Here is a 72,089-nt window from a genome sequence, read left to right as displayed (position 1 = left end):
TTACAAAAAAAACTTAAAGAACCAAATTATTACAAAAATAACTTAAAGGATCTTTAACGTAATTTTACCTATTATAATCCATACTTTAACATCATTAATGGATAAAATTGGATATTCAACTATATAACAAAATCTCACTTTGTTAGTGCAACAATATAAACATTACATTATAGAAGCTTATAGAAAATACTAACTAATTAAACACTATATTACAACCATTAAATGTAACTTAACATCCATTATGCAACCATAACTTGGATTGTCATCCATAACTTCTATTGTCACCCACTTCTTCCATAATCTTCATCTACAATCAGCAATTTAACAATGAAACATAGAGCATTTCTGAAGGATAACGAATTGTAAAATTCAGCACATCCCCCCTTTTGAGTCTCTTATGCTTGGCATAATCAAACCACTCAATTTTAATAAAATTCTCCATTTTGTTACACTTGACTCTGTGAACTTCACCAAAATACCTATTTTCAGTGTCAACATCAATCAACTATATTGCAGTTTGCTTTATATACAATCATTTCTTCAAAACAATCATCGTAAAATGCTACATCAAAATAGATCAAGTCAAAATACATAGGAGATTTATTTAACAACAAATTATATGACTCTTATCATTTGTTCAATACCAAAACGTTCCTTTGAGCCTGATATCAGTAACTAATTTTTCTTTTCCAGTAAAACTCTTCATCTTCATCCTCAGACTCTGACTCATTGTTGTCTACATCCAAGTTATGGGCGTCCAATTTTACTCTCAACGCAACAAGAGTGTGATTGATTGCTCTAACTTCACCTTCAGATGCTTCAGAAGAACTACAATAACATCGATCCAAAAAAGAAATTATGAAATATTTACTGTAACAACATACAACTGCAAACATAAAATAGAATGTTAACCATGCATGTGATAGATAGAGCCTACTTTTAAACACACTTATGACATCATAATTCGGTAACACCAGAATAACACATGCAAATGAGAACAAACACACATACCTGTTGTTGCCTGATGATATGGATATATGTGAATCTTTTCTTGTGTTTTGGCCACTCGTGGCGAGATAATGTAATTTCACCAACACAAACCCTACTTCATTTAATAAGAAGGGGATTTCTTAATGCACCTTATATGTTTCTTATGAACCATGTGAAATTTCTAAAATACCCCCAATTTCCAGAGATGCATCTCCAGACGCACCCAAGACTCAGTTAACGTTAAAATATTTCGGAGATACATCTCCGAAATATTTTGGAGGATAAATCGCGTCAGACCCTTCTCCTTCTTCATTTCTCATTTTTCTAAAAACCAACTTCAAATAGTCTCAATTTTTTTCTCATCACCAACTCAAAAAATCAATCAATAAAACTCAAGGGAACTTCAATCAACATCAGAAAAACACCATCCAACTTTGAAAGAAAGTTGAAATTTTTAAGTTTTTTTATTTTTTGATAAGTTTTGGAGTTTTTGTGTTAATGAGTAGAAATTGATGATTAATGTTAGAAATGAGTAGAAATTGCATGTATGATAGTTTAAACATGACGTATTACACATTTTTTTGGCTGAAATGGATGATCAAATCATTTTTTGTGATTTCATGTGCATATTGGCGCCATTGATGCAGTCTGAGTTATAGAAAATTATGGAGATGCATCTCCTGAATTTTTCAACATTTTACTTTCCCAGATTCCGGAGATGCATCTTTGAAATTTTCTCAATTTTCTTGCTTGTGGTGTTATTTGCATGCACTAACTATCTTCTTTACTTTAACTTATAGGCATAATGGTTGATCGACGCAATAGGCTAAAGCACGGGAGGGTTGTATAATACACATCAGTGTGGCGGGAGAAGAGTTAGTAGGTTTCAGAGGCTCTCGGTCCCTCTGACCATGCATATCCATCTACTTCTCGGGATCATGCCTATCCTCATTGTCGTACCTCGAAAAATGAGAACATGATGCTCGTAAAGCGAAAACGCACGCTCGCGGATGGACTTAACAGAGTTGCAACCAAACTTTATTTATTCCCAAAGGGGGAAAGGGAAAATATCGATAAAACCCCTAAATAAAAGGATAATATATGGTCATCGCAACCAAATCAGAGTTCGGGAGTCGATTATGCAAGGGAAAAGTATTAGCACCCCTCACGTCTGTTGAACTCAACGAGATCCGTTTGGTTAGTTGCGTGTGTTAGTGTTAGCTTAGAAATGTTAGGCTTCTCAAGTTATTAAGAGGGAAAGAAGAATGAAATTATTAGGGTGTATGACGAGATTTTGAATCCCGCTCTTACGTATCTCCGGGTGCAATAGAGAATTCAAGGCTACATAGTTATGGGTAGAAAATATTTCTTGGTTGGTCAATTTTAATGAAAGGTATTTAATCGTATTCAATAAAAAATATTATTTTACCCAAAATAGGTGAGGAGCGGGCGTTTGCATCGCATTGAATGGATTTCCACATATCAACATTCACGGGGAAAACATCATTTATCTCAACTCAAATAACTGTAGGCGAAGAAATGTTTTGCATCGTCTCGAGACACAATATCTTATATTTATGAAAATGTTTGAAAGATCAGACGGCGGCGGTAAAAGATCTTAATTTGTTTGAAGTATTTTGAATGATGGCGAGAACTTGGATGAGCGAGATAACCATCTTGAATCCTAGCCTCAGGAGCTCATGATAACCACCGCGTTCTTTTTCCATCTTATATGCAAAATGATTTGATATTTCTAGATGTTTTTGAGGGTTTGATTGAGAAAAGGTTTACGCGAAAGAAAGGTTAAAGCTTTAATAGACGGTGAGAGCTTGGATGAGCGAGATAACCATCTCGAATCCTAACTTCTGGAGCTCGTGGTAACCACCACGTTCCTTTTCCATATTTATTGAAAAATATTTAATAAGAATTAAATGTTTTTTATTTTCATTAGAAAAATGATTTGACGTTAGATCAAACATTTGATTAACGGTTGTAAGAAGGTTTGACCAAAAATGGTTGGAGAGTTTGGAAATGGTTTCGAAATTATTTTAAATAGGAATGAGATTGGTTTGAAAAGGTTTGAATCTGCATTAAATTGAAACGAATTGGATTGAGAAAAATAATCTACTTGGTGTTGAACCATGGTTTTTTGTTGATGAAAATGTTTTTAAGTTATGAAAAATGGTTTGAAATCGGAGTGATTATAAAATCGAAATTGACATAAGTCGATCAAATTTTAATTATCAAAATATGTTAATTAAAATTTAATTAAACCATTTAATTAATATTAATCAAAATCAATTATCAAAATTATTTGATTAAATCAAATACTCAAGATAATTAAAATTAATTATCAAAATTAATTAATTTAAACAAATTTTAATTAACTAATTAATTTAATAAAGAAAGAAGGAAACAAGTGACAAAATCGGTTTAAAAATATTGAAGCGAATTAGCCACAATATACTCAAAATCGGTTTTTACATAGTGATAACTAGGGGTGTTCAGATCCAATCCAATCCAAAAAAAAAACCAAAAACCGAACCGAAAAAACCGAAATCCAAAAAAACCGATTTTTTTTGGATGTATTTGGATCACCATGTTGCATAACCGATCGGTTCGGTTCGGTTTACGGTTGGCTTCATGAAAACCGAACCGGTCCAAACCGAACCGGTATTACTTCCATTTACTCATCCTATTAAATTAATTATAGACTCTGATTAGCTTTTGATATCTGAAAGAATTGGGTAGATTGTGAAGCTGGAGCAATTGCAGGATAATTATTGTGAAGCTGGAGCAATTTCAGGATAATTAGAAAATTTTAGATTTGTCTATCAATGTTGCAGGCTGTGATTTTGAAACTATCAATTATGCTGTCATTGATATTTTTCTTGAAGTTTTATTATTATATTCACTTTAATGCAGCTTTGGTATGTTACTGTCATATATATTTGTCATATATTTAATTTATATTACAAGTCTCCCTATAAGCACTAAGTAAGCAGGTCTCCATATAAAATATTTATTACAGCAATGTCTATTTCGTTCGGATAGATATTGTCCATATATTATAATGAATCTTTGCAACAATGACATCAAATAGCCATATAATATGAAAATTAGATATTGTCTTAGTAGACGTTGGAGGCATAATTGTAACTGGTATTGAAATATATTCGTTTTAAATTTCACAGTGTTGATTTAAAAACCGAATAAAACCGATTCAACCGAACCGAAGTAAACCGTATAAATTGGATTGGATTGGATTGGATTTTTCTTGTTGTCATCCAAAAACCAAACCAAACCGTATGCTTTATATATTTTGGATCGGATGATATTTTGTCTCAAAACCGATCCAAACCGGACCGTGAACACCCCTAGTGATAACGGAATCAAAGTGTTGTATGTAAGGTATGGTTTTTCTGATTTTATTATTATTTATTTATTTAAATTCTATTTTATGATTTGTGGGAAGATAGACACATGGATAAAAAACATAGATCCTTGATTAATTTGAATCAATGACCCAACTTAAATCAAAGAAGCACACATAATTTAAAATAACCAATTTTCCCTTTCTAGAAACTTTAAAAGATAAGAATGAAATCAATGTATTAAATCAAATAAAAATCACATCTTTTTAAATAAGCATGATAAAATTAAAATGAAAGCATGAGAAATTCTATATAAATTTTCTGAATATTTTGACAAAAGAATAAAAATAAAATGATTGAATATGAATAAAAAATTGAGCGTAAAAATCTCGAAAAATTAAAATGAATGTACTAAAATGATCAGGGCAAAATAAACTTCTCGAAAATAGACAAATTTTAATCAAATTTTGAAATAAAAAATAATTAATTGAAAATGCTCAAACTAATTAAAATGCAACTGAAAAAGTTGTCAAAAAAATAAAACGAGCACTTCAGGTTAAACTACGTGAAACTTAGATTAATAAAACTGACATTTTCGTCCGTTAATTTCACGTACATTTGAGAATTGATTCAACTAGTCTATTTGTAAATTCGAAAATTTATTTTGATCGACATTTTAGATATTATGCGAGATGAAATGTATGGTATGTTAATGTTATGCAAGTGATGCGAATGTATTTTAAATGTATTTAGTTCCTGATTCGAAGTCAATTTTGGGGTGTGACACTCATGTTACTCCATATTCTTCTTCCCATAGAAGATGAGAGTCACCTACTGACGCATCACTCCCTCCATCCCCTAGCAGGCGCCGCGTTTCCCATATTCAGGCGCCTGAGCCCGTGTCATCTCTTACTGCTGATGTTGTTGATCCAGTGCCACCTTTGGAGGAGGATGTTGATGTGGAGTGTAACACACTACTTCCCGGTTCAAATAAGAAAACAAAATATAAATAATTAAATCAAGTAAGATGTCACATCCAAATAATTTGAAGTTTAAAAGTTTACTTCAACTCCTATAAATCACATTTTTACAGCGAAATTAAAAACAGTTTTTGTTCGGAATCCAAAGCCTCGCCCAAACATCCAAACAATAGTAGTTTAAAACAACAATCTTTATTATTTACAGATACGTAACATGAAAAATACATAGGTAAAACAGCCTCATAGACAAAACAGCCCCGGTGTTATGTATCAGAGCGACTCCACTGGAAGACTCGACCGATAGCAACATATTATGCCCCATCAACTACTCAGGTACCTGATTTTCTATACTCCAAAGGAGTCTACACACAACAAGCAAAAATGGGTGAAAAATACATTAATATAATTAATCGATACATAATATGCTAAGGATAGTATTCATGCGTAATGCACCACAATCATTTACTATCCATATTCTCACCATAATTAAATATCACACGATATAATAAAAATGCAATAAGACTTCATAACCGACCTAATGCAAGTGGTACCAATGGTACTTAATATTTGACCCAGATTCTATTTGTCAGCACAAAGCCCATCTCAATTTTGTTATTCTAACTTTATTTCTTCCAAATGTTCCAATTATAATTTCTTTATAGAGTAATTTTTTATTTTTCATAGTTTTGGATGATCGCCCCTATGTTCCAATTATAATTCTATTGTACAATTTATTAGTAGACATATTACTATGCCAAAACAAATTAACCTTCTATATATGAACTATTTATATCTATAGGTACTAAATGATGGTAAAGTTTTAATATATATATATATATATATATATATATATATATATATATATATATATATATATATATATATATATATATTAAATTATGGTAATGTAGTGATCACTCAAATTATATACACATATTACGAATTCTTTTATTAGTTTTAGGTAGAAATTGCAAACATTTTATCAGTATCGACAAATATCAACACTTTTCTGTAACTTTAAACTATCTCTCATTTTTCACTTTTCATTTCAAATCTCAACACTTCAATTCCATATTTCCTCCAATTCGGCAAAATAGAAGAAAATGTCAAAAATATCACTCTTGAGAAAGAATCCAATAATATTGGTTTATTTTACAATTATTATTGATTAATTTTTTGTAGAAAAGTTCGACAAAAGTGAAGAATAAATAAATTCGACAGCTAGAATTCCAATCACAACAAGTATCAAAACTTGTTGATATGCCAAAACCTACACTACAATTCTTTTACATACCAATCGCAATTGCTAAAGCAATCTCAACTCATTAAGGTGAAAAGAAAAAAAAGACAACCAATATAATCAGTTGAGCATATGATTATTATTGTGAAATAGCGGCTATAACAGACATTATTGCGCTATTGAAAATGAGTTATGGTATGATATGATCTCCAATTTCCAATTCTCTCATTGATTTCCTCTATCAACTCTACATGTACAACTATATCACCTTCAAAAAAATCGTTGTCGCAGTGTTGTCTCATGAATGTGTTCTATAAGTACATCTAATACACATACTTGATATCGTGGATCATTGTTTAAAATTGTGGCTGCGGTTAAGGCCAATGTGATTGCGAATATTATGATTGTTACAATGCAAAGAGTGATTGTTGCTGTTTCTGTGTGAACTTATTTTTTATTATCATAAAATATTATAATGTATTAGTCATCTCATAACCCACGTGACTTATTTCCTCTCTAAAATCTCTCATTTCTTTCAATATCAACTCTCTGTCATATAAAAATCTCTAATCCTTTTAAAATACACCATAAACCTATTATATGAAGGAAAAGGAGGCTAGAAAATAATTTGTGTGAGCACTGCATAATCTCTTGCGACCTGATGTGGCTATTCCACTATATTGTTGTGTTACGATGTGGTTATTAATGTGAGTATGTGACAATTACAATGCAGTTCCGACCTAATGTGGGTGCACACATTGCCACAAGTGCAACTTTAATCAATAATATAGCCTAATGCAGGTGCAGACACTACCTCAACCTCAATATTACAGTCTAATGCGGGTGCATACATTGTCGCAACCTCAACGTGATATGGCCCGCAAAGCAATTCTAGCACCTTTCATTTCCAAGGCTTTCAACAAAATCTCTCTTGGTACTTTCCTCATCATTCGTCTACTTGGTTTTTTATCCCTTCAATATTGCTTTATCACTTGTCCAACTCACAGACCTAAAGAATACAAACTTCCATCACTTAATGTGGCCGACCAATCTTATTAAGGCACTTCCGCACCAGATGCAGATTGACAGTTAAAGAAAAAAAAGAGAAATTCAACTGAATTGTACTGAACTTACACCTCAACAAGTAAGTTTTGAGCCAAATAATCCATTATTTATTTTTTTCCTTCTTATGAGAGTGTCCCTACAATTGTTATTTTCTAGAAAACAAATTCTGAGTTAGTACATTTGTATGTTGATTACACACTGAGGTACTTTGTGACAGCCTAAACCCCAATTTTATATTTATTCTAAATCTTAAATATTTTTAAAATGATTACTCAATTGGGTAGATTTTAGAGTGAGAGAAAAATTTAAATCATATATAATAATTGCTAAATTATTTATCACAAGTTAAAAAGCCTGACTATGCTTTAGAAGGCATGAGTCTGACCTACGATAAACTTACAAGGCATGAGTCTGGCCTATGGCCTACTATAGGCTTTTTTTTTTTGGTATGGTCTGGCCTTTTCAAAAGCTTAACCTGGCCTGAAAGCCTATTTAAAAGCATGTTTCTTATTAAGGTTTTCAATTAATCTATGTTACTTAAGAAGACTTATATGTCGGTCTATATATGCATATATAGGTCAACCTATTTAACATTTTTTCTAATATATATGCATATGTAGGCCAGCCTATTTAGCATTTTTCTAATATATATGCATATATAGGTCAATTTATTTAGACTATTTTATTATATATATGAAAATATAGGTCGGTCTATAAGGCTTCATAGGCTTTTTTAATAGCCTACGCTTGACCTATTTAATTAAATAGGCTTTTAGAAAAGCCTAAGCCTAACTTTTTTATTAAATAGGTCTAGCATGGTCTGACCTTAAATAGGGTAGGCTATAGGCCCCTATAGGCTGGTCTGGCCTATTCCCATCCCTCACAACGGGTTCAATGTACCACATTTTCACTTAAACTTCAAAATTAAATATTCTTAAGTTAGATTATTGTTATAACGATAAAATGTGACAAACTTTATTTTCCCTTTCTTTTTCAAAAATACATTAATATTTTAGCCACAATTAGGTAACAAAATACATGACCCTATAACAAATTCTCAAGTGTCACTATCACAGCAGACTTCTCCCAACTTGAACTTCAAGATTCATCAACCTGTATTTAATGCGACTTCGCAAATGCACGACCAAGCCTGACAACTACAAACATAAATGGGTGAGTTTTAAAAATATTTGACCATATAAAATAAGTGAGAAAACACACAAATTATTAAGTAAACATAGTATTACATCAAATAACATTTTATAGAGACCATCAACTCCAAACATCTATAAGATTCACGATGTCAAGGTATAAGCATTCTTATATAAAGATAACCTTAATACAAGACACTTGACATAGAACATCGATATAATTCACGATTCTAATCAAATTTAATCATAATTAAAACAATTATATGAATGCTCTTAGACTTTAAACCTTTTTTCTTTCACTGATGTCATTATACTCTGCAGAGTGTCAGGCTTCTTTCTATGATACTACACTATGTAGTATGTTGGTGTTATTTGGGTTTACGATCTAGGTCGAAGTGGTCAGCTACAACCATGGAACTGGAACATGTATTTCAATGAATTTGTCTTGTCGAAAGCTGATGCTAACCTTGGTCAAATTTCTCAAGTAATCCGTTTTAAAAGGCCAAGGATAAGAAATTTTTTCAACTTAGTGAAATTCCAAGTTTTGATATATGACGTTACTCCATGCAGTCAAACGAGGCAAGTGGATAAGATCATACAATTATTCCAAGACACATGGAAACCTTTCAAAAGTGGAGATTGCATGGAGACGGAGACGTGGCATAGTGTGTTATGTCGATCGTTGCAGACGATTATGATAGGAAAAGTATATAAGTAATGGTCACTTGTCGTTTTAGGGGTACGCAAATTTACACAAATTCTTAAAACTTGAAATATCCAAGTGTATAGTGAGAAAAGAGTGTTTTGAGAATGTATGTACTTGCATTCCATTTTATGAATTAATTTCTTTACTTTCAAGTCATATACTGCTTTTGAAGTTATTTTTAAATATTTTACATTCGACTTTAAACGTCAAACATGTTTCAAACTTGTGATTTTTGCACAATATGTCTTGGGATCTTTTCGATTTTAATCCCTTAAGTGAAATCAAATTTGTTCTTCTTTACCAAATTTCACAGTAAATAAATAGCCTTGCCCAGTGGGACTATTTGTGCAAAAATTCTTTTTTCTTTAAAAATTTGCATAAGTTCTTAACTTTTCAAATTTGTGAGTGTGCATGAGATTGAGGAGTCGTAGGATAACCAGAAAAGACGTTAAAAAATCAACGAGGATATATGTTAGAAGAATGGTGAATCCCAGAAATACAACAATGGAGAACAACCATACAATAACATGGGGGAAGGCACGGTCACTGCAAATTCGACTGAAGCAATCCCCTCCATATCCAACACGACGACCATGTCGTCTACTGCGCAAGAAGAGGTGGTATTCTTCCCATCAATAACACAGAGTCACCTTGTGACGACTAGGACGGCCATGGCAACAGACTTCAGGCCTTTTGCCACAAGTTTCACGATGCTTATTGTCGCATCTCGAAAAATACGATTCCTCGCGATGGTCGCGGAAAATATTAGTGTTCGAACAGAGTCGCCACCGAACTTTATTTATCCCAATGAAGGAATAGGAAAATATCGATAAAACCTTTAGGAAGTGGAATAATGGTCGTCGCAACCATATTCGGGTTCGGGAGTGGATTACGTAAGGGGAAGGTATTAGCAACCCTTACGTCCGTTGTACTCAACGGGAACCTTTTAGTTCAAATGTGCGTTTCGAGTGTTAATTTATGTTTGTTTGTTATCTTTGGGTTATAGAAATTAATGGGAACCTCAGAAAGGGAAAAGGGAGGTTTTTTATTAGTGTGCTCGCGAAGATACAGCAATCTCCTGCCTACGTATCCTTATGGTGCAATAAGGAAGTCAGAGCATTCGTAGTTCGGGAACTACGGTTGGTTGGTGTGTTTTTTATGAACAACTGTTTAGATCGCGTTCTAAAGGCTAAACACTGGCTTGTCTACTCTCGGCGGAGGCTTAAGCATTGGTTTGTTGTGCGCATTAGAAAAGATTAACAGTGTTCCTTTTTGAAAAGAGTTTTGGTCACACGAGGGTGACAAGTTGGATTAATATGTTGGATATTTTGTTTGACTGGTTTCGATCGTACGAGGGCGAGAAAGGATAAACTTGGTAGGTTGAGATATTTTTGGTTGGATGACGATTACTCGGATAGTTGAGTAAGACAACTCGTATCCTAATAGTCGGGAAAGGGAATAGAAGACTCTAGACCACTTTCTTTTTCATCCTTAATTATAGGAAAGATTTGATAATAGTTAAGGTGCTTTGGGCGGATGACGAATACTCGGATAATCGAGTAAGACAACTCGCATCCTAATAATCGGGAAAGAGAATAGAAGACTCTAGACCACTTTCTGTTTCATCTGAATATTTATGAAAATAAGGTTGTATATGGTTGATGTATTTTTAGGATAAACGACAAGTGCTCGAATGACTGAGTAAGACAACTCATATCCAAGCATTTGAGAAGAGGAGTTGAAAGCTCAAAACCATCTCCTTTTTCGTATAGTTTGTTACGAAAACAATTTGATTAAGTTGTACGTTTATGGAAAAATGACAATTGCTCGACTGACCGAGTAAGAGAACTCGTATTCAAACAATTGAGGAGAGAAGTTGAAAACTCAAAGTCATCTCCCTTTTCATTTAGTTCATTATGAAAATAATTTGATTTAATCGGGTTTAGAAGTTTGTAGAGGAACGACAATTATTTGACTGACCAAGTAAGAGAACTTGTATTCAAATAATCGAGGAGAAAAATTGAAGACTCAAAGTTATCTCCCTTTTAGTTTCTTGTTATAAAAGGATTTGATTTATTTCTTCTTAAATGGATTAGAAATGACGACCATTTGACTAACCGAGTAAGAAAACTCGTATTCAAATAATCGAGGAGAGGAGTTGAAAACTCAAAACCATCCCCCTTTTCATTTTCAAATAGAGTGTCGTTTAGAGGTGATTAAGTATTTTAATTTAACTTTCGATGTCGGATCGAGGTTTTAAAAATTGCATTCTTGTGAATGAATTGAATTTATTTAGTGAATGGTTCATTTAATCAATTAATTAAAACCGAGTAGGTCTCATTGTAAGAAAGCCCAAGAGTAAGCCATGTGAGGTTGATGGCGATGCTTTTACAAGCGATCGACTTACATAGGTGTTTTGAGAAATGGGCTCGACTTTGAATCGAGAGGTTTTATTTGTTTTTTTAAAAATTGGTTTGAATTGATGGCATGAGAATTATAATCTTTTTTGTATTTTTTAAGTCTTTATCATATTTTAGGTTCATTTTAAGATGAGATGAAGGATGTACAATGATATAAAGTAAATATAAAAAATAAATGTTAGAAGCGGAATTTAAAAGAGTTAGATGCTAATTGCGGTTATTAAAAAAATAGCGTTAATCGTTAAATGTTAGGTGGTAATTGAAATCAACATGGAATAATCGAGAGAATTGCAATAAAATATTAAATCTAAAACAAATAACTAAAGTTTAGTTAGTAAAAATATCATTAAATTAAAACTCAAAACAATATTAAACTATCAAAAATCTCAATTCTAAACTATTATCCAAACTATTAATTTAAAATATTAATAAAGATTTAAATTCTAAAATCATTCTAAATTAAAGTTCTAAAATAATTCTAAATTAACTTATAATTCTAATTAATCTACAATTATTTTTAAAAAAAGGTCTAATTAAATTCTAAAATATTTTCAAAGATTAAAATCTAAAATAATTCTAAATTAAATTAAAAATTCTAAAGTAATTTTAAATCGACTTATAATTCTAATTAATCTACAATAATTTCTAAAAAAGGAAAACTAATTAAATTCTAAAATATTTCAAAGATTAAAATCTAAAATCATTCTAAATTAAACTAAATTCTAAAATAAATCTAAATCATAATAGGATTCTAATTAGTCTGCAATTATTTCTAAATAAAAAAACTATCTAATTAAATCCTAAAATATTAACAAAGATTTAAATTTAAAACCATTCTAAATTAAGTTAAAATTCTAAAACAAATCTAAATCACAAAATAATTCTAATTAATCTATAATTATTTCTAAATAAAAAATTATCTAATTAAATTCTAAGATATTTTCCAATTAAATTCTAAAATCATTCTAAATTAAACTAAAATTCTAAAATAAATCTAAATCACAATAGAATTCTAATTAATCTATAATTATTTTTAAATAAAAAATTATCTAATTAAATTCTAAGATATTAACAATTAAATTCTAAAATCATTCTAAATTAAACTAAAATTCTAAAAATAAATCTAAATCACAAAAGAACTCTAATTAATCTATAATTATTTCTAAATAAAAAATTATCTAATTAAATTCTAAGATATTAACAATTAAATTCTAAAGTCATTCTAAATTAAACTAAAATTCTAAAATAAATATAAATCACAAAAGAATTCTAATTAATCTATAATTATTTCTAAATAAAAAATTTATCTAATTAAATTCTAAGATATTAACAATTAAATTCTAAAGTCATTCTAAATTAAACTAAAATTCTAAAATAAATATAAATCACAAAAGAGTTCTAATTAATCTATAATTATTTCTAAATAAAAAATTTATCTAATTAAATTCTAAGATATTAACAATTAAACTCTAAAATCATTCTAAATTAAACTAAAATTCTAAAATAGATCTAAATCACAAAAGAACTCTAATTAATCTATAATTATTTCTAAATAAAAGTTATCTAATTAAATTCTAAGATATTAACAATTAAACTCTAAAATCATTCTAAATTAAACTAAAATTCTAAAAATAAATCTAAATCACAAAAGAACTCTAATTAATCTATAATTATTTCTAAATAAAAAATTATCTAATTAAATTCTAAGATATTAACAATTAAATTCTAAAGTCATTCTAAATTAAATTAAAATTCTAAAATAAATATAAATCACAAAAGAATTCTAATTAATATATAATTATTTCTAAATAAAAATTATCTAATTAGATTCTAAGATATTTTCCAATTAACATTAAAAAAATCATTATGGTCTTAACAAAAAAATAGCCAATCGTATGGGGGGTGCTGATAGGGATTAATGGGCCAAATCTGGAAGGCCCGAAACAGACCCATCGAGGTTAAACCTAAAACAGAAAAAGGAAAAGGCATCGTTGCTTTCTCAATAGCCTTTCTCTTTCTGCAGTTTTCAATCGTTCCAAACTTAGCAAACCCTAAAAGTTTCTTCCTCCCGGAGAAGACCGCCAAAGGCGACGGCTTACGGTGGAGCCTCCCTTCTTCTCCAGCCACCCTCTACCCAAAAAACCTAACTTCAAACACTAACTCCCTCTCTTTTTGGCCGGAGAATCAAAATCCGGCCTTCCTTTCCCCTAAATCGTCCTCAATCGACCGGATCGAGACGAAAACGAGCCTAAAACTCGACCAACCGAAAACCCAAACAAACGACCAAAACAAAACCTAAAACTCCTTTCAAACAGCCAATAGAAACCACATGGAGACAAAACAGTTTAAACCTAAACCCTAAATTTGAAAATAAACCTTCAGTAGTTGCATTTCAATGAAATCATAAAGGGGGTTTTACTCAACTCACAAAGACGAATGCAATAGTATGGAGATTTTTGGAAAAGAAGGGAGAAAAAGACTACTTGATCGGAGCCGGTCCGGCGATGAAGTCTCCTCTGACACGATCCAGATAAGCCTTCTTCTACTCTTTAAACTCTCTTTCCCTTCCTCTGTTCTTCCTTCTTCTTTTTGTTTTTGGACTATGTTGATGTCTTTTTTAATCTTAGGGTTTGGATGTTTTTTTGATTTACTGTTGAATCTGGCTTCGTGTTAAGGAAATATTTTTTGAGTTTAACAGAGAAAAACAATTTTAATTGCTTCTCTTAGATTTCCCCAAAACGTATGTTGTGTTGTTTTTGGATTTTATGCTTACAAAGAAGTATCTTCGTCCCCCTGGATTTTTTAGACGTGTTCTTATATATCTCCTGATCTCTTCACAGATGAATTTTTTATCCTCAAAAGAAAAACCGTCTGTTATGCCTTTCCATTCCCGGTTATTGTGGATTCCATTTTTGTAAATGTGTTACTGTTTTAAGTTATTTTCGAAGTGCTTTTTTGAGTGTTCGTATTGGACTTCTGGATAAAATGTTAAACTGATTAACTCATTAATTACTTTTCAGTTCTTTAAGTGCTTATGAAAAGGGTTTTTTAATTAAGCTATTTTTATCCCTGCAGGTTACAATTTGAAGTGATTTTGATGGGATGGGATGTGGTTGCATGAAGCTTCACAGAAACAAGTTTGAGGCGTATCAGCTCCAAGGAATGTCCAACGGTCCCTGGCTTTGGTCTCTTGGGGCAATGGTTCTTATCAATTGCAACAACTTTTATTAAGTTAGGATGTAATCAATTAAGTATTTAGGTTAAGTGTATATTTGGACTATTTGTAACCTATTGTACTCAGAATCCGTTTATGTAATCACTTTGTAGCATTCAAACCTTATTTCCATATTTTAATTATGCTTATTCAATTAAAGCACTTTTGAAGCTACAAATTCAATTTTGGTCATTCTGTTTTGTTGGTTTTGCTGTTACAATATTTCTTCCCTTGCAAATCACCACATTTAACTGGCACACACTCTACTTAGGACGTACACACTAATGAAGCGACGGAACTTGGAGTGCCTGGAACATCTTTAAGAAATTATCCTCAAACCAAAACCTTTATACTTTGATGGCACGAAATATTTAGAATAGGACAAATCCCAAATTATTTACTACTATAGCTTATGGCCGGTAATATGCTTCACTCATCTTTCATAATCAATGTAAACATTTTGACCTTTTCACTAATTACTTGCTATTATTTCAATTCAAATTCTCTTCAGTCAACAAGGCACAAAGAAACCAACTGGGGTTACTTGATTTAAAACAAAAAAATAATTCTAACTTCAACACCTGAATCTGAATATGGTGATTTAATTTAAAACCAACGCATACATGCCTAAAAGAAGATGCAAATTTAATTTGGAGATCTACGAAGGACTTAGGATTTGGCATTAATATTTGGGTTGCGTAAATGGACTAACAAATAGTGAGCATAAAAATAATAACATGGCTCCTAATACTTACTAATAGGAAAATAGATTTTGGATCAGTCATGTAAAAGATTCAAACCACATGAACATGCTTATGCAAATAGCCCTTTAAAACAAAGAGATTTCATGGGTAGACCACAAATGGCCGGACAAAATTGGGGTATGACAGTTGCCCCTATTTAATTACCTCAAATCGGTAAGTGATAATGACAGTAGTCTTTACGCATTCCCAGTGGGAGGTAATTAAATACAAGAAGACCCAAATTTTGTCCCAGGCAATGAAAAGAAGAAAATACAGGAAGAAAATGCGGTGAGAAATGGTAAAAAGACATCATTCCACAGTAAAATGAAACAGTCAAGACTTTCTGGGGGTTGTCAGGACAGTATCTTGGACATCATAGTCGAGATATGTTAGTAATGGAATGACATCCCTAGCTGAATCTCAAGATTTTTCAGGATGCTAGAGCAGTATAAAGAAAATCTGGCATGAGACTCTTCATATTGATGAAGCAGCATCTCAACAGTAAAAATGAGATTCTCTGTATCGAGTCGAAACAGCAACTTATATGATAGAATTAAGATGTTCCAGCAAGGGAAAGATACCTTAATTGAATCTAAAGACTCTCCGAGGATATTAGAGCAGTATCTCTAAACATAATCTGAAACGAGACTCTTCATGTTGATGAAGCAGTATCTCAAACAGTAAAAATGAGATTCTCTGTATCGAGTCGAAGCAGCATCTTATCTGATAGAATTAAGATATTCCAGCAAGGGAAAGATACCTTAATTGAATCTAAGACTCTCCAAGGATACTTAGAGCAGTATCTCTAAAAAAATCTGAAATGAGACTCTTCATGTTGATGAAGCAGTATCTCAAACAGTAAAAGTGAGATTCTCTGTATCGGGTCGAAACAGCATCTTATATGATAGAATTAAGATATTCCAGCAATGGGAAAAATACCTTAATTGAATCTAAGACTCTCCGAGGATATTAGAGCAGTATCTCTAAAAAGAATCTGAAATGAGACTCTTCATATTGATGAAGCAGCATCTCAAACAGTAAAATGAGATTCTCTATATCGGGTCGAAACAGCATCTTATATGATAGAATTAAGATATTCCAGCAATGGGAAAAATACCTTAGTTGAATCTAAGACTCTCCGAGGATATTAGAGCAGTATCTCTAAAAAGAATCTGAAATGAGACTCTTCATATTGATGAAGCAGCATCTCAAACAGTAAAAGTGAGATTCTTCAGATAAATGAAGCAGTATTTCGAATATTCGTCTGTTGGGGGAATTTTAAGAAAAGACTCCTTTTGAGGGAGATTTACTGGAAATGCTCTGCAGGGGAAAAGCTCATAAGAGACTTTTTAGGGTAACCTCTGCTTGGGGAGCGATGGCTGTAAAGGAAAATGCTGGGAATATCATTATTACTTGTAAAGTCGAAAAAGTGATTTACTGAGATATAATCCCACGAGCATATGTAGGGTAATAACTTCATTTGGAATGAGGAATGTTCAAGATATACATGAATGACCTTGGATCCTGTTATTTTATATTTGATTTTGGTATGATGTTCCACTTTAGGTGGGAATACCATGCATGGGATGATATAATGGGATGCATGTAAGTATGCAATTGCTGGGGATATTTGGCTGTGGGAATGCGAATGATTTTTATTTTGCTGAAATTCCCATTTTGTGGGAGTGTTATGAATGAGTATGTTGACGATTGATATGACTGTTTTTTTTTAATTTCCTTGTTTGGAAGGAAATTATGCATGAAATGATGCTTGTGATGCATGTAGGAATGCAACTGGGTAATTGGATATGCCCCGGTTAAGACATTTCGCTTTGAGGTATGATGCCAACAGCATAGATTTTTTTTATCATTGGGGCTATCAATGGAAATCAAATTTTAATGCCCCTGCTAAGTGGTTTTGGGAATATATTTGGGTTGTTCCGAATCATTGAAAGGTTCAGACTTTTCAACACGCGATACTCCGTCCATGATTTATCAATGTTTCTGTTGGAAATGTGATGGAGTCTTGCCCCGATCTGGCTATACCATGATTACATTTATGAGAGGTATGAATCAGTAGTTGGAAGGAACATAATTGTCTGCAATCAGTCTTGCACCTTTATGAAAGACAAGAGTGAGTCTTGAGGACTAAAGGATTCGTCCACTTACTGTTTCAAAAGTAATTTTACCACGTTATTCAAACATGCATTTTTTCTCCAATAGTTTTTAAAAGCGATGTTTATCAAAAATAAAAGGTTCTTTGCAAACAAACAGATAAAAAAATGATTTGGGCACACTTTGTTGAGAAAAATTCTCTTTTATTGATTTGACCCTTAAATGGGTGATTGTACATAAAGACGCAATTCCTTAATGAGGTAATTGATATGCATAGAAAACAAAATGGCAATGAGAATTGAGTTCTTATTGAGTTTCCACACTGCTATGATCCTTATGTCTCCGATAGCCCGAGCACTTTGCTTTTGAAAAGTGAGGTAGATCGATTCTTTGTCTTCGAGGGTATGTCAGATGTCTGTAAGTACAACTTTTTGCCTTGGAATTAATCCCTAACTTTTGCCTGGACCGCCCTTTCGGGTTTTCGATCCACCGGGATACCCATTTTTGCCTGAGTCGCCCTTTCGGGTTTTCAACTCAGCGGGTCAAATTCTTATTTTTTATCCCTAATTTTTGCCTGGATCGCCCTTTCGGGTTTTCGATCCACCAGGATAGCCATTTTTGCCTAAATCGCCTTTTCAGGTTTTCGATTTAGCGGCTTTTATTATTCCACTTTTTTAGGCGAAGTACTTTTTAACAGCATCAGCGTTGGTGGGAAGCGGCAACTCATCACCGTCCATAGTTGCTAAAATTAGAGCGCCTCCGGAAAAGGCTCTAACCACCACAAATGGCCCTTCATAATTTGGTGTCCATTTCCCTCTTGAGTCTTTGTGAATGGGCAAGATTTTCTTTAGTACTAAATCTCCTTCTTGAAACACCCTGGGACGAACTTTCTTGTCGAATGCCTTTTTAAGACGCCTCTGATAAAGTTGACCGTGACCTAACGCTTTCAAGCGCTTCTCCTCAATAAGGTTGAGCTCGTCATACCTTGATTGAACCCATTCCGCCTCGTCTAGCTTAGCCTCCATTAGGACTCTCATCGAGGGGATCTCTACTTCTATAGGGAGAACTGCTTCCATACCGTATACCAAGGAATAAGGAGTTGCCCCTGTTGAAGTTCGCACCGACGTGCGATAACCATGTAATGCGAAAGGTAACATCTCGTGCCAATCCTTGTACGTAATAACCATCTTTTGGATGATTTTCTTAATATTTTTATTTGCAGCCTCAACAGCCCCATTCATCTTAGGTCGATATGGTGATGAGTTGTGGTGCTCGATCTTGAATGTTGCGCATAACTCGTCCATGGTCTTGTTGTTGAGATTGGACCCATTATCAGTGATGATTTTGTTGGGAACACCATATCGACATATGATGTTATTTTTCAAGAAACGGGCGACTACGTGCTTTGTGACATTCGCATAGGACGCGGCTTCCACCCATTTGGTAAAATAATCTATGGCCACCAAGATAAATCTGTGTCCATTTGATGCTCTGGGTTCTATCATTCCAATCATGTCGATGCCCCACATAGAGAAAGGCCCAGGTGATGCTATGACATTCAGCGGGGTAGGCGGTACGTGTATTTTGTCGGCATAAATTTGGCACTTGTGGCATGTTCTGGTGTAATGATAACAGTCGGTTTCCACTGTCAACCAGTAGTAACCTGCCCTTAGAATTTTCTTGGCCATGGCATGTCCATTGGCGTGCGTACCGAAAGAACCTTCGTGTATGTCCCTCATAAGCTGATCTGCTTCAGGTTTGTCCACACACCTCAACAAAATCATGTCGTAGTTTTGCTTGTACAATACCTCCCCATTCAAAAAGAATTTTGATGCCAATCTCCGGTGGGTCCTTTTGTCCCGACTGGAAGCCTCTGCCGGATATTCCTGCTTCTCTAGATACTGTTTGATATCAAAGAACCAAGGTTTACCATCTGGCTCTTCTGCCGTCGTCAGGCAATGAGCAGGTTCATCGAAACGCCTAATTTCAATATGAGGTTGATGGTTGGGCCATATCAATTTGTACATGGAGGCCAGAGTTGCTAAGACATCTGCCATCTGATTCTCTTCTCGAGGAATATGAGAGAAAGTGATTTTGTCAAACTTGGGGAGTAGCTTCAACACATAATCCCGGTATGGAATTAGGTTAGCATGTCTTGTTTCCCAATCGCCTCTGATCTGATGTATGACTAGAGCGGAGTCCCCGAATACTTCTAGTATCTTGATCTTCAACTCAATAGCTTCTTCCAACCCTAGTATGCAAGCTTCATACTCGGCCATGTTATTTGTGCAGGTAAAACAAAGCTTTGCGGTGAATGGTAGATGGAAATTCTTGGGAGACATCAGCACTGCCCCAATTCCATGGCCTATTGCATTTGAGGCGCCATCAAACATGAGCGTCCAGCCTGCTCTTGGCTCGAGGCTTTCCTCTAGTTCGGAGTCTTCAACATCCTTAACAGCCATGATGTCCTCATCTGGAAAGTCAAATTTCAAAGATTGGTAATCCTCCAGTGGTTGATGAGCAAGATGGTCTGCTAGTATGCTTCCCTTGATCGCTTTTTTGTGTAACATATTGGATATCATATTCTGACAGCAACATCTGCCATCGAGCAATCCTACCAGTGAGAGCTGGTTTCTCGAATATGTACTTGATGGGATCCATTTTAGATACCAGCCAAGTTGTGTGAGTTAGCATGTACTGCCTGAGACGCTTAGCAGCCCATGTGAGTGCACAACAAGTTTTCTCGAGTATTGAATATCTGGTCTCACAATCATTAAATTTCTTGCTCAGATAATAGATGGCATGTTCTTTTCTACCAGTCTCATCTTGTTGCCCCAATACACAACCCATGGATTCATCGAGCACAGTTAGATACATGACGAGAGGTCTTCCTTCGGCAGGGGCATTAGAATTGGTGGCTCTTGCAAATATTCTTTGATTTTGTCAAAGGCTATCTGACAGTCCTTATTCCACTCCACGCCTTGATTTTTCCTCAAAAGCTTGAATATTGGTTTGCATGTTGCAGTGAGGTGAGAAATAAACCTGGCGATGTAATTTAGTCTCCCTAAGAAACCACGAACCTCCTTCTCAGTCTTTGGTGCAGGCATGTTCTGGATGGCTCGAACCTTGTCAGGATCTACTTCAATTCCCTTTTGGCTCACAATAAAGCCTAAAAGCTTTCCAGATCGAACCCCAAATGTGCATTTATTAGGATTAAGTCTCAACCTAAACTTCCTCAAACGTGTGAATAGTTTCTCCAGGTTAGTGATGTGCTCTTCTTCTGTCTGGGATTTGGCAATCATGTCATCGACATACACCTCGATCTCTTCATGAATCATGTCATGAAAGAGAGTCACCATGGCACGTTGGTATGTTGCCCCAGCGTTTTTTAAACCAAACGGCATTACTTTGTAACAAAAGGTGCCCCAAGGAGTAACGAATGTGGTCTTCTCCATGTCTTCGGGATCCATCTTAATTTGGTTGTATCCTAAGAAACCGTCCATGAAAGAAAACACGGAGAACTGAGTTGTGTTATCCACTAATACATCAATATGAGGTAATGGGAAATCGTCTTTGGGACTAGCTCGGTTTAAGTCTCTGTAGTCTACGCACATGCGGACTTTTCCATCTTTCTTTGGCACCGGTACAATGTTGGCAACCCATTGTGGGTATTTAGCGACTTCCAGGAAACCAGCGTCAAACTGCTTTCTCACCTCTTCTCTGATCTTGAGAGCCATATCTGGTCGAGTTCTTCTTAGCTTTTGTTTGACAGCAGGGCATTCTTCTTTAAGGGGAAGCTTGTGGGTCACGATGTCAGTGTCTAATCCGGGCATGTCTTGGTATGACCAAGCAAATACGTCGTCATATTCGTGGAGGAGCTCTATCAGTCTTGTCTTTACTGTATCTTGAAGCGCTGCGCCTACCCTTACTTCTCTCTTATCTTCTTCTGTCCCTAGATTGATAACTTCAACGTCTTCCTGGTGTGGTTCAATAACCTTTTCTTCTTGTCTGAGTAATCTGGCCAACTCTTCAGGGAGTTCGCAATCTTCTCCCACTTCGTCTTCAGCTTGGTAGATTGGACAATCAAAGTCATACTGGACCATAGCAGTGTCGTTATCAATAGTCTCGGTGGTGTTTCTGCATGTTATGATTTATGCAGTTTATTTAGAAAGTGCGTGCATAAAAAAAATTGATTGCCATTTTCGTAAATAGATCAAAACGAAAGAAAAGGAACAAAAATTTGAATGCAAAACGTCATTTCATTAATGATAAAAACTCTTGAAAAAGATAAAGGAGGCCCTACAACATGCCATTGTGCCTTGGGCAGAGCACAGGGTTTTGTCTAAAAATGATAAAATTACTTTTGAAATATTTGGGGAACTTCCACAACCTTCCAGTTTGTTAGTTCTTCATTAGGTGCGGCTTGACGCATCCAGCTGGACTCCCCCTCCTTGCGGTCTTCTTCACTGATCATTGCCACCTGCTTGCCAAAGATGTGGCCAGCGCTGGTGAATGTTTTCTCCACAGAAGGAATCTTCTCTTTGTGAGATTGGTTACCAACTTTGTATGATGATGGGTCATACCCTAAGCCGAACTTGTCTCGTTTCTCTTTCAATTCCACCACTTTGCCCCAGTCTTGTGCATCTTCACTTTCCATAACGGCTTTAGCTCCTTGCCATGAGGCCATGGAAGGTCCGGATTTTGGGACTTCCAAGGCCTGTTGAACGGCCATCATGTTTACCACTTCCAGGGATTGGAATGGTGTCTCAGTGATTTCGCCATCCACCTCGATATACCGAAAAGATGTTAAGTGACTGACCAGGATATCTTCTTCTCCTCCAACCACAATCATTTTGTCATTTGTGATGAATTTTAGTTTTTGATGTAGAGTGGAGGTGACAGCACCTGCAGAGTGAATCCAGGGTCTCCCGAGTAAGCAACTGTAGCCAGGATGTATATCCATGACCTGGAATGTAATATTAAAAATTGTTGGACCGATCTTGGTTGGTAAGTCAACCTCTCCTATCACTGCTCGCCTTGAGCCATCAAATGCTTTTACGATTAGGGTGCTGGGCTTCATACTTATTCCTTCCACTGGCAGTTTTATCAAAGTTGTCTTTGGCATGACGTTCAATGAGGAACCTGTGTCTACCAACACCCTTGACAGTATAGTATCCATGCATTTCAAAGAGATGTGGAGAGCCTTGTTATGGTTCTTTCCTTCAATCGGTAGTTCGTCATCATTAAAACCCAAGAAATTTCCAGTAGTCACACAAGCTATTACGTCATCAAACTGTTCTACTGTTATGTCCTTGGTGATATGAGCGGCGCTCAATACCTTCAACAGTGAATTCCTGTGTGCTTCTGAGTTGAGGAGGAGAGATAACATGGAAATTTTGGAGGGTGTTTGGTTTAGCTGGTCCACCACCTTGTAATCGCTTTTCTTGATTATTTTCAAAAACTCTTCAGCCTCCTCATGAGTGACACCAGCTTTAGGAGACAGGTGCATGTCTTGCATCCCCTGATTAGGAATGGGGATAACAGCCTCCTTCCCTTTAGCTCTCTCAGAAGTATCAACAGTTCTTGGTGCGAACACTCGGCCGCTGCGCGTCATTCCTGCTGGGCCCACAATTGAAGTGACATTTGGTTCATTAATCATTAAAGGTTTATCTTCCTGCCCCTGCTTAAAAGCTCTGGGCTGATATATCCATGGGACTGTCTTCTCATCTTTATATTCGAAAGGTGCTGGGAACTCTATCACCAACGTATTTATAGGTATTTCTACTCTGACCTCATCATAGGGGATATCTACCACGGCTATCTCTTCCTGGCGCTTGCTCTTGACATGGTAAGTTATCTGTAACTCGCCTCGATCCAGCATTCGTTGTATAAAACTCCTCAACTCTTCATTATTCTCTTCCTCAACCATCTCTTCCAGGATCAAACCACTTTTCAGCAATTGTGCTCCTATCATGGTGATAGGGGTTTGAATCTCTTCAACCTTACGGATCAGTTTGCCTCCATCACTCTCCTCAATGGCACTGACGGAAGCATCCTTATGCGTTGGCATAGGGTTGGTATTCACGTTCGGGCGTCTTGGAGTGAAAGAAACGACCTTGGCTTCGATCAAGTCTTGTACTCGATTCTGAAATGCGAAACAGTTTTCCAAGGTATGACCAGGCGCTCCCATGTGAAATTCACAATGGGCATTAGCGTCGTATCCAGGTGGATATGGAAAAACAGCTGGTTTTAACTCCCTCAATGTTAGAAGTCCCTCCTTCTGCAGATATGGGAATATCTGACTATAAGGTACTGGTAGAGGATCAAGTTGTCTTCTTGGAGGTCTTGGCTTGAACTGTCTTGGTGGTGCGGTATTTTGTTGATGATGATGTTGTTGATGTTGTGGTTGATACATTTGTTGTTGCTGCGTCGGCTGTTGATAGGGTATAGGTACCACGGCGGCGACTTGACCATATGAAGCTTGTTGTTTCCCTTTGTAGTTCCTGGATATGGCGTTTGTTTCACCTTCTCTTTTCTTTGGGAATCCTCCAGAATATTTCTTTGGTGCGCTAGATGTTGTCACTGCTCCAGGAATTTTTCCATCTCTCAACCCCTTCTCTATGCGGTCTCCAATCGTGACGAGATGTGCGAAGTCAGATGCGGCACTGCTCACTAATCGATCAAAGAAAGGGTCCTTCAAGGTGTCCACAAATATACCGGTCATTTCCTTCTCAGACAATGGTGCTCTACCTGAGCAGCCAACTCTTTCCACCGCTGGGCATATTCTTTGAATGACTCACTCTCCTTCATAGCCATCCCCTGCAACTGCATTCGGTCGGGTGCCATATCTAAGTTGTATTTGTACTGACGGAGAAATGCGTCAGCCAAATCCTCCCAACTTTGAATTCGGCCCTGTTCTAAACTCATATACCATCTCAGAGATGCTCCACTCAAACTGTCTTGGAAACAGTGTACGAGTAGTTTGTCATTTTCGGTATGAGCATCCATTTTCCTGAAATACATCACCAAGTGACTTCTTGGACAAGTTTGTCCTTTGTATTTCTCGAAATCAGGGGTTTTAAATTTAGCTGGGATGACTAAATTCGATACCAAACGCATGTTCATGGCAGAAGCACCGAAGATGTTGTTTCCTTCTATGGCTTTGATTTTCTTTTCCAGGGCACGAAGCCTATCTGCAGCAGGATCTGAAAGTATCTTGGGCTTTGGTTGATCGGGCATGTAGAATGCATCATACTGGTCATCTCCAATTTCGGATCCATGATGAGTAGACGTATCAGAAGGTTCTGCACGGTCTCCATCTCCTTTGACTCCTACTGGTATCTGAACCAATCTCTTCTTGGTGGGGATGTAGCCTTCGTCTTGGGGATTCGGACCTGGCGTGCCATCATTCCTTTTTTCCCTGGCTTCTTCCTCTTCGCTCCTCTCTCTCTGAGCGATTGCAAGCATCGTCTCCAACAGCTGATCCATCTTCTCCTGGATCGTATTGATGTCTGTCCTCATGGTAACCTGGTTGGCCTCCACTTGTTCTAATGTCATCTTGTATTGGCTTCGCGTCTCGTACCGGTGTTGATTAGTCAGTGTGGCTGGATAAGGGGTAAAAAGGTTGGGTAAGTTTTGATTTTCATGAAGTGTGATGCATAATGAAGATGCGAATGTTATGCATATTTTATTTCCAGGGATTCATTCGAGTTTCATTAGTCGTTAGTAATTCGAAGAAACAAAGAAAATATTTATAATAGCAGTAATGGAGTAAATTTTTTTTTTTTACGTCATTCATTCCAATACATAACATAGAGGTCCAAAAAGGTCATAATTCAAAAGTACATTTGTTAAAGAAACAAAATACAAGACATAAGCAAATTAAACAGCTGGCTTTCTGGCCTAAAGCTCTTTTAGTTCCTCATTGAATCTCTTCAACAACCCTTTGCAGAGCATAACGAAATTGATTATGGCTGGAGGAGTGCTATCTTCTTTCAACTCTTCGACTGCGTCTCTCAACCTCCATGGCAACTCTTCAGCTGCCCAATTACAGAATCCTACTAGCCCATCGAGTTTTGCACGAAACTTATCCCTGTCCCCTTGTAAGAAGTCTATGGTCTTCTTAAAGGATTCATAATCTTCAATCACATAGTCTCGCTCTTTTAACCATATGGAGCTGTCCTGGCGTAATGACTCTAGCTGGTTCTTCCAATAGCTTACAGACTCCCTGGCATCTCTTACTTCTCGACACTTTTCCTCCCATACCATGGGTGACACCCTAGAAGCTTCAGTGGCTATTTTCTTGAGTCGGCGCTCCTGATCTACTTCTGCTTTTGCCTGACGAACAGAATTGGTTAGTTCTTTTATCTGAGCCCCAAGTGTATCCCTTATCGTCTTGTTCTCCTTTGTGGCTAGATGCCACCAATGCTCATTGTCTTGACATTCTTTCTGAGTTTGTCGTAGTTGACCCTTAAGAGTATCCAAACAATGATCAGCCTGTTCTAATCCCATTTTGATCTTCTTTCTCTTATGCTCCTCCTTGTTGAACTTTTCCACGTGGGCTTGAAGTTGCGCTTCTTTTCTCTCAAGCTCCCACTTCATATTATTTTTCTCATTGATGGTTTGTTGGAGTTTTGTCTGAAGCTCTTCATTCTCTTTTTCTAGCTTTGCCATGGTGGCCTTGAGTTCCTCCATTTCTTCAATAGGGACATGGGTGAGCTTAGGTTCAGGAAGAGGTATAGGCATCCGAATGACGAATGGCATTTTAATTATCTGCACCCTTTCCTTTACCCACTGAAAATATGGTTCTTTTGTAATCCCATTTGCTCTCCCTAACTCAGCTTTTCCTTTTCGATTGACATTTTTCCAAGCTTCTTTGATTCGCTGGAATAAGCTAGGATTCTCAGCCCCAAAGTCAAGTAACAAGAAAGCTTCCAAAGAATTTTCCTCTGGAGGGCCTTCCATTGGGTAACCGAGTTGTCTGAGTGATAGAACTGGATTAGCATTCACACATCCTTGAGTTCCAATGAGCGGTAGATTTGGGAAATCTCCACAACTGAATATGATGTCTGCGTTGATATATTCTTTGGAGTACCAAGAGAGATCTTCAGATCGGAGTGATCCCAATCTCTGAGGCCAACTAATATCTGTCTGTTCATCCCAAGCACCTGTCTTCGGAAGATGTTCTAGAAACCACTGATACAATAAAGGAGCACAACAAGCAATCAACCCCTTCTTCTTAGTATACCTATGACTTATGTGATAATAGACATCGGCTAACAAAGTGGGTACTGGGTTCCTAGTAAGGAAGACACAAATGGCAGTCATGTCTATAAAACCATCCATATTAGGGAACAGGACGATGCCATAGATAGCTAATGCAATAGCAGAGTAACAAGCATCCCAACTTTTTGCCTTCAACAGGGTATGAGCTCTTTCCAAAAGAAAACTTAGTGAAAACCCTTTGGTATTTCCTTTGGTCTCTAAATTATCTTTTGCTTCTTTTTCATCCATGTGTAGCGCACTAGCAATGTCCTCGAGGGGCAAAGATTCATCTGTCCCTTCAAATAGTGACTTGTCCTTCATAGGGATCCTAACAAGACGCTCGAATTCTTCTAACGTTGGTGCTAGCTGGAAGTCTTGGAATGTGAAGCATCTTAAAGGTAAGTCATAAAATTGGGCTAAAGTGATCAAGGCTGTATGGTCCACTTGTTGATTGAGGATGCTGAGCAAATTGCCATAGTTCTTTCCAAAGTTGATTCTGTATACAGGGTGCATCTGAGAGATCAGGCTACGTAAGCTCCTTAGATCGGGATCTTTGAACTTGAATGAGTAAATGTTCCTTTTGCTTGATTCCATGTTTCTTGAATTCCTGCAACTCATGATACTCAGATTCCTTGGAAATAAAATAATATGAATGCTATGCTATGAATGATGTTATGTGTGTCACATGTAGGTTGATATACAGGTCATGAGAGCGGGTATTCTTGGTTTCTAAACAAAACCCTTTTGGTAGAATGCTAAAGGTAAGAGGTTCCCAAAGTCATCAATCAATGTTTAAGAAAGTTATTGTCATGATGAAAACTCATCCGCTAATAACATCCCTAAACAGAGTCTCGTTTGGGTGAGGCCTTCGTATAGTCCCAAAGAGGAAGACTCCTAGTGGGTCCATACTACACAACTCTCGAGTCCAAGGTTCTAATAAGGTTCTCAGAGTCATAGATCGAGGTTGGGAATACCACTGTAAGGTAGTAATACGCCCAAGGGATCTCATCTGATTGGGGCTTTCGTATTACCCTAATAAGTCTGAGACTTTTCAGGTAAATACTACATAACCACCGGATATAATGGGTTAAGAGGTCCCTAGAGTCATTGATCCAACTTGAGAATACTACCGCCGTGACGAAAACTCGTCGGGCAATAATATTTCAAGAGAATCTCCTCTAGGCGGGGTCTTCGTTTCTTCCCAACAAGGAAGACTCCTTGTGGGCGCCCACTACGCAACCACCAACTTAATCTTATGGTTTTTCTCAGACTCGGGTGGAGAGCCTATCTCACAAAGTATCATCAACCAGAGCACCCCCAATAAGACATAGTCAATAAATCACAATATAATAATTATGACAGAATAATAATAGCATAATAGAAAAATAACAGACAAACAAACAAGATTAACACACAATACAGAAACTGAGCTAAATTAGGCTTCACTCTCTTTTGCTTGGAGCTAGTCCCTAGCAGAGTCGCCATCTGTCGCATCTCGAAAAATAAGATTCCTCGCGATGGTCGCGGAAAATATTAGTGTTCGAACAGAGTCGCCACCGAACTTTATTTATCCCAATGAAGGAATAGGAAAATATCGATAAAACCTTTAGGAAGTGGAATAATGGTCGTCGCAACCATATTCGGGTTCGGGAGTGGATTACGTAAGGGGAAGGTATTAGCAACCCTTACGTCCGTTGTACTCAACGGGAACCTTTTAGTTCAAATGTGCGTTTCGAGTGTTAATTTATGTTTGTTTGTTATCTTTGGGTTATAGAAATTAATGGGAACCTCAGAAAGGGAAAAGGGAGGTTTTTTATTAGTGTGCTCGCGAAGATACAGCAATCTCCTGCCTACGTATCCTTATGGTGCAATAAGGAAGTCAGAGCATTCGTAGTTCGGGAACTACGGTTGGTTGGTGTGTTTTTTATGAACAACTGTTTAGATCGCGTTCTAAAGGCTAAACACTGGCTTGTCTACTCTCGGCGGAGGCTTAAGCATTGGTTTGTTGTGCGCATTAGAAAATATTAACAGTGTTCCTTTTTGAAAAGAGTTTTGGTCACACGAGGGTGACAAGTTGGATTAATATGTTGGATATTTTGTTTGACTGGTTTCGATCGCACGAGGGCGAGAAAGGATAAACTTGGTAGGTTGAGATATTTTGGTTGGATGACGATTACTCGGATAGTTGAGTAAGACAACTCGTATCCTAATAGTCGGGAAAGGGAATAGAAGACTCTAGACCACTTTCTTTTTCATCCTTAATTATAGGAAAGATTTGATAATAGTTAAGGTGCTTTGGGCGGATGACGAATACTCGGATAATCGAGTAAGACAACTCGCATCCTAATAATCGGGAAAGAGAATAGAAGACTCTAGACCACTTTCTGTTTCATCTGAATATTTATGAAAATAAGGTTGTATATGGTTGATGTATTTTTAGGATAAACGACAAGTGCTCGAATGACTGAGTAAGACAACTCATATCCAAGCATTTGAGAAGAGGAGTTGAAAGCTCAAAACCATCTCCTTTTTCGTATAGTTTGTTACGAAAACAATTTGATTAAGTTGTACGTTTATGGAAAAATGACAATTGCTCGACTGACCGAGTAAGAGAACTCGTATTCAAACAATTGAGGAGAGAAGTTGAAAACTCAAAGTCATCTCCCTTTTCATTTAGTTCATTATGAAAATAATTTGATTTAATCGGGTTTAGAAGTTTGTAGAGGAACGACAATTATTTGACTGACCAAGTAAGAGAACTTGTATTCAAATAATCGAGGAGAAAAATTGAAGACTCAAAGTTATCTCCCTTTTAGTTTCTTGTTATAAAAGGATTTGATTTATTTCTTCTTAAATGGATTAGAAATGACGACCATTTGACTAACCGAGTAAGAAAACTCGTATTCAAATAATCGAGGAGAGGAGTTGAAAACTCAAAACCATCCCCCTTTTCATTTTCAAATAGAGTGTCGTTTAGAGGTGATTAAGTATTTTAATTTAACTTTCGATGTCGGATCGAGGTTTTAAAAATTGCATTCTTGTGAATGAATTGAATTTATTTAGTGAATGGTTCATTTAATCAATTAATTAAAACCGAGTAGGTCTCATTGTAAGAAAGCCCAAGAGTAAGCCATGTGAGGTTGATGGCGATGCTTTTACAAGCGATCGACTTACATAGGTGTTTTGAGAAATGGGCTCGACTTTGAATCGAGAGGTTTTATTTGTTTTTTTAAAAATTGGTTTGAATTGATGGCATGAGAATTATAATCTTTTTTGTATTTTTTAAGTCTTTATCATTTTTTAGGTTCATTTTAAGATGAGATGAAGGATGTACAATGATATAAAGTAAATATAAAAAATAAATGTTAGAAGCGGAATTTAAAAGAGTTAGATGCTAATTGCGGTTATTAAAAAAATAGCGTTAATTGTTAAATGTTAGGTGGTAATTGAAATCAACATGGAATAATCGAGAGAATTGCAATAAAATATTAAATCTAAAACAAATAACTAAAGTTTAGTTAGTAAAAATATCATTAAATTAAAACTCAAAACAATATTAAACTATCAAAAATCTCAATTCTAAACTATTATCCAAACTATTAATTTTAAAATATTAATAAAGATTTAAATTCTAAAATCATTCTAAATTAAAGTTCTAAAATAATTCTAAATTAACTTATAATTCTAATTAATCTACAATTATTTTTAAAAAAAGGTCTAATTAAATTCTAAAATATTTTCAAAGATTAAAATCTAAAATAATTTTAAATTAAATTAAAAATTCTAAAGTAATTTTAAATCGACTTATAATTCTAATTAATCTACAATAATTTCTAAAAAAAGGAAAACTAATTAAATTCTAAAATATTTTCAAAGATTAAAATCTAAAATCATTCTAAATTAAACTAAAATTCTAAAATAAATCTAAATCATAATAGGATTGTAATTAGTCTGCAATTATTTCTAAATAAAAAAACTATCTAATTAAATCCTAAAATATTAACAAAGATTTAAATTTTAAAACCATTCTAAATTAAGTTAAAATTCTAAAACAAATCTAAATCACAAAATAATTCTAATTAATCTATAATTATTTCTAAATAAAAAATTATCTAATTAAATTCTAAGATATTTTCCAATTAAATTCTAAAATCATTCTAAATTAAACTAAAATTCTAAAATAAATCTAAATCACAATAGAATTCTAATTAATCTATAATTATTTCTAAATAAAAAATTATCTAATTAAATTCTAAGATATTAACAATTAAATTCTAAAATCATTCTAAATTAAACTAAAATTCTAAAAATAAATCTAAATCACAAAAGAACTCTAATTAATCTATAATTATTTCTAAATAAAAAATTATCTAATTAAATTCTAAGATATTAACAATTAAATTCTAAAGTCATTCTAAATTAAACTAAAATTCTAAAATAATATAAATCACAAAAGAATTCTAATTAATCTATAATTATTTCTAAATAAAAAATTTATCTAATTAAATTCTAAGATATTAACAATTAAATTCTAAAGTCATTCTAAATTAAACTAAAATTCTAAAATAAATATAAATCACAAAAGAGTTCTAATTAATCTATAATTATTTCTAAATAAAAAATTTATCTAATTAAATTCTAAGATATTAACAATTAAACTCTAAAATCATTCTAAATTAAACTAAAATTCTAAAATAGATCTAAATCACAAAAGAACTCTAATTAATCTATAATTATTTCTAAATAAAAATTATCTAATTAAATTCTAAGATATTAACAATTAAACTCTAAAATCATTCTAAATTAAACTAAAATTCTAAAAATAAATCTAAATCACAAAAGAACTCTAATTAATCTATAATTATTTCTAAATAAAAAATTATCTAATTAAATTCTAAGATATTAACAATTAAATTCTAAAGTCATTCTAAATTAAACTAAAATTCTAAAATAAATATAAATCACAAAAGAATTCTAATTAATATATAATTATTTCTAAATAAAAATTATCTAATTAGATTCTAAGATATTTTCCAATTAACATTAAAAAAATCATTATGGTCTTAACAAAAAAATAGTCAATCGTATGGGGGGTGCTGATAGGGATTAATGGGCCAAATCTGGAAGGCCCGAAACAGACCCATCTAGGTTAAACCTAAAACAGAAAAAGGAAAAGGCATCGTTGCTTTCTCAATAGCCTTTCTCTTTCTGCAGTTTTCAATCGTTCCAAACTTAGCAAACCCTAAAAGTTTCTTCCTCCCGGAGAAGACCGCCGAAGGCAACGGCTTACGGTGGAGCCTCCCTTCTTCTCCAGCCACCCTCTACCCAAAAAACCTAACTTCAAACACTAACTCCCTCTCTTTTTGGCCGGAGAATCAAAATCCGGCCTTCCTTTCCCCTAAATCGTCCTCAATCGACCGGATCGAGACGAAAACGAGCCTAAAACTCGACCAACCGAAAACCCAAACAAACGACCAAAACAAAACCTAAAACTCCTTTCAAACAGCCAATAGAAACCACATGGAGACAAAACAGTTTAACCTAAACCCTAAATTTGAAATTAAACCTTCAGTAGTTGCATTTCAATGAAATCATAAAGGGGGTTTTACTCAACTCACAAAGACGAATGCAATAGTATGGAGATTTTTGGAAAAGAAGGGAGAAAAAGACTACTTGATCGGAGCCGGTCCGGCGATGAAGTGTCCTCTGACACGATCCAGATAAGCCTTCTTCTACTCTTTAAACTCTCTTTCCCTTCCTCTGTTCTTCCTTCTTCTTTTTGTTTTTGGACTATGTTGATGTCTTTTTTAATCTTAGGGTTTGGATGTTTTTTTGATTTACTGTTGAATCTGGCTTCGTGTTAAGGAAATATTTTTTGAGTTTAACAGAGAAAAACAATTTTAATTGCTTCTCTTAGATTTCCCCAAAACGTATGTTGTGTTGTTTTTGGATTTTATGCTTACAAAGAAGTATCTCCGTCCCCCTGGATTTTTTAGACGTGTTCTTATATATCTCCTGATCTCTTCACAGATGAATTTTTTATCCTCAAAAGAAAAACCGTCTGTTATGCCTTTCCATTCCCGGTTATTGTGGATTCCATTTTTGTAAATGTGTTACTGTTTTAAGTTATTTTCGAAGTGCTTTTTTGAGTGTTCGTATTGGACTTCTGGATAAAATGTTAAACTGATTAACTCATTAATTACTTTTCAGTTCTTTAAGTGCTTATGAAAAGGGTTTTTTAATTAAGCTATTTTTATCCCTGCAGGTTACAATTTGAAGTGATTTTGATGGGATGGGATGTGGTTGCGTGAAGCTTCACAGAAACAAGTTTGAGGCGTATCAGCTCCAAGGAATGTCCAACGGTCCCTGGCTTTGGTCTCTTGGGGCAATGGTTCTTATCAATTGCAACAACTTTTATTAAGTTAGGATGTAATCAATTAAGTATTTAGGTTAAGTGTATATTTGGACTATTTGTAACCTATTGTACTCAGAATCCGTTTATGTAATCACTTTGTAGCATTCAAACCTTATTTCCATATTTTAATTATGCTTATTCAATTAAAGCACTTTTGAAGCTACAAATTCAATTTTGGTCATTCTGTTTTGTTGGTTTTGCTGTTACAATATTTCTTCCCTTGCAAATCACCACATTTAACTGGCACACGCTCTACTTAGGACGTACACACTAATGAAGCGACGGAACTTGGAGTGCCTGGAACATCTTTAAGAAATTATCCTCAAACCAAAACCTTTATACTTTGATGGCACGAAATATTTAGAATAGGACAAATCCCAAATTATTTACTACTATAGCTTATGGCCGGTAATATGCTTCACTCATCTTTCATAATCAATGTAAACATTTTGACCTTTTCACTAATTACTTGCTATTATTTCAATTCAAATTCTCTTCAGTCAACAAGGCACAAAGAAACCAACTGGGGTTACTTGATTTAAAACAAAAAAATAATTCTAACTTCAACACCTGAATCTGAATATGGTGATTTAATTTAAAACCAACGCATACATGCCTAAAAGAAGATGCAAATTTAATTTGGAGATCTACGAAGGACTTAGGATTTGGCATTAATATTTGGGTTGCGTAAATGGACTAACAAATAGTGAGCATAAAAATAATAACATGGCTCCTAATACTTACTAATAGGAAAATAGATTTTGGATCAGTCATGTAAAAGATTCAAACCATATGAACATGCTTATGCAAATAGCCCTTTAAAACAAAGATATTTCATGGGTAGACCACAAATGGCCGGACAAAATTGGGGTATGATACTTATGTCTGGTCAGGAACAACCTTATGGCATGCCAACACAAATGATGGCAGGCTTGCATAGGAATGCTTCAACAATTGTTGACAATGCAGCAACTGCATACTCACCACTATTGGCATCAGGATCGGCTATAGGTAATATTGGTCAAACCATGAAACCCCAATTGGGGATGGGATTTGGTTCCTAAGCAATGTCGACTTTCACTATAAAATATGTGATGGCGATGAGATAACAAATGGACAAAAATAACCATGACATGGTTAACTTGCTCACCCGAAAAATGGATACTATATTTAACCCTTTGATTTAAAATACGAATCATAGTTATCAAAAATTGGTGAATCAAATAACTTGAATTGTCGGTTTCTTTGGCGCCCCTCAGGCGTAAGTCGACCAATTGTACAACCCGGGTGGCTAGGCCGATTCAAAATGAGGGAATACCCCTTGAAGAAACATAGTTAATTAGAGCAAAAAAATTGTGCCCCGTGTAGTCGAATAAGAGAGGCCTAGATAACTTAATCGCTCGCTGGTCTTAGTGGTTAATCAAAACCAGGACACCGACCAAGTGGTCTAATGAGTTCGACAAGAAAACTTATTAGGAGAAAATAATCTTGCAGCCATGGTCGAAAGAATAATGGCGCAAAATGGTATGAACCTGGGCATGTAAAGGCTAAATTATACATCCCCATTATCATATTACGTGTTACAGAAGGAAATCCCTAAGGGTTGGAAAGTCCCTAAACTCACCAAATTTGCTGGTGATACTAATGAATCTACAATCGAACATATCTCTCGATATTTGACTAAAGTGGGGGATATAGCGAATAACGAAATTTTGAGGATGAGATATTTCCCTAGTTATCTTACAAAAAATGTGTTTACATGGTTTACAATTCTCCCTGCTCATTACATTAATGATTGGACTCGTTTAGAAATATTATTCCATGAACAATTCTATATGGGGCAGTCGAAAATCAGCCTGAAAGAATTGTCGAGTGTGAAGAGAAAGTTCGATGAATCGATTCATGATTACATAAATAGGTTATAACTTTTGAAATCAATGTTCTTTACCCAAGTACATGAGCACGAACTAGTCGAGATTGCGGTGGGGGATTAGATTATTCCATAAAAAAGAAGTTGGATACACAATATCTAAGGGATATGGACCAACCGGCAGACAGAGTTTGACAAGTCGAACGGTTGAAGGATGAGAAAGCCAGAGTGAACATAAATAAAAAATAAAGAGTGGCTTATGTCAACATGGATGACAATGACCTAGGGTTAGATATCAAATATAATCACATAGAATAGAACGAGGTCGATTTTGCCGAGTTGAATCTAGGACCCCCATATGTGTGTAAACTTCTTACACCATCAAATGGGGAGAATCTTGTTAAGCCTAAAAAGAGTGACAAATTCCTCAAGAAAACATATACTTCAATATGACCAAATGTGATGTGATCTTTGATTTATTGGTCGTTGATGGCCAAATCTTAGTACCACAATATGCAAAAGTACCACCATTAAAGCAAAGAAATAAAATAGGTTTTTGCAAATCTCAGAAAGTTTTGGGCATAAAACTTCACAATATTTTCTTTTCAGGGAACTTGTCCAAAGTGATCTGAATGATGAAAGGGTGAAATTTTCTAAGAGTAAGACGCATATGAAAATTGATTCTGATCCACTACAGGTCAAGGAAGCCTTCTATGTTGAACCAGTGGAGATTAACATGGTCGAAATTAGTGAAGATTTTGACATGGAAGTCGAAGAAAAGGTTGTCAAAAGCTGCGAGAATTAGGTGAAATTTGTCTACCCCAAAACTGAGGAAGTTTTGGCCGACTTCCTTCACTACTGTAAGGCTAAAGAGTCAGAGGTGATGCTCTTCCCAAGACGTAGTGCAGTCTTCCACAATAAGGCTGCTAAGGAGGTAAAGGATGCTCGACAGGCGCATCGAATGGGAAACTGGAAGAATAACAAACCTCAGTTATACTTTGACAAAAGGGGAGTCCCCTAGAAGAGACATCAGTTCCCGACTCATCAGAGGAACAAACCTGGCACATATGTTCCGACATCCAACGCTCCCTAGGGGAAGTGGGTGCGACCTACAAGAAGAGAGGGATTTTACCACTAGAAATGGAAGAATTTTGATATGGGTAGAGGTTCCTCACTAACTTATACAGAGAAATTACAGGTGTCAAAGAAACGTTCCTATGGGCCCAACAATTACAAAGGGAAGAATCCGATGTCAATGACCTAATGGAAGAGGTTCCAAAGGAAGAAAACACAGAAAGGGAGGATATTGAGTCGAGTAGTAATAAACCATATCAAAACCAATTTAATGATCAAGTCAATAAACCAGTATGAAGGCAATTATTTTCCCCCAAGATGGTCAAGGCAAAAGGGAAAGTGAAAGAGGAGGCGTCACCCAATGGCGGCGAGATAGTGACAAGTAATTTTGATTCAGGGTCGAAAGATGACTTCAATGTTATATGTAATGTATTTTTTGTGCTTCCAAGGGAGTACGGCTATGTCACAGAGGCAACTGAGCCAATGGATTGTGATGAGGAAGACGTGGTGATGCATAAACATGTGTGTTACTTTGTGATGAATAATGATCACATCGAGGAGCAAAATGTGTTCTTTGAAAGGCCAGATAAGGGTATGAAAAGTCACTTGAAGCCCCTATTCATAAGAGCCAAAGTCGAGAATACCACAGTTAACAAGATTTTGATTGATGGAGGTGCTGCAGTCACTTTAATGCCTGATTCTTGCTAAGAAAAATAGGAAAGTATAATACTAATATGAGGCCACACAACATGGTGTTATCAAATTATGAAGGTAAGATAAGGCATACTATGGGTGTAATACAGGTCAACGTGACAGTCGGATCAATAACCATGGCCATTGTGTTAATGGTGATAGCATCAAAGGCAAGTTATAATTTACTCATAGGCCGGGTGTGGATCCATGGCGTATGGGTTATACCATCACCACTTCATCAGAGGGTTGCAATCTCTAGAGGAATAATGGGATTATGGAAAACATAGAAGCCGATCAGGGCTCTTTTATGACAGAGGTGAATCACGTTGATATGAGGAATTTTGATAAAAAATTAGCTAACATTGCACCTTACTCTCCAGCAGGATTTGCAAACATGCCTTTAGAGGAGGCATTTTATCCTCTCAAGCTTCATCTGACACTTGGGTTTATATGGGATAAAGAAATTATGGGTGAGAGAAGCTATGACACCATCCAACTAACTAGTTAGGGTGACAAATTCGACGATGATGTATGAGTTTGACCCTTTAGAGATAATTTCAACTTATGTAGCTGAAAATAGATTAAAAGCGACTTTAGAAGCCGAAAGTAAAACATATGGACGTCAAAGCCAATAAAGTATAAATATTTGACGTGGGGTAAAGAATAAACATTGAGCCGAGATCACCTGACGAGTTGTGGTCAGCAGGCATGGGAGACTGTGACGTAGAAGGCCAGAGGCTCGACTGCATCTACGAAGATGAGCCTTTAAGTTTCGAGAAGGATCCCGTCGCATCAACAACAAAGATACAACCCTGGGATCCTTTGGAGGAAATTGACTTCGGTGATGGAACCATTAAGAGGATGACGTACATTAGTGTCAGCATCAACCCAGGTTTTAAAATAGAGGTAATTAATTTACTTCGAGAATATAAAGATTCTTTTGCTTGGGATTATAATGAAATGCTAGGTTTAAGCAGTGATTTGACAGAAATAAAGTTGCCGATAAAGCTTGGAAAAAAGTCGATCAAGAAGTTGCCAAGACGGTTCGCACCCGAAGTTATGTCAAAAATAAAAGAATAGATCGAAAGACTCCTGAAAAGAAAGTTCATAAGGATTGCAAGGTATGTCGAATGACTTACAAACGTTCCAGTAATTAAGAAAAATGGAACATTGAGGTTTTGCATAGATTTCAGAGATCTGGATGTTGCGACCCCAAAGGACGAATACTAAATGTTTGTCGTCGAAGTGTTGGTCGACTCAACAGTATGTTTCGACTATCTTAGTATGCTTGATAGTTACTTGGGTTATAACCAAATATTTATTGTAGATGAAGATGTGTTGAAGATGGCATTTCGATGTCCAGGAGCCTCAGGCACTTATGAGTGGGTAGTGATGTCATTTGCCTTAAACAATGCTGGAGCAACTTACCATAGGGTAATGAATTTGATTTTCCATGACTATATCAAAACTTTTATGCAAATATACATTGCCAATATAGTCATTAAGTCTGTGTCGGGAAGTGGTCATCTCGACCATCTACGACAATCGTTCAAAAGAATGAGAAAATATAAGCTGAAAATAAACCCTCTTAAATGTGATTTTTGTGTGCATGCCAGAGATATCCTTGATTTCATTGTCCATAAAAAGGACATCGAAATAAACCAAAATAAGACTAAAGTCATCATGAAGAAGTAAGAGAGCTTTGATGAATTTTTTTTGATACAAAATCTTTTTAATTTTGAGAAACTAAAGAAATATGTTGGAGATGAATTTTAAATAATTTTGATTCATTCTTCAAATTTTATTTATATTATAATACTTAAAAAATAAAAATATATTATTATTCTCTCCAAAATCACTCATTCGAATTCGAATATGGTGTTTTTTTTTTAATTTCTTTCCTTCTTTTAAGACTTTTAAATTTGAAGTGGTGGACTGAAGTGGGAAAGGAAGATAATCCCTTACCTTACTTGGAAGGAAGGATAACCTCTCAAATTTTAAATAACTAAAGAAAACCACTAGTGACAAGCTTTAGCGTATATATTTCAATAAAAATAATTAAAATAAAATCCATTTTTATTAAAATAATAAAGACATAAATCCTTGCCCTTCTCCAAACAAAGTTCTAGAGTCAGACACTTGTGCAGATCCATTTATTTAAGTTATTCTATTTAAAATTTGTAACTCAATTTTTTAGACTACTTAAAATTACAAAAATCCTAGATGATTAGTTTTTTCTTGTGTTTATTATCTATCCTTTTTCTGATTACATTTCATGGATGTTTCCATACCTTAAGCTTGCTGATATAAAGATCAGTCTGATGCCAGAAGGTTTCAAATTTCAACTATATATATTTATCTTCATGTTGTAACTTGTAAGAGCCCAATACCACATTCCCACTCAAACATTCAGTTCACTTCACTTGATTCTTAATACTTAAATGTTGTGACCATTTTTATAAAGAAAAACAGCATTACAAATTAAATCATATTGGGTCTCTGTTTGAAAATGGTGGTGTAATTGATTGAGCCATCCATAGTTTCATTTGAACAAAAGCTGAAAGTCAGAATAAAGGTGAATTATGCTATCAATAATTGTTATGGTAAATCTTATTTTTTATGCCTTTACAAAGGACAGGACCATCAATAATAAATAGCATATATGCCAACAACTTATTCCTAAAAACATTGTATACAGAAGCATGTCAAAATTCTGCATCTTCATCTTTCCAATATATTGCAAGTGAATGTGTACAAAAGTCTGTCTATACAGTTAAAAATACAGAGGACTCAATGTTATTTTGAATGCATTTCTTCTCCACAGAAAGAAAAAGTATAAACAGATATAAATCGAAGTATAAGGTTAAAGTATTGCTAAGGGTAGCGGTTACATAGGTTGTAACCAGAGATAAGCGAGCTAATAGCAAAGGCAATGAAAGCAAGAAAGGCCATTGCAATAGAAGCACTAGCCATCTCTGTGAACTCATCTTTTCCCCAATTTGATTGCCAGTCATCAACCCGTGTCGCAGCTGATGATGCTGATGATATCAGAAGATATGCCAGAACCTGCCCATCAATTCATCACAAAAATTAACTCGAGAAGGTTGTTACTTAAAACCTTCGTGAATTGACTTATCTGAACTTATCGACTCTATAAACAATTCTAATTACAATAGTGTAGAAAAATCAGTTAAGAAAACTGACTTGCCTGATCCATGAAGAAATCAAAATGAAAACGCAAGTGGTGATTGATTATGTGTTTTCCTTTTATAAGTTGATAGGCCAATTCACAAGCTTGATAACCCGCATATACAAAAGCTATAACTGTCATAGACAAACAATACCTACAACAACCCCATAATAGAAACACCATTAATTGATTTCAATACACAACAAGCAACATATTAATCACAGTAAAGTTATACAGACTCAATCAAGAACAATGTTTCAATGAAACTCTATAACAAGTACACAATGTATAAGAATAGCAAATTTAGTAACAAATTTTATCTGTTTCAATTGCGGTTGAAACTTTTGAAAAATAATCAAATAATGAAGTAGTATTGAAAAGAAAAAAAAAACCTGTATTCTTTATAGCGATCAAAGGAGTCACCGCTCCAACCTTGAGTCTTATCCGCAGCCATAACGGAAAACGAAATTAGGCAAAGCACCACCTCGCTCAATCGGAACCCTAACGCTACTTTTCCCGTCACTACATCACTTTTCGACCATGCTGTTGACGTCGGCGTGTTTGTCCTTGGTCTTCCCCTTCCTCCGCCGTCTTCACGGCCTCCTCCGGTGACGGGGTGGCCTAGATTCGTTGCGGTAGGAGGAGGATCATTCCTCATGGCTCTGTTAACCACCACTGCCGGGTGGTCATTCGACGGCGGGTTCCGGTGTTCGGAATCCGGTAAAGGTGCTGCGACTTGAGAGTATTGTAATGAAGGCTCTATGATTACGATGGCTCTGGAATTATCATTTTCCGGTGAGTTTTCGGTGGAGTGAAACGGATCGCCGCCGTCGGATAACGGAGAAGATCGAAATCGGAGAGGAGAGTGAGGTGAATCAAAGTGAGAGGAGGAATCGGAGTTCCTCGACGATGTGTTCTTCATTGGGGTTTTCAGAGAAAAGCGGTTAGTAGAATAAGTGATTTTGGGTTGGATTTAAGCGAATTTTAAAGGTATGAAAAAAAAGAATAAAGAAGAAGAGTGTTTGGGTGGTGGAAAAGAGTGAAAAAAGTGAAAACGAAACTGCAGAGTATTGGAATTTTTAGGTTCGTGGTTTTCAGTGTAGGACCTTGACACGTGGGTTCGATTCCTCTGTTTAAGGTTCTCGTTCTTGTGTTTTTTAGGATTAGCCAATTAGATATTGCCACGTATAATAACAGGAAAGATTCTGTGTGATGGCTTTTTGATCCTTGGAGTGCAAGGAGAAAAAGTGTGACTCTGCTTGACACTGAAAAATACTCCTTACATTAGATTTCTTTAATATCATAGCTATCATGAATATTTCATTAATAATTGTTGTAGTTTTTCAATTTGTATTTTTTGTCTAGACTATTTTGTTATTTAAATTAGGCTTTTAAGGTTTGATTGTGATAGTAAATGAATCTTAATACGGAGTAATATTTAGTGAAATTGGCCCGTATATAAAATTGGCACATGATGTAATAGCAATATGTGATTGGAGATGTAGTCAGTGACGGAACTGAGGGGGACGTCACGGCCACCCCTCAACTTTTTTTTTAATTCATATATATTAAATTATTAAAACATTCTTATTTTAAATTAAAATTAATTTTTATTTTTTATTTTTCATTCAAAGTTAGGTTAAAATACAGATAAGATAAAAAGCTCATACATTTGCTTTCTTTCTCATATGGATTTGCTATCGGCACCGGAATCGGAATAGATTAAAGTGATCGGCATCTAACAGGTAAAAAAACTTTATTCATTCTTCTTTTATAAAAAGTAACAAATTAAAATGATTGCTTGATTTGTGTTTTTGAGATTTTTAGGGTTCTTCTTTCTTGATGTGTTAAAATAATCTATACGAGATTTATTAAGCCAATTCATAACACTGTAATTTACAAATATAATTATACACTGTAATAAGGTTTATTTAATCATTGTTGCTGTTAATTTCTAATAGTGAAGTTACCGGTATTTGAAAACGGATTAAAGTTGATTAATTAAGTTTATTAAATTTTTTCTCTTTTAATTTTTATGATCTCTAAATTGATTTTTGGATCTGATATGATATTATAGGAAGAGTAAAGATGAATAATAGGAAAATTGATTCTTTTTTCAAAAAGAAAGCATGTGAAGTTGAAAGAGAAGAGAGATGAAGAAATTATAATCCCAACATCCGAATCTGAAACAGTTCTTAAGAATCCAACAATTGAAGAGCATCATGGTTTTGAAAATTCTTTGGAACGCGATCCTGGAAAGCGTCCTCCGATTTGGCAATATCCACCAAATCAAGTGGATGCAATACGAAGAGCTTATCTAAAATGGGGTCCATATCAAATTCATTTAGAAAACTATCCTTTGTCCGGTAACGAGGATCATCCGAGAAGGTTTCAACATACTTGGTTTAGCATATTTCCATCATGGTTAGAATATCCACCATCTGAAGATGCCGCATATTGCTTATCATGTTACCTTTTTAGCAAAAAACTAAGTGGACGTCCCGGATCACTTGTCTTTATTTCTATGGGTTTTAGAAATTGGAAGAAAGTTAGGAATGGAAAACATTACTCCTTTCTTAAACACATAGGGAAGGATCATTACTCACCACACAACAATGCAATGAAAGCTTGTCAAGACTTGTTGAATCAAGATGGTCATATTAGAAATGTTATTCAAGTGCAAAGTTCAAGTCAAAGAACGAATAATCGGTTACGACTCAAGACTTCAATTGACAATGTTCGTTGGTTAACACTACAAACTTGTGCTTTTAGGGGTCACGATGAAAGTAGCAAATCAAGAAATCAAGGTAACTTTCTTGAGTTATTGAAACTTTTAGCATCCTACAATGATGAAGTTGCAAAAGTTGTGTTGGAAAATGCTCCACAAAATTGCAAGTATACTTCACATCAAATTCAAAAAGAGCTCTTGCAAATTCTTTCTAGTAGGGTGAAAAAGAGTATTCGTGAGGAAATTGGTGATTCCAAATTTTGTATCGTTGTTGATGAAGCTCGTGATGAGTCAAAAAAGGAACAAATGACTCTTGTATTAAGATTTGTTGATAAAGTTGGTTTAATACAAGAGAGATTTTTTGATGTGGCACATGTTAAAGACACCACATCTTTAACTCTTAAGGAAGCAATATGTGATATACTTTCTCGACATAACCTTGATGTTTCTAACATTCGTGGCCAAGGGTATGATGGTGCTAGCAATATGAGAGGAGAATAGAATGGTTTACAAGCCCTCTTTATGAAGGATTGTCCTTATGCATACTATGTTCATTATTTTGCTCATCGAATGCAACTTGCATTAGTTACATCATCAAGAGAAGTCAAACCTGTTCATAAATTTTTTGAGAAGCTGATCTTTGTTGTGAATGTTGTTTGTTCTTCTACAAAGCGTCATGATGAGTTACAAGCTGCCCAATTAGAAGAAATTGCTTATTTGTTAGAGATTGATGAGATTGTAACTGGTAAAGGTGCAAATCAAGTCGGTACATTGAAACGAGCTGGAGATACTCGTTGGAGATCACATTACGATTCAATTTCTAGCTTGATAAACATGTATGAAGCAACTTGTTTAGGTTTAAAAAAAATTGCAAAAGATAGAGGGAGTTATGCTACACGTGGGGATGCAGATAGTTGTTACAATTACTTGAAGGCATTTGATTTTATATTTATTTTTCACTTGATGAAAGAAATCATGGGAATAACATATATGTTTTGTCAAGCCTTACAAAAAAATCAAGATGTAGTTAATGCCATGAACTTGGTTCGTTCAACAAAACATCTTATTCAAGGTTTGAGAGAAAATGGTTGGGATATATTGTTTACTAAAGTGGTATCTTTTTGTGAAAAGCATGGTATTGAGATTCCTGATCTTAATGATGTTCATTCAACAACAAGATTTGGACGCTCCCGTCTTGAAGAGAATCAAGTCACAATTCAACATTACTTTAAAGTTGAAATCTTTTTCACTACCATTGACAAATAGTTACAAGAGTTGAATAGAAGATTCAGTGAGTAGGCAATGGATTTGTTAACTCTTTCTTGTTCTTTATCTCCTAAGGATGGATATAAAGCTTTTAGCATTGATACTATTTGTTCTTTAGTTGAAAAATATTATCTTATGGATTTTAGTGATCAAGAGAAGAATAATTTGCAATTTCAACTCCAACATTTTCTATTTGTTGCTCGTCAAGCATCAAACTTGAATAATTTATCAATTATTCAAGAACTATGTTCATGTTTGGTTGCATCTGGACAGGCTGAAACTTACTTCTTGATTGATAGACTACTTCGTCTTATCATGACTCTTCCCGTTTCTACGGCCACAACTGAGAGGTCTTTTTCAGCAATGAAAATTATTAAGACTAAGTTGAGAAACAAGATGGATGATTGATTTCTTGGAGATAGCATGACAGTATATATTGAAAGGGAGATTAGTGCAAGCATTAGTTCGGAGTCAATTATTGACGATTTCAAGCCACTCGGAACGCGTAAAGCATTACTTTAAGGTAGTTTTAAGTCATGTAATTTAAATTTTTAGTAATTAACTTTGTATTTATTTTAACTTTAATATTTTATTTAAAATACTATTTACATTTTATTTATAATCTTTATTTTACGTTAGCGGTCATCCCAAATTTTTTTATCTGGCTCCGCCACTGGATGTAGCAAATAAGATATATCATTCAATCTCTCAAGTACATATCACCAAAAGATGTTAGTCTATGGGAATATGACCCTCTAATTTTAGGGTCCTCTTCTCTATCTTTAATGATTTTAGATATTTTCATTAAAATAAAGTGGAAAAAATAACAAAATAGAAAGGGAACATAATGAATGAGAGTATGTAATAAGAGAGACAGAGGAAAAGTTAGAGGATAGTTCTTTTCTTGAAATTAAAGGATCTTTATCTTGATTTATGAATACCAACTCTCATCAAATGTTGATGATAATCTCATATCAATCTCATGTCAATATAGTTACAATAGAGTTACAGAAGAGAGTCTAATGATATTTAATTGTTAACACACTTTAACATATCATGAGATTGAAAATATATATATAAATTACTAAAAATTACTACAAATTAATATCTTTTGAGAAAAAACTTGTAGTTTAAAATAAATTGAAAATGAATTTATAAATTTTAATCTTCATCCGATATTCGCATAACCATATGTTCATCATACTTAGCCAACATTGACGTACCGAAAGGGCCTCAGGGATATAACTCAACTACATGTTTTTTTCCGTGGTTGTGGTGGATCATGTTGCTCAATTAGAGGGTCTTGAAACAAAGGTTATGATTGAGAAATTCACGTTTTTCGAGTCTACAAAGTTGCTCTTGGTCTTGGAAAACATAGGAAATGGCTGATTTTTTAATTTGGATCAAAGCTTAAGTTGCTCGGCTCCTACTGTGCACAAGACCGCATATTAGACCAGTTAAGTGGGTCGCTGACTTTATTCAATTGTCTTTATAGGTATGCAAGAATGTCAACACACAAGAAATGATTCAACGACTTCAAGCCCACAAAATGGTGATATCCTGACATCTTATAAGATCGAGGCTAGAAAACACCCAAAGATCATTGGATCAGGAAGACACCTGGATGGCAATAAAGAGAAAAGTAGGTTATAATACTTTGTAGTTTTGAGATAGATCTTTCATAAAAGTACACCTTATCAGAATTAACAAGATCATGAATGAAGACCGTAAAATTGTATTTTCAAGGATCCTCTAACATTTGTCCTTTAAGACAATGGTAGGAAAAAAATAAGATTCTAGATCCGTATCACCTTCCTATAAAGGACAAATATTAAATAAATTTCAGATACACATATTTATAATTTAAAATTGTCATCGACTTAAACAATACATTGTTCGCAGATATATCCTCCATTATCGGATGAAGCAAAACATAATACTAGAATTTGATGTGAGACCTTCGTTCACTTTCGATACATGAATTAAAAATATATTGCACTATATAAATAACATAAGAAAAACCAAAAAAGCACATAAACAATACAAAAGAAATTTTTAAAAAAAATTAAGAGAAAAAAAACTCATTCTCCCTATAATTTGTAGTTTAAAATTCAAACTATTCTCTCTTCATTCGATTTCTAAAATATGAAGAAGAAGAAAAAGAGAAAAAAATATATTAAGAATGATCTTATTAAATAGCTTAAAATTAATTAATTTTTATTTATAAATAATGATCAAAATTTAAAATTCTCTTTCTTTACCAAAATAAAAAACGCCCCTATAGTATTAGCAATAGGATGAAGTAGGAAAAAATGATTATCCAAACTTTGTTTGTCACATAACTTGTAATTAGGTTTACAACAAGTTCCTTGAATTATATTCCTCACAGGTTCCCTCACACAACTGTTGGAAAATCAATTGCAACAATAGCACTCAAATAAGACCACAGATTTTAGTTAAAGTCTAATTGAGAGTATACAAGTTCAATTCCAGCTTGAAACTATAAGTTATAAATATGTAGACTTTAGTTACTTCTCACTCTCTTATCTAAGAAGAAAAGTGTTAAGAGGAAAAAGAAAATTTTATCAGACTTCAACCAAACGTCATTTTCAAAGAATTCCTCAATGTGTTATAGTGACATTCATTAACATAAAACAACTATGGTAAGCAACTTGCAAAAAAGGATAAGCTTTATCTGCCTATCACAAGACAGTTCTCTCCACTACCAAAAGCAAAGATAGGTTTATACAGGAATCCACCTACAACGTCCATGAAAAAGCATCTTTCTCCTTAACTTATTTTGAGTACATTAATCGTATAAATATTATTTATTCTTTACTCTTTGAGCATAAGAAGCATATAACTTTTACTATTATTTACTGTCTTTGCAAAGGAAAGAATGTAACAATATTTTAAGAATCAATGAAATGGGTATATAAAAGAATGATTATGATAGAAAAGAGTACGGAGAAACAGATGCAAAACAATTTTGAGTTCATGATAGGATAGAAAAGCTAGAGGGGAATGATTACAAGCTCTTATGTTGGTAAAAGTATGTGTTACGAAATTGAAAGGTTGAATAACATTAAAAAAAATTGATATGTGGAAACAAAAAACAGTAACAACAAAAAATAAATAACATTCAATAAAAATAACTTTCTATGTATTGGAGAAGTTAGTTATAAGTAGTTATGCTAACTATAACTAACTATTGAAAGATAGTTGCAATGTTAAGAAAGTTAGTTAGGGAGAGTAACTATCAATGCTACTATATATATGCTAGGCATTCTCTCTTGTAAACCCAATTATGAAATACAATGCATGAAGATCATGCTCTCTCTTCTTTAACATGAGATTCATCTTTTTCATTACACACATATATGAATTCTTATCTAATATGATATCAGTCTAAGAAGAGACCTTATCTCCGCTGCATCATCATCATCATCATTGCTTTCATATACTTCACCATAGGTGAAGATTGAAGCTTCAAGATTGGTAGTGCGTGCAGATTTGGAGTGTAATATGCAATCGGCTTCAAAGAAGCTTCAACGGAGGATCTTGAATATTCATTCCTCAACACATAATCAGTAGAAAATTCATCACAAGCTACTATGTCTTCAATGGCGTTTTTAGAATCAACACACACGCTTGTTTAGAAACTCTCAATCAAGCTGCAAGAAAACAATTTTCTGATGTGGAATCAACAAATTGGAGGAGAAGTTCTCTCGCATATACTCCACAAAGTGGTAGTTAATGAAGGAGAATTGCGGTCCAAAACGCAGCGGAAATTAAAATTTTCTCCTTTAGAGATCCTTACGAATGATCATGATCCGTGATAGAATATTTACCTCTTGTGACGGTTGAAACCTTTGGTGCAGATCTCTTGTGACGATCAAAACCTTTGATGCAGATCCACGGAGCGATCACGAACGTTGAACGATGACAACGTCTCTACTCAGTCCACACGAACGGATTCCTTCAATCTCAGTGTTAGCTGGTACGAATGAAGGCTTTGAGTGAGAGAGAGAGAAAACGAAAATAATGCAACCGCAATGAATGCTTCTGCACAAGGGTTCTATTTATAGAACCACTTGTGTGGGCTTCAAGCCAAAAGCCCACTTAAGTGTATTTTGGCCCATATCTTATAATATGCCCAAAATCACTTAAGCCCGTGGTACCTTACCATATTTCGTATTCTACTCAAGTACACCGTACCTTACGATGTTCTATAATTCACTTAAGGGCACCGTACCTTACGGTATTCCTTAGTTACTCTATCTCTTATCAATCCGTCCTTTGTGTGTGACCCTGTAGGTTTTCGTGACGTTGGCAATTATATTAAATCACGCATTTAACATAATAAACAGTGAGCGGTATCTAGCAACACATCACTGCTACCCAAGACACGAAAATGTCATGTGATCTGACAAAACCTTCTGTGATAATACTTATGTGTATAATTACCCTTTTGCCCTTATGTCTATATTGAACACAAGGCATAGACCGTGTCATCCTTGTCCAGTTCAATATTGGGCCCATAGACATGTATCCTGTTATGCAGGATGGGCAAATTCCATCTAGGTCACTCATGTCCCTCAGCATGCTTCGTGGAGTACCCATCAACTGTCTTTATGGTTATCCAGTTACGGACAACGTTGGATCAGCAATAAAGCACTCGACTCTACATCTAGGATCCATAGTGGTTTCAGGTCGAAGAGTGGTATACACCATTATCACCATGAGAATAACTTATGACACTTTGCATAACTTTCTATATAGTATTCTCATAGCGGGTAAATCCGGTATAAATATTACTCTTAATATTCATACCTATGTTTAAGACTTGATAACTCTTTATCCATGATCCATGAGATGTGATCATCAGTCTACAAACATAATAGTCTTAATGCTTTAATGTTATCCCACTTCACACTAAAGCTCGACTACGGATACTTTAGGAATAGTGTCCTTATCTTTAATGTGTTCTCATGATTAAGTCACACTTAATACATTAAACGGACTATCTATTCCAGGGACTTTATTAATCAACCATAATAAAGAAAATACCTTTTATTATTAATAAATAATTCGATACAAGTACCAAAAAGTATTGGCCTCTAGGGCTTACACCAACAGTTAATTCACATATTTTACCAATGCTCAAAACGGACAATGATCGGTTGGAGAATATCGTCTCTGAAAATTATGAAGCTTGGATCATGGAAGATCAAGCATTGTTGGCTTCTTTTCATGATCTCAGAAGTTGTGTTACCACGTGTTCTTTTCTACAAGCATGTATGAAGTTTGGGATAAAGTGTACAAGCACTTTAACTCTCAAATGAAAGCTCGAGTGTGTCAACTCAAATTTGAACTCAAAACGAGCAAGAAATAAAGTAGAACAATATTTGAGTATGTCCTAAGAATTTGAGTTTGCTAAGAATGTGTAATTGGGCCTAACTCAACCCTACAAAACCAGTTGGTAGAGTGAGGACTGCCCCAATTTATAAACACATGTTCAGACCATATATTGTCCAATGTGGGACTCTTAACACACCCCCTCACGCCCAAGACTGGACATCTGGAGCGTGGAAATAAATGGTGGGTGTGGTCCACATGATCTTAAACGAGGCTCTGATACCATGCTAAGAATGTGTGATTGGGCCTAACTCAACGATAGCGGAAACCATAGTAGGTGGCCCACCGGATCTTAAACGAGGCTCTGATACCATGTTAAGAATGTGTGATTGGGCCTAACTCAACCCTACAAAACCGGTTTATAGAGTGAGGACTGCCTCCATTTTATAAACTCATGTTCAGACCATATATTGTCCGATGTGGGACTCTTAACAGAGTTATTGTTGATTCATTTCTAGCTATAGGCGATCCTATCTCGGAAAGAGACCAAATTAATGCAATCTTACAAAGTTTGTCCGAAGAATATAATATGTTTATCATGATGATATATGGGAAAGGTGGACCAATTAATATCTATGTTATGGAAGCCCTATTATACGTGCAAGAAGCTCAACTTGATAAGTATAGACAAGAACTTGTTACATCAAGTGTAACGGTCAATGTAGCTCATGTTTTGGTTAGCTTAGGAACATGTAAAAATGGGCATGATATTGGTGCTAACCAAGCATTTCGAGGTAGATAAAGAACAAATCATGGAAGAGATCGTGGGCGACAAGTTTACATCATATGTAATAGACCTACATGTTAGTTATGAAATAAATATGGGCACTAATTGATAAAATGTTGGCCTCGATTTCATGAATATTTTGAACCTGCACCAACCAAAGTTCAATATTAAGGCTCTGCATTAAGTGACTTAGTCAATTCATCAGACAATTAGAAAAATTAGGCATCGACCTCTGCTCAAGCAAACAGTTGTGTGACTCATCAAGATCAGTTGAAAATTCCTTAGGACCTTAAAGCTCAAGCTTGGTTCGCATACTCAGGTGCATCACATCATAATACCTCTAGTGAATCTAACTTGCAAACAAAAATGGCATGTGTTGATCCTAGTAAAGTAGTAGTTGGTAATGGACATATCATGTGAGTTCAATCTATTGGTTATTCCAGTATCAAGTCAAATTGCATGTCAAATACAGTGTTGCACTTAAACCATTTAACTCGTGTTCCCAAGATCACTAGAAACTTGATTTTTGTCTCAAAATTTTCTATGATAATGATGCATTTTTTGAATTCCATGATGACAAATGCTATGTGAAATCATATGCATCTAAGTTGGTTCTACTTTAAGGATTTCTTGATTGGGGTGGATTGTACTGCTTCAACAATCTTTCTCTTGAACCTTCAAGCAATTTCTTCAAAGACAAGTCACAATACTTATCTCCTTTTGTTCATAATTGTTGGACAAATAACTTCAAGCACAAAAGAGGGTGAACTATGGTATTTAAAATTCACAATTAACTTTAGGTTTTTATTACTTAAGAAATTAACTGTGTAAATAATCTTTAGAATCTGAGTAAATTGAGCAGTGGAAAAAATAAAAATAGTTAAAATAAATTGCAAAGATTAAAAGTTAAGGGTTAGAGATATGGCACCAATCATTTATCTAGGTTCGCCTGAACGCTGGCCTACTTTTGTCCCCAAGCGGTCTTCTTGAGATTTTGACTATAAACTTTGAGCTTTTAACGGTTACACCCACGAACCTTAAAACAATCTAATCTTGATATTTTACAAGCTTATACCCAACCAAATTGAGAGCTTTTACTTAGGCTAAGCTAGCGAACCGTTTAGTGATTTTCCATGCTTATCTTAATAACCAAACAGAACTTTTTCGACAAAGTTCTAGAATCAAAAATAGAGATTTTATGATTGGTTTATCTCAAGAACTAAACTTGATTTCCCAAGAGTATCACACTATTGAGAATTATAACAATAACACGATCAATACAATATTTCTTCCTCAAGTGATTTTTCACTCAAAAGCACCAAGACAACTTAAGTGAAAGAAGATTATTTTTAGAGAGAGAAAGAGAGAAAATATATATCTTTAGAAATTGTTATGAAATTAGGAGGAGCATGACCTCCTTTATATGTGAGAAATAAAATCCAAAAAAGGAAAATATCCATGGCCCTTTTAATGGCGCAATCGATTGGCTCATAAGTCCAATCGATTATTCTGACCATTTTAGAAAGCTTGGATGGAGAGTTATTGCAAGTTATTAAGACACTGTCATAATCGATTGTAGAGTCATGTAGGCTTCTACCAATAGAATTGCTTAAGGTCCCAATCGGTTGGGTTGTTAAAAAAGTGTTTCCAATCGATTGCCTTAAGGTACCAATTGATTGGGTAGTTCAAATACCTCCTAAAAAGAAGCTAAAAGTTTCCTAATCACTTGGCTCGGTATTGGAAATATTTTTAAGAGATTTGATAGTTAGAAAATAGGTTTTAAGTGTATGCGTGTGTATGTGTGTGTGAGAGAGAGTTGACTTAGTATCTTAGGAGTTACCTCCCTACTTTCACAAAACTCAAGTCACTCTGACAGACACGACAATGCGAGCTTTCAATTTTTTTAGCTTTCACAACTCTGAGGCTTTCAAGATCCTTTGCTAGATACATTGATCATATAAGCACTTCAGTGGAATCTTGAGTCTCCTACTAGACTAGGCTTGAGATGTCTCTGAGTTTGATTACCATCATTGGAGAGTTGGAAAGTCATTACCACCGACTTCAACACTCTTTGGTGTTGTCGTCATCAAAAATTTAGGAAGGAGTTTCATATCTGCAAGCACATAAATCCATAATAATACTATTGCATTAGAACTTGTTCCAAATAAGAATTCTAGCAAATAAAGTTTTCAATCTGGCATGCTAGGTAGGCTTGTTCAAAAAAGTGAACCAAACTGAATCATTCGAACTGAACCAAACTGAGGTTAAAAGAACCAAACGGTTGTGTTTAATTAGTGAACTAAACCATATGCTAAGTAAACTGAATCAAAATTGGAATTGCACTAAATCGAAACTGAAAATGAAAAATACTAAAAATAAGTATACAATTTTTTTAAAAATCGAAAAATTGTTTAATGGTTTGGCTCTTTAACAAATGGTTCGATTTGGAAAAAATTGTCTTCTAACGGTTCGGTACGGTTCGAAATTTTGAAACGGTATACCAAACAAATAATTTTGGTCTGGTTCGGTTCTTAGTAAATTAAAACGGTTTAGTTTGGTTCGAATGGTTTGTTTGGTTCGGTTTTCTCATTGAACTGTACCATAAACAGCCCTAATGCTAGGTTAGGCCATGCAAATTCTAGGGCTATTCATAATGTCTTTCAATTGTTCAAAATTTAATGCAAGAATAAAGATCTAGTAGAATTCTGTAACGCATGATGTCTTGGTAAATCACATAGACTACATGCTCATTTGTCCAATACTAATTACATTAATGTATTTGATGTAGTTCATACTGATTTATAGGGGCCATCCCATACCCCATCAAGCAATGGATATTAGTATTATATAGCCTTTGTTGATGCATTTTCCAAATACGTTTGGTTATATCTTCTCAAGAACAAAAATGATGCTCTAAATGCTTTCAAACTATTTCAAAATTATGTTGCCACATAGTTTAACACTGATATAAAAGTTGTCCAATTTATGATGTTAGCATGGGGGAGAATATTGGCTTACTTTCAGGTCTTTGTTGGGTACATGAGCTCAACATATGTTTAATTGATTTTGAATTAGATTCTAAAATTATGGTGGATAAATTATCTTCTCCAAAAAAATGTTATACAAAAAATTGATACATGTTGAATAAAGGTGAGCGAGTCACAGTTGAACGATGACGACTAATATTGAGTTGGGCAAAAATGGATAAAATTTTATTTAAGTTAAAAGGAAAAAGATGATGATTGACTGTGTTAAGAGAAAAAAAACTTTGACAGTATGATAAAACTTTGTGTGGCCTTGTAAAAGAGACGAACATTAAAAGGTAATAAATTTAGTTTAAACATAATGAAAGACAAATTTTCAAAAACAAATTTACTAATTGATTGCATATTTTTGATTGAACGGTTTGAGGATGGAGTAATCATTCGAAATATATTTTTTACTCATCCTGATTCCATAAAGTTGTTCAACAAGTATCATATTGTGTTCATCATTGATTCAACGTATAAGACCAACAAACACATGCTTCCATTATTAAAAATTGTTTGTGTTATCTCTACTAAGAAGACTTATTTTGCCGGGTTCACATTTCTGGAGAGCTAAAAAGAGGAAAATGATATTTAGGCTTTAGAGGTGTGTCGGAAAATGTTGAAGGATAAAGAGTATAGGTCGAAAGTAATTGTCACCGACTCCAATACCTCTTTGATGAATTATGTTGCAAAGGTATTTCTTACTTCTTATGTATTACTTTGTACGTATCACATAACGAAGAATGTGAGAAGTCAGTTTAAACCCGCGTTAGGGACAAAACAAATAAAGGGCGAAGATGGAAAAATGGCCAAAGTGGTCATGATAGTTGAAAGAATAATTGATGCATGGTATGTTATAATAAATTCTTCTACAAAAGAGTTATATGTTGATGTTGTTATACATTTCAGGAAAGTTGGTGAGAAATATATGGATTTGTTGAAATGTGTTGAAAGTATCATTCTTGACCGGGTGAAGGAAAAGGTTATTTGTGCTTAGACCGATCAGGTTAGACACCTTGGAAATACAACAACTAATCAAGTTAAGTCTGCCTGTGCTACAATGAAGAATTGGTTAGGAAATAGTAAAGGTGATTTATGTAAAGATTGAGACTCTGTGAACCAAATGATCCAAAATCAGCATAATGAGATACAAACATCATTAAGTCACAGCATCAGAATGTTGGAACACAGATTCAAAGACAAAAATCTTTATTCACAGTTTGTCGGAAACATATCTCGAGCATGACTGAATTATATTTTTCATGAAGCCAAACGAGTTGAAAAATATGAAAACGTATGGTCTCCATGTGATTGTCTTATTTCAAATAAGGTGAAACTTGATAGCCCAATACGAATAAATGAAGTTTGCACTCATTGGAAAAGGCTCAGTTTGATGATATCGATGTCATGAAGGACGGTAAATCGAATATCTCTATCTTGACCAAATTTGGAAGTGATACAAGAGAGATTTTTGAAAGCTGATGACAATATGAAACTCCACATCAAAGAGAAATTGAGGAAGATTTCTTATCCGGAAAACACAAGCTTGAAACCACCCTCACAACCAGTAAAAACAAAAGGTGGTCCTAAGAAGGTCAAACCAACACCAAGCGACAATTTAACGATGCGATCTCCTTCCTATTTTGAACATGTTGACAAACTTTTTCCCGATGCTCGAACTTCAAAATCTCAAAAAAAAAATATTTTCAAAGAAGCTTGCATTAGCAAACCACCTCCTTCGTCGCCTCTACCAAAAGTCCATTCATTAACGAGATGTCGGTTTTTATGCACAAATACATTGAACGATCGTCAATGTTAAGGGTGACAGTAACTGGGGTTTTGAGTTGTTTCTGCTTTACTCGATAAAGGAGAAGATGATCATACATTTTTCCTACTTCAACTTATTCAAGAGTTGAGAAGCCATGGATAATCATACACACGGTTATACGAGAAAAAAAGAAAAATTTGATGCAATTTATGAATCTCTTGTTCCTTCATTAGTGGACCGACACTGGAGAATAAATGGATGTGCTTCCCTAAAATGGGTCATCTCACAGCAAGTGCGTCTGATACAGTGTGTATTAATCTTACAATATACGATTTCTCAAAAACACTTTTTCCACTACGCAGTGCCCCACCTCAAAATCCAACTAATCGTATTATGTGCATTGGGTGGATTTCGAAATCGTGTCACTTTGTTCAAGTTTATTTAAAATCGGGATGCCCTATACCTCTTACATCACTAGAGTGGACAGCTCATTCAACAGGGAAAGTCGAGACTTGGTCAGATCATTTTTTGAAAATGATGCAAGAGTTCACCAAGCTGAGCGAGATTGAAAGAGAATCAAATAAACAAAAGTCAAAGGTGGTACCACCCATAGAATTAGTCGGCGACAGATGTTTCGATTCATTTTAGTTTTTATTAAACATTGTGTTTACGTGGTTAGACGTGTTTTTGTATGTAATCTTGTATTAATATTAATGATGTAAGTTTTTATTAAACATTGTGTTTACGTGGCGACACATGTTTCGATTCATTTTAGTTTTTATTAAACATTGTATATATATATTTCAAAGGTTTCAATACATGTCTAAGTTTCGAGAAAATTTCTCCACTTTTCATTCTAAAACAGATTATGTTTCTGTCTGTTCCTAAATTGATTATGAGCTGGATGGTTCCTGAAATACATCTCCAAAATAATATAATATGGTGGTACCTGAAATGCATCTTCGAAGCATCCCCTATTACAAGATAAAATTTCCAAGTTCCATATTTTTCTAGAAATACATCTCCTAAAATATACGGAGATACATTTTTCTGGTTATTTGATTCTTTCTGGTTATGTGATTCTTTCTGCTTTAGTTCAACCTGGAAATACATCTTCATAAAATAAACGGATATACATTTTCAAAAACTAATTAAATTTTACAGAGATACATTTCTAAAAACTAATTAGACAAAATATGGGGCGTAACTCAAAGTTAGCATGGATCGTGTGTGTTTGTGATGCGTTCGGAGGCATCTCCGAAATCAATGAATATTTTAAATTTTTCAAAAGGGTGGAGTATCAATATATAGAGTGCCTTAAGCGACTCTCCCCATTTTTATGGTTGAACCTCTTTTCTTCTTATCGAATGAAGGAAGCACAAAATCAGTAAACTAAAAAAAAAGTTCTAAGCTAAACCAAATACAGAGTTTATGCATTTTGACAAAAGTGGTACAACATGGTTCATTGTTGAACCTCTTTTCTTCCTATCGAATCAAGGAAGCACAAAATCACTAAACTAAAAAAACATTCTAAAGCTTGGTGAAACCAAATAGAGTATGCATTTTGACAAAAGTGGTACAACAAGGTTCAAAAGCAAAAGAAGAGCACAACAAGAGTGATAAGAATCACTATATCTAAGTTCTCTAAGGTAGAAAGAAAAGAAGGTTTATTGGGAAAAAAGACAACAGACGGCGAGTGTATAAAAAATTGTTAATCCCTCCACAATTTTTTTTTGTTTAAACAAAACAAATATTGTAAAATAATTTTACAATATCATCTAATAAAAAATTATCCATAATGCCAAATGAAATATCTCTGTAATTTTGATAGAATATGTCAATTGATTACCGGTGTAAAATTCTATTATACCTTCCATTTTCTCTTATATGAATTAAAATGTGAATTTTATCGATATGAGAATTCTCTGCTTATAAAATTGATTAATATTATAGTTTGGTGACTCAGCCAATAACTTTGTCATGTCATGTAGCCAGGTCATCAAATCACATCCACCTTAGCGAAAAATTCTAAGGGAACAGAATAAAAATGTTGTGGAATCAGAGTTAAATCGTAAGTGTTTTTACAACTAAAATCAAAATGAATCTATTTGCATAGAATTTTTTGCATATTTAAAAGTCAACAACAATAATGAGATTTTTTAATAGAATTTAATTTTTGAATGTGATGTCCAATGGTCAAAGGTCAACTCCGTCTATATCACACTCTTCCAAAAAAAACTATCACGCTTACGCCCAATAAAATGAAACAGGCAAAACTAAAACAGTACTCCTATATGATTATAAATTTGAACTCTTTTTACACTATCAAAACATAAGAGACAATTACACATCTTCAGTTCTAACCTAGGTTAGTCAAGCAAAAAGGTATACCTTGATTTTCAAGTCCTACTACGCCACTCCAAGATGTCCCAGACAAAGAAACTGACCCATTTCTTCATGGATCAATGTAAGAATTTCATGTTAGAATGTGAACCATTTTTATACAGCCCAGATGAGGATATGCATTCTTTCACCTCTAGAATGAGTTAGAAATATATGGGAAGCGCCGAAACCACATAACCTAAGTTTGTGCAGAGGAATGACTAACAGGCATGCATTCCACAGAAGAGACTTGGACTCTGTTTGGTGCATTTTGTGTCACAATAGGTACAACAACACCATTCTCAGCATTTTGCAAAGCATTATCTGTGTCACCAACTGGCCCTGCAATTTCAGAACGCACTGGGCGGAGAAGTCCCTGTAACCTTAACAGGTAACTTTGACTGGAAGGTTGGCCTCTCACATAGCTAGTTGTTGTCACAACACTGGCAGAAGATCGTTCAGAATCTGGACGGAGATTGGACAGGGCACTAAGATCAAGATTTGGGAACACTGAGCAACGGCACCGAGGACATTTCACATTCAGCCTAAGCCACTCGTCAATGCATTCAACATGAAAATTGTGTGCACAAGGCAAGCCACGAACCTGCATCATAGAGTAAACTATTTTTAAATCACTCTACAATCCACATTACAACTCAACTTAAATTGTTCTCACGGTTAGACAGCATGTTTTGAAGTATTGTATAGAAAACAGCGCATATTATGACCTGCTCTAGACCTTTAATTAGATTTGGAATAAATATACCTCATTCCCAACACGGAACTCTTCTAAGCAGATGGGGCATTCACTGCAATCAGTAGGAACAGCCTTTAACATGAACTTTGGGAGTTCCTGAATCAATGCTTCAACTGCTTCTCTCTGCATCCAACCCAGATAAGAAACTTTAGTATCAGCACTGAAATTGAATATTAATAAGTGAACACTCCGGAACCTTTTAGTTTTGTTGAGTACCTACCAAATCATCCAATCATTTAATGTCATGTCATTTTTTTAATTTAATTATTTTAGTTCATTTAAATTTTGAATTAATTTTGGCTATACTCAACAAAGCTCAAGGGTAGTATAGAACTCTTCGTATACTCAAAAGGAATTTGAATGATAAATATATGGCATAACGATAGGTTCCCGGCTTTGGTTAGGAGTTCAGGAGGGAAAGGGAGGGAAGGGCTTTGAAGAAAAAGAAGGATGAAGTGGAAAGAAGGAAGGATTTTGGGAGAGGGGGTTTTTGAAGGATTGTTTTTCTTCATAATACAAAAACTCCTTAATTATAGGAAACTCAAATTATATTGGAGCGGGATTTTGGAGGGCTTGGACAAATTTTCCGAATCCAATCTATTTTGTTACTTGTTATAATCACAGTTATTAATAGCGGTCGCTCCAAGCACTATCCCGGGATTCTCTCCCGGTGCGGAAACCCTCCGCTGCGGAGGAGAGGCGCTCATCCCAGTTTTGGATAGCGGCCGGGAAAGCTGGGATAGAGGGTTGCGGGAGCGGAGCGCTTCCCGGTCCGGAGCGGTTTTCTGCTTTTAGAGCTTTTTTGGAGTGCGAAAAAACCTTTTAACCCTTAAAAAGTTTTAAATTGAAAATTTTATTATAGTCGTTCGTTTTTTCTCCTCTCATTCGTGTTTTTTCACCTTTCTCCATCGCGTTTCTTTTGTTTTCTGCTTTTCTATTTTGTTCTCTATCCTGTTCTTCTCTATTCATTGTTTTTCTATTCGTTTTCAGCATGTTTTTTCTTTCATATCATTGTTTTTTTTCCTTTCTTTTAAAATATAGTGATTATGGAATTAATATATATAGATTATTCCTATAATTAGTCCAAAAAGTTATTTAATCTACATTAAATATATATGTAGATTATTCATATAATTAATCCAAAAAATTATCCCGCTATCCCATTTTTGGGGTTGGCTGCTCCGCTCCGCTATCCAGGATTAATAACTCTGGTTATAATACTTTAATATTTAAAATTAAAAATACATTAATAATAAACATTTATTTATCATTTTATTCTATACAAAACACTTTCAAAAAAGGTGAAAGATTTATCTATTTTTCCCTCTACTCCCCTCCTCGCCAAAATTCCAAACACAGCCTAAAATTATGAAAATATTTTAACTACTTCTATTCTTACAGCTTCTAGAAGCTGTGCTTGTAGGATAGGGTCATCACATGTATGGGGGGACTCTATTCTATCAGAATTTAGACAACATTTCATCAACTAATCTACATGACAATACAGTTCACTCTGCTTGACAATACTGTAGTCTGTAGCTTTGCATGAGTTGTAATATGAAATCAACAAGTCTGCAAAGATCAACTAAAACTACCTGAGCTGGTGTTAGGTAAAGTCCTGGATGATATGCAGCAGCATCTTGGCCCATGCCCCTTGTCTCTTGACCCGCGGCTTCAAATGCCCAATCAGGCACGCGGATCATATCGACCAAAACCTAAAAAAGCAAAAATAACAACTATTAGCATCAAATAGCTGTAGTGTGGATGATCAAACAGAAATGAATATAAATTTAGATTTCTAAGAATATGATGACAGATTATGCTTCAATGAAATAATCAACCCCATATGTACAATCATTTAAATAAGAGAAAGCAATAGACTGATTGTGTTGCCTCCAGAAAGAATCCAACTTTACAAGCTTCGAAACAACATTTTCTCTAACTTTCTGGGAATCTGATTCAACGGAATTTTTTTTCAAGAGGTGAAAAATAAAGCTTAAGGGAAGGCGTGGCGAAACTTATAACCACACATCATATACAAGGGACTGTGTCCAGTAACAATGTACCCTAGAACCTTGTTATAGAAGAACTAACAGAAAAACCAGCCATAAAACTGACGGCGAAAGAAAATAAATAATCAATTTGTAATCAGGAAAATGTTGAATTAAGCATACTAATTTATCGCGTTACAAAGCAACAGGATAGTTTGCTGGGTACACAGTTGCTAGATAAGTTGAATTTCATAAATGGAAACTATGACATGGTTAACAATCTCAAAACAAGACTAAAATAAAAACAAAGCACCATAGATTCATCACACATACTCTAATAGTGTATTATCGCTCATCAGATAGGGTGGCATTAACTGATAAGCAAGTGTCAATAACATGTCGTCAGCTTACAAGTTTATTACAGATGTTAACAAATGAATTATTGTACCAGTTACGGATTCAAGATAGAACTTAAAATGCTCTCCTACTGCCTGCCCTGTCAATTATAAGGGAACAACAAGGGCGGGCAATTCTGAAAAAAAATTCATGTTATTACGAAAATTATGTAGAAATACCAATTATAAGAATATAGTTTCCATAACATGTGTAACTAAAACTGCTAAATATGTTGCAATGAAGGCAAATCTTACCCCATATTCAGACACTGGAATACCCTGTTGGGCACGCACTAAGTGTGCTTGTCGTCGAGTCAACCACTGCAAGAGGTTAAAAAGGCCAAAATGATTACTGCAACAACCTAGATATCAAATAATGAAGATAAATATTGTTTTGCAGATATTCTATGTTTATCAGTTGTTCAGAACATGAACACCACCGCAAATGGAGTTAAAAAAGATTGTGACATGCTAACAAGTCAAAGAAACATTTAATGATTTATACAGCTCCACCACTAACCTTTCCCACTGACATGCAAGCAATGCAAAGAAGTCCACAGTAGCTAAAAAGTAACCAGATGAGAAATCCCCATTTCTGACCCTCTTCAGGCAACTGCAGATGATTATTTGCATTATGCCTCATAAACATGTTAACAAGAGTATAACTAAAACTTAACTTAAATGAAAAACATACACAGCTCTTGGCACTCCTGAACCACATGGTACCAACTATAGTCCAAGCCCAAAGAAATGGATAAAGAAGCAATCCAAGGATTGAGAGGACAGCTACTCTTCCACAGAAACGGGCGTATCTCTGCTGCCACCCAAAATCTCTAGAAGCATATGAGAAGGGATGGAGGAACAATGTGCAGAGGAATTAGTTTCGGGATTTAAGAAATTAAAACATCATTTGACTTGGTTTGTTTGATGCAACACAAAATATTCAGAACCAATTTAGTTGAGATCGAGGTTACTATCATCAAATCGAAGTCATCTATGCATGCAAAATGATTTTGCAAGTGAATGTTGAACAGCCAAGAGAAATTACATGAAATATATCATAGAAATTCACTTTCCAAAATCCATATATGAAAACTATATTTTTATAAAATCATAGGCTTCCATTTATCTCCCACTAACTTGTATGCCTCTTCCAGACTACTATTTTAACTTTTAACCTTAAGCCATGTCACTTGCCACCATTCCAAACACTGATTCAATTGTATTCCTGGAAAATGACTAAATGGGCTCGGCTATTGCCTATGTTAAAATATCGCATCTAATGTATGTCAACAAAGTAAAAAAATTAATGGCATACGGCAACGATATCAATATTTTATATAAACAGGTGATCATTGTGGGTAGAGTACAGGAATCTTAGTTATAAAGTGCAGGGTCATTACTTATTGCATATTGAGATATGACTTATCTCTTCCATTAGATGGATTAAACAAACACATGAGAACAGTGAAAGACAATATCTCATCTACCGTACTCTAAATTAGCTACATTAAATCATACATACAATACAAACTGAAGAAAACAGGCTAAATATAGTAATGAAATAAGCAAGAATAACATAAAAAGTTAATGAATTGAAGGGCTTACAAACCCATTCCCGCAGCAAAGCCATTATCAACAAACATCAAGAGCCGGAAAACAAACACAGCAGTATAGTCCACCTAAAGAACAGTGAGTCAGTAAAATAAAGAAGATAAAAAAACGCAAGGATTAGGAGAAGAGTCAATGAACCCACCACAATCCATATGTGCAATGGGTATGTACAAGAATGGTAGCGCTTCCAATTAATTGCAACAATAACTCTACAAGTTCAAGTGTCAAGAAAACATGCAGAATCGAAAATGCGTAACGATAGTAAAATTAAGAAGAATTGAAAAAGGATACACGCTGGTGGCGAGCATGGACAAGAAAAACCCATCGTACCTAGAAGGAGAAAGATGCATTGGATCAAAATTGGGATAACAGAGAGAAAATAGTAAGAGAGAGAGAGAGAGAACAACACTAACCACTTGAAATCAACGCCTCTGATGGCCATGGGAATTGATTCGAGAGAAACCCTAACGATTGAAGAGGTGTGGTGTGGAAGGATCGCGCTTAAGGAGAAAATGCATTAACGGAATCGGAATTGGATTGTAAATGAATTAAAGGAAATAGTAGAGGTTTATGAAAGGGGAAAAAGGAGTAAAAAGAAGTAGAGTGTGGTGATAGTGAATGAAGCAGTAATGGAAAAAGCGAAAGAGTGACAGAACAATAAAATTGAGAGAGAGAGAGAAGAAAAGACAATCCACGGTAGCAGCAGCGCACCGCGAAGTTGCGAACGACAGATGAGATGATGGACTTCTCTTTTACTGCATCACTGCGCACTGAGACTGAGGTTACTTTTACGTTTTCCCTTTCGTCTACTTTTGGTATGGATTTTCAATTTCGATGCGTTCGAGCATGTCTATTCCATTCTCATTGAATATTATTAACTTCTTTTCCGGATCTAATCTAACCTAATAAAAACTTACTTTATCTCTATTTTCTTTTAATTAATACTACCTCCGTTTTTTATTATAAATTGTTTTAAAAAAATATTTTATACCATAATATAAGTCGTTTTATGATACCAATGAATTATTAATGTTATTTTTCCTATTATACTCTTAAATATTTATTATTCTCTTTTCTTTCAATTATGACAATTTATCTTTTCAATATCATTAATAAAGGACAATTTTATAAAACACTTCATAATTTATCTTTTTCATACAACAATTATTACATTTTTTAATACGTGTAAAAAGTCAAAAACGATTTATAATAAAAAACGGAGGGAGTAAACCAATTCATTTTGTTGTATTACACATTGTGCTCTGCTTATACAAAATTTAGATAAGTTTGGTTGCCATCAAAATCAAGAAAAGGCTCAAAATCATATCATAATGCTTACATCAAACTTAAAATGCGATTTTGCATTGGAATGTCGTATTTTATATACAAGTGTATATTCAAACATATATTTAATCGGTTTGATTTTGCGATATAGAATTAAATTTTGGATAAAATTTGATTAAAAGTTAGTTAAATATAAATTGATTTATATTTAAACAAAAATTTAATATTATTTTTTTTATCTCTTATTTTTAACTTGTTGTTAAGTATGGTCTCTTTATTTTTAAAAATATTATTTTAGTCTTTAAATTTTTTAAATTTATTAAGTGTTACATATGTTTTAACCTTCTAGTTCACACCAATAGAGTTTATTGTGGTTTATATAGCATCTCAGCTGGCGAATATGTATAAATCCTAAATTGAATTAGACTATTTTCAAAGGTTTAATCGTCAACCGGACACCTGCTTTAAGAAATGGATAATAATAACTTATATTAAGAAATGGATAATAATAACTTATATCCTAGGGATACATGTTAAGAATTAATTATAAAAATGTTTTCTTGAAATTTGTGTATGGTTTTTATCAAAATTTTATAATTAATATTTTTATTATTTTTTCTAATATAAACTTTTTATTTATGAATGGTTTAATATGTATCCTTCTGATAGAGTTAGCATTCCTCTTAATAAAAAAAATATTTGTTAGCTTTAAGACAAAATGTTGGTTACCCTTTTCGCAACTTAGAGCTTGTTGCATTGGTTGCATTGAATAAAAAAATATTAATTTGAAATTTGTGTTTCAAACTTTTGCTTTTTTTTTTCTTTTGTTTTTTAACAATTAATTTACTTATAAATGAGATTATTTCAAAAAAATTATACTCAAATTTTCTCTCACAATTTTATTTTTTTCTAAAAAGTTCAATTTCTCTCACAATTTCATCACTTTACTTTTAATTTTTAAATTTTTCTCTCACAAATTCATCTTATGGGACTTTCATTTGACACAATATTTTACTTAAATTTTCATCTTCTTATTTCAAAATTACTCTTACTTAGATCAAATGTATCATAATCAATATAATTTTCTAACAATCTATGTATCAGCTCATGCAAAATTATCAACATCTGAATCCTTAAAATAAATTCTCAATATCCATCACCAACAACAAACAATGTCGTATTTTTTCCGTCACCAAACAACACAAATATATATTTTAGATCTCAAATAAATAATACTCATGAGGTGGAGTTTTCACATCGTGAACCCGAAACACTAATTGGATTTATGTCTGAACGTCAAGTTCCATAATTTTCAACTCAAATTGGTATTGAGAATATTACAATTAAAGGAGAAGAAAGGCATTCGATAAAAAAAAGAACTTGAGAGCTATTCACATGAAATGAAGATACATTTTTCGTGAAATCATGGTTCAATGTTTCAAAGGATCCAATAGTGGGGGTTGATCAAAAGTCTATAGTTTTTTGTTAAAAAACACTGTCGATTATAATCAGTATCGTGGGCGGTCGCGAGAAAAGCAACGTAACCAATTAAAATGTTGATGGTATCGGATAAACATTCTTGTTCAAAAATTTGTTGGATGTTATAAACAAGCTATTAATGAAAAAAGAGTGGAACATCGGAGAAAGATATTTTAGTCAACGTATATGCTTTTTTTGCTCAAGATGAAGGTGCATCATTCAATCTTGAGTGTGCATGGCGGCTTTTAAAATATGAACCTAAATGGATGGGAGCACCCACCGAAAATTCTCCAACGAGAACAAATAATTATGCTAGCAGTGCATACACATCATCGTCTAACTCATCGACACCTTTAAGTTATGAGTATAACTCATTATTTCCAATGAAGCGTCCAATGAGACAAAAGGCATAAAATAGAAAGGGTAAGACAAAGGAAAATGCAAATGCAATTGAACCGCCTTCTAGTGTTATGCATGATATAATTAATAAAAGAGTGGCAGTAGTGGAAAATCTAGCACGAGTTAAGGAGGAGAAAAAAAATTAATCGTAGAAAAGATGAAGTTTGAAGAAATGCAGTTCATCATGTCATGCACTTATAAGATGAATGAGAGTCAACGTGAACTTCATGAAAAATATTGTAATAGGCTAAAAAAATATGGATTTTACTTAAGATAAAATGTTCTAGTTGTCATCCCTAATTTTCAATCCTAAGATGCAACTATCATTTGTATCATTTTCATGACATCTATCATCTTTGCATTACTAACCTATTGAAACTACACAAAGATTTTATACTTTGTTTGTCTTAAGCTAGGGTTTTGCATCAAGAGCTTTCAAAGATTGATCAATCAATACTTGGCATGAGTTTTAACATTCCAAACTCCTCATTCTTACCAAGTAATCAAGTGACTTCCATCAATATGAATCGATTTCAAGATCATTACATCTCAAGGTCATCAAGCCATAATTCATCTGACACTCAAAATTAGGGTTTTGGTCAAAGTCAGCTTGATGTTGGCTCTTTGACCAAAGCATGATTATATGGCTTGAGGCATGATCCAAGGTATTAAAATGTGTACTCATAACCCACTCATACAATTCATATGACTCAAGAGATTAGGTTCATAAGCAGATGAAAGTTGGAACACAATTGATGAAAAAGTCAATAAATACTTAAAGTCAAAGTTTGACTTTTAAGATTTTTGTTCAACTGTGAACTTTTCAAGTCAAGGATTATGAAAATATGATCATTGAAGTCATTTGATCAAGTTTAGTCAAGAAAATCAAGGTTACTTGCAAAAATGGCAAAGATGGAGAATTTGAAATTTTTACTAAGTCCCTAAAAAAACATGTCCAAGTACCCAATTTTCCAAGGCCATAACTTATGATCCAAGCAACCATTTTCTTTTCTCCAATGATCAGATTAAAGACCTTGCTTCATACTTCAACTTTGTCCTAGGTAATAAAACCTCAAAAAATGCACGAATAAGGAGATATGGGGCTATGAAGTGGATGATTCATTTGTTTGTCAAGTGGTAAAACACTTGGTGAAATTTTCAGCATGCTGACCTAGTCAAGTGACCAACTTTATGCCAGTTTTTCACCCAGATCCCAACTGATTCAAGAAAAGTGATCGATATGAAAGTTGTAGATCATGATTTCGTCTTTCCAATATGTCCAAGATCAATAAATTCTCATGCTCGAGCTAAGAGAATAAAATTTGGGAAGACAACCTCGTGGAATGGTTCATAAGTCAAATTCTAAGCCAAAGTACACTACAAATCCAAACAAATCTACAAGTACATATACTTCTTGCTTCTAAATATCACTCTAATCAGAAGATCACACACACTTTTGAGCCATTATCCAAGCAACCAAGCCATTACACAATGAACCATTCCATTTTTGGCATAAAGGTTACACTTCCATTTGTGAAAAGTGGCTTGAACCCAACATTAAGTACTATTGAGCTCCCAAATGGCTTTGGCTCTGATACATACCAACTCTAAACAGCAAGTTCACTCCTACACTTCAGACAAAGCTCAATAAAACACTTCAAGCCCCATATACTTTTGCCATGCTTCCCACTTGGTGTTTTGTGCAAGAACCAACCAAGCAAGCAAACTAGTACAAGGCATAATTATTTTATGATATTTAAGGCTTCTTGAACCCTCAAAGATCCCTATAAATAGAGGACAAAGCCTCATCTATCCAGACACCAAGATTTCCAAGAAAAACTCCATTCTTGAGAGCTTTTCAACCTTAACCTCCATTCTCTCATTTGGCTCATGCATTCTGCAAACCAAAGGTTCCAATCATCTTCTGGGAACTCATAAGCATTAGGAGAAGCATCAAATAGTAGCTGGAAGTAGTGTTGAAGAGGCATTGGACCTTGCTCCAATAGGTATATTCTTGCACTTTGAAACTCATCATGCATACGTCATTTCATTTTGATTTCTGAAGTAAATATGTAGCATTTATTGTGTTAAGAAGGATCATTAGCTTACATGTCATTTATATTGCTGTTTATGTGAAATTATGTTGCATGAAACCTAAAGTTTCAGTTCTGGTTTTTGCCTTCGTGCATCTCCATCTTTGAGTATTAGCCAAAACCTATGGCGCCATTGTGTTCCTTGCATTTTTCTATGCGATTTTGATCTTTATTTAATGAAAATTTGTTGAGAAATGAGAGAGATATGATTAATGAAAGATTGGAAAAATAGTGGGAAAAAGAAAACGAAAATGAGAGAGAGAGAGAGGTTGAAGATGATGCTGAATTGGCATTGGAAAAAGTCCATGGAACCCCAAGGACGTGGGTTCGAACCTGGCCAGCGTAATGTTTATTTTTTCTCATTTGTTAAATGTTCATTTTTCTTCATAACTTCTAAAACCCATAACTTCATGATCCCATAACCTTTTTGGCCCATTCTTTTTGCCATGTGTCCATAAGAATGTCTATTTTATGATGACACCAAAAAAATCCCAAAAATATTATTTATTACACCACTTTTGATTGGATGGAAAACATGTGTTTTAAGTGTTTTTAAGGCTCCTAATTGATTCTTTCGACTTGTGTCTTATTTGTTCTCGATGTTGAAAGTTTGTATGATTAAAGCACACTCTTTTAAATATTGATTGTTATCTTTAACATGTTTGAAATTGATTATTTTCATACAATGTATCAATTGATTCACCTTGAAAACATGTTTGAATGAATGGTTAGGAGGTGATTAGGTTTCCACTTAAGTTTTGGTCTTATCATGAACTTTGATTCAAGTCTAATGTTTATTTTGTGAAGACTTATAATGTGATGCATGTTTCACCTAAATTGATTCATGTTGTGTTTACCATGTACCAATGAATGATTTTACCATGTCAGGTATGATTTTGTCTTCACCATCAATATGTTGTGTCTTGTGATGTTATGTGAAACTTAATCATGTCTTGTTTATGCTTATCTCAATGCCTAAAAAACCATGTTTAACATTGTCATCCATACCTTGTGATTGTCGTTGTACTTAGCCATATTTTGTGCCATAATGTTAATGCATGTTCAATCTTGTTATTGTTTATATCCAAGGGAAAAGAATCATGACATTATTGTCATTTTGCGTGTGTATGTTCATCTGCATTCTATACAACTTTGCTTCCCCTTAATCCAAAAACTTCTAGATACAATCTTAGGTTCCCCTCAATCTAAACCTTAGGATTCCATCTCTCTCTCCTTCTTATAACCACTTTCGTAATAAAATTTGACTTAGGTTATTGTTTTCCCTTTTATTTCTTAATCAAATGCTTCAAAATACTTAAGCATATTCAAAGATCTTATCATAAGACCTAAAAAACACAAACTTAATTCAAACCCTTTTGCCACTTTGGATTTTCCATGTTTAAAACCTTTTCATAAAAGGATTAGACATGAGTCATACCTAGTTGAGATTTAAATCTCCTACCCCATAACATTGTTGAGATTGATATTGATTCTTTTCCATTTGGAAGAGGTATGTGGCATACTTGTTGATTTTATATCCAAGTGAGAGCCCTTCTTTCAATTTGATGCAAAGATCTATCTTCCACATGTTTTTTGGTGGTTTAAAAGTGAGTTTTCTCCTTAAGATGACAATTTGTATCTTTCTTATAAAATCAACCCCAATAAATCCCTTCTTATTTTTGAACCCGAACTACGAGGTTTTGATCCTTCACGGGTACGTAGGCATAAGACTCAATGTCTTTCCAAATCATCAAACAATAAAAAATGTTCTTTTTCTCATCTCCCCAAATCAAATAACAAACAACTTTAAACCAAACACATATATCTAAAAGGTTCCTGTAGAGTACTACAGATGATTAGAATGCTGATATCTTCCCTTTTCATAACACACCCCCGTACCTTTAGAATCTCCCCCCATTTTGCTTAGCTTAAGTTTAATCTTCTAGCTTTGCATATACATATTGGGTTTATTTTTGAATATTTTCCCCTTCCCTTGGATAAATTAAAGTTCGATGGTGATATTTTGATTCATGAGTCAAGTCTAATAAATAGCTTAGTCTCTGATTCTTCATCGTGATATAAATGGCGACTTCACTAGGGAGTGGAATATTAAGTGGGTGATACCTAACTTGTTTATATGTGTTTATTATCATTTGTTGCTATGTTTTCTTGGGTTTCATTATGAAGATCTATAAGTGGTGAGGAAATCCTAACCCGGATTAGAGAATACAAATAAGATAGGATGGTGGTATAATCAAAGTTACATGTCTGGAGTAATCTTAAGCATGATTGACATATGATATAACCCCGCTCAGTGGAGATCCCTTTGATGGTAATATTTGTTGTTACGAGTAAATCGCAGTGGCATTATTATCTTCTGTTGGTTCTATGTGTTGGCAGCAATTTTGGTAAAACCTATAGTGTTCACAAGTTATCATAAGTATTGTCTTGACATAAGATAACTTGTACCTGCAGGATGTTTAAAATGTGAATGTGCAGGATTTTTACTGAGATGTCAGACCCGATGTCATGACATCTGTATACAGAATATTCAGTCTGAATGTTATGTATTATGTGATTGCATTTTTAATGTTAATCTATGTATGATTGATGAGATGATTGAATGCGCTATCAATCATTAATTATAACTAGATTGACTTATTTTCCAATGAGATATAATCAGCTGTCATGAGAAGATATGAATGGAAAATAGTTTTAGGGTTTTATGATGTCCAAGCCCAGCCAATTGCTTCTATATAAAGGACATGGAAAACCTGGTTTTATACACAAGAAATAACGAACGAAATATTGAGAGAGAATAAGGGTTTGAGTCTTGTGTGGTTGTGTGAATTGTAAGCCATTCAATTCATCCATAGATGATTGAATTGGTCTGATTTTTGAGTTGTAATTTGTCCACTCTAAGCTTTGAAGCATGAGTGTGTGTTTACTTGATTGAAGTTTTTAAGTAATATCAAGTATGTGTCTTTGAAGAGTGTCTTCTTTTCACTGTAATTCTTGTTTTATATCACTGTTGTGATTGGGGGTGAGTAGGATCTCATATCTAAGAGTTCTTAGGTACAAGTCACACGGGTAGAGATTAGGTGAAAAGACTGTAACTTGAAGTTGTTTACTGAGAGTCTTTGAACTGATTTTGTTTAGTGGATTTCCTTCCTGGCTTGGTAGCCCCCAGACGTAGGTGAGTTTGCACCGAATTGGGTTAACAATTGCTTGTGTCTCTTGCATTACTGTTCTTTATCTTTTATCTTATTTGTATTGTTCAGATATTAGTGTCGTGACATTACCTTCGACATCTCATATCTGATACCAGAATTTCATCTTCGATCTGGGAGTCTAAGAAATTGAGGACCTTTATAACCCTTTCAACCCCTCTAAGCCTTTTTAGGATGTAGTGTGAAGATTATCCAGGTGTAAGATCTGAGGTAATTGTTACACGATACTACGCTCGGACGAGTTTCTCTTTAGAATATTATTGGTCTACGAGCAAGTCGTTAAACTGATAATATCCAAAAGATGGATCTAGGACTTTGGGGACCACTTTAGAACCTTATTCTACAGGTACAAAATAAACCTATTAGTTCATACATTGTGGGATGGTTAGACCCTTGGCTTCATGCTTAATGTCAAAACCCTAAACTCATATTTGTGAAACATTCATTCATGCACTCATGCATCCATAAAAACCATTTGCATAAAAACCAAGAAACTCAATAGTTTTCTTTTACAAATATTGATAGGTAAATTGGAACTTGGAAGGAGGAATACCAAGAAATACACTTTCAAATGTCCTGACTTAACAGAGTTAAAGAAACTTGGTTCTATGATAGTTAGTCCAGAGGATTTCAGAGCTCGGTATTGAAGACTTATGGGTATCTTGAAGACCAAGGTTGAAGATGGAGTTCTCAACACCCTGGTACAGTTTTATGATCCACTCTACCATTGCTTCACATTTCCAGACTACCAGCTTATGCCTACTCTAGAAGAATACTCTTATTGGTTCGGCTTGCCAGTCTCTGACAAATTACCATTCAGTGGTTCAGAGAAGACCCCTACATCAGCAGCTATTGCAGAAGCACTTCACCTAGAAACGTTTGTTGTGAAGGCCAACTTCACTAAAAAAAGGAGGGATTCTAGGTCTAACCTCTAGATTCCTGTTGGAGAAAGCCTTTATCTTTGCAGAAGCAGATAGTAAAGATGCCTTTGAAGCCATTTTTGCTCTACTCGTTTATGGAATTGT

At 34.6% G+C, this 72,089-nt stretch overlaps 2 protein-coding genes across 2 annotated transcripts; both read right to left on the bottom strand.

Annotated features, from left to right (window-relative positions):
* Positions 1-40,017: 40,017 nt before the first annotated feature.
* Positions 40,018-41,606, bottom strand: LOC127073914 (CASP-like protein 4A3). The gene is made up of 3 exons (XM_051015160.1): positions 40,897-41,606; positions 40,523-40,658; positions 40,018-40,380 (listed from the first exon to the last, which is right to left on the bottom strand). The coding sequence occupies exons 1-3, from the start codon at positions 41,424-41,426 to the stop codon at positions 40,189-40,191; spliced, it is 858 nt and encodes a 285-aa protein (XP_050871117.1). The 5' UTR covers positions 41,427-41,606; the 3' UTR covers positions 40,018-40,188.
* Positions 41,607-57,702: 16,096 nt separating this feature from the next.
* Positions 57,703-63,467, bottom strand: LOC127073913 (E3 ubiquitin-protein ligase SIS3). The gene is made up of 10 exons (XM_051015159.1): positions 62,993-63,467; positions 62,871-62,909; positions 62,722-62,788; positions 62,574-62,647; positions 61,660-61,798; positions 61,486-61,578; positions 61,221-61,286; positions 60,175-60,294; positions 58,589-58,702; positions 57,703-58,426 (listed from the first exon to the last, which is right to left on the bottom strand). The coding sequence occupies exons 1-10, from the start codon at positions 63,019-63,021 to the stop codon at positions 58,022-58,024; spliced, it is 1,146 nt and encodes a 381-aa protein (XP_050871116.1). The 5' UTR covers positions 63,022-63,467; the 3' UTR covers positions 57,703-58,021.
* Positions 63,468-72,089: the final 8,622 nt, after the last annotated feature.

The sequence above is a fragment of the Lathyrus oleraceus genome, chromosome 4, assembly GCF_024323335.1.
Source record: "Lathyrus oleraceus cultivar Zhongwan6 chromosome 4, CAAS_Psat_ZW6_1.0, whole genome shotgun sequence".
NCBI classification, from domain to species: domain Eukaryota; kingdom Viridiplantae; phylum Streptophyta; class Magnoliopsida; order Fabales; family Fabaceae; genus Lathyrus; species Lathyrus oleraceus.
The sequence above is the reverse complement of the archived record's forward strand: the minus strand, read 5'-3'. Positions and strand labels throughout refer to the sequence as shown.

What these genes read in the sequence shown, in the direction of transcription:
- LOC127073914 (XM_051015160.1), bottom strand. Translation starts at nt 41,426, where the DNA reads ATGAAGAACACATCGTCGAGGAACTCCGATTCCTCCTCTCACTTTGAT. An exon ending in GATCGCTATAAAGAATACAG is followed by an intron (nt 40,659 to 40,896) that starts GTTTTTTTTTTC and finishes GGGTTGTTGTAG; the next exon opens with GTATTGTTTGTCTATGACAG. An exon ending in TTGATTTCTTCATGGATCAG is followed by an intron (nt 40,381 to 40,522) that starts GCAAGTCAGTTT and finishes ATTGATGGGCAG; the next exon opens with GTTCTGGCATATCTTCTGAT.
- LOC127073913 (XM_051015159.1), bottom strand. Translation starts at nt 63,021, where the DNA reads ATGGCCATCAGAGGCGTTGATTTCAAGTG. An exon ending in TCCATGCTCGCCACCAGCGT is followed by an intron (nt 62,789 to 62,870) that starts GTATCCTTTTTC and finishes TTGAACTTGTAG; the next exon opens with AGTTATTGTTGCAATTAATT. An exon ending in TTTGCTGCGGGAATGGGTTT is followed by an intron (nt 61,799 to 62,573) that starts GTAAGCCCTTCA and finishes ATATGCTTCTAG; the next exon opens with AGATTTTGGGTGGCAGCAGA.